Source organism: Lithobates pipiens, unplaced genomic scaffold, assembly GCF_037356315.1.
Source record: "Lithobates pipiens isolate NorthernLeopardFrog02 unplaced genomic scaffold, aLitPip1_a1.2 Scaffold_18, whole genome shotgun sequence".
Classification (NCBI taxonomy): domain Eukaryota; kingdom Metazoa; phylum Chordata; class Amphibia; order Anura; family Ranidae; genus Lithobates; species Lithobates pipiens.
Genome location: NW_027507758.1, coordinates 367,806,775 through 367,878,863, shown reverse-complemented (window position 1 = coordinate 367,878,863; position 72,089 = coordinate 367,806,775). Strand labels below are relative to the sequence as shown.

Sequence of the window (72,089 nt, the reverse complement as noted above, 5' to 3'; positions counted from 1 at the left end):
GGCCGCCCCCTCGTCCGGGATCGCTCCCGAACGAATACCGACCGCCGCAGGCACCGGGCGGGGGCCCGATCGGGCCCCCGACCGGCAGGCAGGCAAGGACGTACATGTAAGCCCTTATGCCTGCCCGTGCCATTCTGTCGACGTACATCGTCGTGCGGCGGTCGGCAAGTGGTTAAGACAAAAGCTACATTTATTGTACTGCCTGAGCAAAATTAACATTTCTAGATGTTCCTAATAAGATAGAAAATCTTTACTTTTCAAGCTCAAGTATATTTTAAAATGATTGTAAAGGTTATTTTTTTTTAAATTAAAATAATAAACATGTCATATGTCATACCTGTCTGCTCTATGCAATGGTTTTGCAAAAAGAACCCCAATCCTCCTCTTCTTGGGTCCCCTGCTAGCACTCCTGGCTCCTCCCTCCACCCACTGAGTGCCCCCATAGTAAGCCACTTGCTATGGGAGGACTTGTGCATGCTCGCTCCCGAGCCCCACTCTGTGTCTTTAAGACACACAGAGCAGGGCTCGGGCCACGCCACCAACTCCCTCATCACTGTCTCTGATTGACAGCAACAGGAGCCAATGCGGAGTGAGAAAGCCTGTGCTCTTGTGTTCATCGATGGATCGAGACCAGGCTTAGCTATGTATTCGGGGGGGGTTCTGCAGGGGAAGCTGCTTGCAGAAAGTTTTCTACATTATTGCATAGAATGCAGTAAGGTTAAAGGTTAAAAACCTTCTGCCTTTACAAGCAGCGTAGCCTCCCTGGCGGTATGATTATGTCAGATTTTTGAATCTCAAAGCGGTACATTGTTTTGCATAGAAATTTGATGTTTTATATTGTAGGCCTGTAATTCTTAGTAATAACTCAATTAAATCTGTCAGAATAAGTCTAGTAGACATACCGGGTATGATAAAGTTTGAAACACAAAATCATAAATGATAATATAATAAATAACTATAAGTAATTATAAAAAAAAAAATATAATAATAATAAAATGAATTTCCCCACGATTCTCTATCGCTCAATTCTGCAAGTGTTCTAATTTACTATCGCTGTTTTCTAGCTGGTCTAAGACCACTTTTGACGTAAAGGGACACTTTTTGGTTGCTATTGACAATCTCAAGTTTCCAGACAGAAAAAACAGTATAAATATAATATAAAAGTGCATGCAGGGCATGTTACAAAGCACTAGGGACAAAAGGGAGGTGAAATGATTTTTGATACAATAATGTAATCTGTAAGTGTTATGTTTTGTGTACTTTTTGAATTTGCCACAGGCTCCGCCCCCATGCGTCGTGGCGTTCACAGGGAACGGAGCCCGGCACACAGTACATCGGGCGGATTATACAGCAGGGGGATATCACAGGATCATGGAGACAAGGTAAGTATGCTGTACCAGGATTCTGCAATGCAATCCCGAGGGTTTTACCGCTCGGGATTACCGCTAATGGTACTGAAATTTAACCCCGAGCCACACTCAGGATTACCGCCAGGAGGGTAAGGTGAAAATGTACACAAATATTTTCTGAGGCACCCACAAATTAATGTATAGCCTCCTAGAAGTGAATTTTGTCTTTATTGGAATAGACAATTACAGGAAAAACGTGACTTTGAATTTTGTCACTATGCTGCTGACCTAGTTAAAAGCTGTTTCACTGGACAGCTTTCATTAGTGCTAATTGAAGACAAGTCAGCAGCGTTCCAGAGACACCGCATGTCACATGCACTCAGAAAACTGGAGGTGAGCACTGTCCTACTGATGCCAGTCAGTTGCTGTTTTATTGCGTTTTCCAGTTTAATAAAATGCACAGGACACAGGTATAAGAACAGGGCATTATGAATCCTCTGATACCATGTTTTGATCTTTAAAACAGCTTTTAGACATTTTATTTTATATTTTATTCACTTAATGAATGTTTAAAATCCTTCTCTGTGAAGGAATTGCTGTAAGTCAGAAAGTCTCCCTTTTTATTGAATTCTACTTAAATTACATTTAGTTTGCTAAAGCACTGTGCATAAAAATCATTTGTCTTTCAAAAAAATGCACAAAATAGTTTCTCATGGCAGAATTCCCAATGGTGACAACATTGGACCATGCCTATATAAGATGCGTTGAAATGGAATATAAGGACCTAGCCTTGTAAATCTATATCAAGAAATGCCCAAACAAGGCCCTGCATGGCAGGATCGGCACATATTTTAATAAAAAACGTCAGATTTTAAAATATTGATCGTTACTTTAAAGTATAACAAGCCACCAAAGATGGCTATAGTAAAAAAAAAAAAACTCAGTGGTTAAATACCACCAAAAGGCCAGTTTGACGTGTGCCTGGTCCTGCAGCCTCCTGGGATACTTAGGCCGCGTACACACGGGCGGACTGTTCGCCCAACTTTGTCCGCTGAACAGTGTTTGGGCGGACAGTCCGCTCGTGTGTGGGCTTTCAGCGGACAGTTTCAGCGGACAGTTTGACGGACAAGGTTTTTCGGAAATTCCGTAAAACTGTCCGCTGAAACCTTGTTTCAGCGAACAGTCTGCTCGTGTGTAGGCTTGTTCGTCAAACAAAGTTGCGCGCATGCTCAGAAAGGATTTTCACGCCGAAAGCTATAATGCAGTGTATAGGACGTCGTATTTTTCGTCCCGTCGTACGTGCCGTTCACGTCATCGCGCACGGTTTCAGCAAACTGTTCGTTCGTCGTGTGTGGGCATGTCCGTCCATGCTAATTTTGAGCGGACTGTTTGCTGAAACTGTTGGACGGACAAAGTTGGGCGAACAGTCCGCCCGTGTGTACGCGGCCTTACTTTAAAACTCTCAGTAGGCTGCAGGATCAGCACACAGAGCAGCCAGGGGGTGTGTAATCAATGCTGGCTGCCTGCATCTGGAAGAGGTAGCCAGCTGAAGAAGAGGTAGAGGAAGAAGTAACCAGCTGACGAAGAGGTAGACGAAGAGGTAGCCAGCTGAAGAAGAGGTAGAGGAAGAAGTAACCAGCTGAAGAAGAGGCCGAGGAAGAGGTAGCCAGCTGAAGGAGATCAACCAAGTTGAAACCAACCACGTTGAAAAACACTACATACTATAACTACAGGCAATTGCAAAAAAAAAAAAGCAAGGGGTGGTACCACTTTAAAGTGGAACTTCAACTAAAAAGAGAAGTTCTGCTTTTCCTCCCCCCTCCTCTACCATTACAACTGGTTGTTTATTTTTTTTGTCTTGTAGCGGGTACCTTTTTCTGGCAGGTACCTGCTCCACTTTGGTTCGCACCCCCATCACAGGTCCTAGGAAGCTGCAAGACCAGTGTGCATGCACAGCGCTACTTGTGGGAAGCCAGCTGTGAAGCACCAAGAAGTCACAGCCAGCTTCTCACATCCAAGATGGTGGCGCCTGGGATCCAAAACCGGTGAAGAACCAGCCCAGGTGAGGACAGCGCTGTATCCTTGGACTGGTAAGTAAATGTTTATTAAAAGTCTACAGTATTTGTAGTTGCTGACGGTTATTTTTTTTTCCAAAGCAAAGTCCCTCTTTAAGTATTTACATTTACCGTTTTTTGTAATATTGTTTTATCACAATTTTTCCAATTCACAGGCTAGGACAATTTCACAGCACCCCCAAAACACAATAGAAGCGCAGCTAACATGCACCCAAGCCGCCAGTACACTGCGTTGTGGCCAAAGCAGCGTGAAGCTGCCGTAAAAACACTGCAGGGGCGGTTGCAAAGCTGTCCCTTTAATGGGTCAAATTTGGTGATGGTACTGCCTGCCAAATGAAACAGTGGTCTTGTTTTTGCAGTGGCCTGCGTGTATTTGTTTAGCTGGGCGGTCATAGTCAAGAGCAGCAAAACCACAGCTCAGCCACACGTTTTTACTATCCCCTGGACGTACGACTGCCTTCATTCACAGAATGATTTCTCTCTAGTGAAATGTTACAAATGATTTACAATCCTGAGCTCAGGGCAGAACAGTTCCACACTGATATATTGCTTTCTTTTAACTTGCTGGCCAGTGCAGCGTTCACCTCATTGTTATTTTGTACATTCCTAAAATACAGACTGCCTATAAAAAAGATAAAGAATTAATGTTTTTTCTTTTTGTAGTGAATTGATTTATTTCACTTTGTTTGCAGCATTTGCATCACAAATGTACCAAGTTTGTGATGTTTACAGCCAATTTCATAGTTTACTGTGATGTGTTGGCTCTTTTATGATCTCATATGATATTTTAAATAAAAACCCACAAATATTGCATGTGATAACCGTCAGGGCTCATTCAAACGTGTGGTGCCCTCTGAAGAGTGATCTGTACACAGATCACTGAGAGTGAGGACACTTCTTCACAGCCTGATTTAAACCCTGTAAATACTCCATCACTGTTTGCACGGGTCACATTCGACTGTGACAATGCCTGCCAAATGTGACATGCTATTGAATTTTTGTGGCAGCTTCAAAGTACAGTATCGCAGCCACACCTGCTTGTCAGTGTTCAGGTGGGCAATAATTAGGAGGCATGGAAATAAAAATGATGTATCTATGCGCTGTGGTGGCACAGATAAGTAATATTCCAAACGTATAAATAATCTTAAGAAAAAGTGTGTAGTGCCAAAAGTAAATGAACAGCAATGAAATGAGACTACTGTGTTATAAATGGATACCACATCAAAATAAAGTCCATTTATTTACTTTGATGTGCTGTCCATTTATAACACAGTACATTGAAATAAAGTCCATTTATTTACTTAGATCCTTTTCTAACACAGTATTCACATTTCATTGGTGTTCAATTACTTTTGGTGCTACAATAATTAGGAAGTGCTAAATCCGTGGCTCAGCCAGCTTCTTTTAGCATTCCCTAGCCCAGGGATATGCAATTAGCAGACCTCCAGCTGTTGCAGAACTACAAGTCCCATGAGGCATAGTGAGTCCCTGACAGCCACAAGCATGACACCCAGCGGCAGAGGCATGATGGGACTTGTAGTTTGGCAACAGCTGGAGGTCTGCTAATTGCATATCCCTGCCCTAGCCATGACTAGTGTAGTCTGAATGTTCCCCTTATACTATTCCTTATCTATTAGAAACGAGACCACACCATAGGTTGGAGTAAACTGGCCACAACAGCCTTTATTAAACATAACTCAAAATTACTCCAATAACTTGTAAATATGAAAATATATAAATATATATATAAATATATAAATATAAATAACTTTATTAACATTAAACCACATTTTAATTAACATTAACTGCCCATTCTGGTGATCTCTGACGGTGACCACACTTAAGCCAATACCCAATCACTGCGGTACACCTGACCAACTTCCCAAAGGCCTCCACCTGTGACCGGTCGGAGACAACTTCCGCCAGTGAACATAACCGTATTCCCTCCAACGTTCAGGAATACCCAGAGGGGCCGATCGTTAGATGAGCCCCCCACACCCTCAGATCCCTTCTGAGTACCTGTCTACCGTCAGAAACCACCAGAAAACACACCGCCAACACGAAAAACTTTCAGCTGCCGTGACAACCGATGAAACCTGCAAAAGAAGAAAAAGACCAGCAACAAAACACCACAAAACAAACACATAACAATAGGGCGGGAGGGTGGGAAAACTGCCTCCTCTGTGTCACACTGGGCTCCGAATGATTCCTTAAAGCCACACCTCTCCCTTTTATGTGACCCCTCCCCTACACTGAACTTGTTTCCTGCAAACCTTTTCCTGAACTCCACCCATAAAGCTTAACCCTCTGTGTCCCTCATCCACACTGTCATGTCCAGCACTCCTTATATCATTGCATTCATAATCCGTGCTTCTCTTGACTAGTGTAGTCTGAATGTTCCCCTTATACTATTCCTTATCTATTAGAAACGAGACCACACCATAGGTTGGAGTAAACTGGCCACAACAGCCTTTATTAAACATAACTCAAAATTACTCCAATAACTTGTAAATATGAAAATATATAAATATATAAATATATATATAAATATATAAATAACTTTATTAACATTAAACCACATTTTAATTAACATTAACTGCCCATTCTGGTGATCTCTGACGGTGACCACACTTAAGCCAATACCCAATCACTGCGGTACACCTGACCAACTTCCCAAAGGCCTCCACCTGTGACCGGTCGGAGACAACTTCCGCCAGTGAACATAACCGTATTCCCTCCAACGTTCAGGAATACCCAGAGGGGCCGATCGTTAGATGAGCCCCCCACACCCTCAGATCCCTTCTGAGTACCTGTCTACCGTCAGAAACCACCAGAAAACACACCGCCACAGCCCGAAAGGGTGACCCCCTCAACCTTGAGGGCCGCCCCACACCCGAAGAGCTTTCTGTATGCCCTCCTGTAAGCCAAAGGACCAGAGGTCAATCCCCACATCCGATAGATGAACGCCATCCCGCCTAAGATAAAGCCCTACATTCACCTCCAATTCCCTGTGTCTTACCACAATGCCCCCGTTCTGCACTACAAACCGCCCAACAACCTTATTAACCCTAATCCTGGTTTTCTCAAGGCTGGCTAAAGACCTGGCCCCCCGCCACACCGTTCTGGCCACAATGTCTGACCACACCAAAATGGTGCCCGGGAAAAGGACTCGCATGCGCAACACATCAGCCTTGATATCCGCCAAAATGTCCTTCACTTTCCGAACTCCCAGGTCATTGCCCCCCGCATGAACAACCAGCACATCCGGGGGCCTATCCCTCAAAGCGAAACGCTCCACCTCCCTCATGACACGCTCCCACCTCATGCCCGGGAAACCCAACCACATCACCCTAGCTACCTCCCTGGGGATACCTAATTGCCTGCCTGCTGGTAGAGAATCACCTCTCCTGGCCCCCCAGCAGACGTACGAATGCCCCAGGATCCAAACGAGGCGTTGAGAACCTCCATCTGGAATGAAAACAAGAGAAATAACACAACAACCAAAGGAATGTTACAAGCACAATCCTCCCCCCCATAAATCCCACAGCAAACAACCCCCAGCCGCACCCTCCTTACCCCAGTAGCAACTGCGGCCGGACATAGGACCGGAACCTCCGGGACTCCCATCTACCAATCCGGCGAACCACCGCCTCCTCCAGCCCACATCGAGCCGCCTCCGTGGCCGCCCCAATCCGAAAAGAGTGGGACGCGTAGTCCCGCTCATCCAAACCCACCGCCCTCAGGCATTGCCGAAAGACCGACACAAACTGAAAACGGGATAGAAAAGAGCCCTCCTCGTGCACCAAAAAGGGGCCCGCCCTCCCAGGCCGCACCGCCCGGAAAGCCCGTACCGCCGTCACCGGGCACACTACCGAGCCCGGCAGGGCGAGCAGCGTAATCGCCACTCCCTTGCCCCGTAGATCAGTCTTAGACCTACGCAACCGTATACTCACCCGATCCGCAACCACCTGCACATCCTGATCCAACAGACCCCCAGCCACCCGTTTTGAGCGACACACCAACTCCCCAATCCTAAAAGCCCCATAAAACGCCAACGAAAACGCTGCCGTAAACAGGACGGTCTCGTAAGCAGACGAGCAAACGTCCACCAGCCGAGAACAAATTGCCACCAGATTGTCAAATGACACCGGCCGGCGCGCATCCCTACCCTTCCAATCCCTCCTGTACCCCTTCAACGTTTGCCTCACCCAAAAATCCTTCGTCCCGTCCGGCTCCCCCCACAGTTTGAACAAAAAGGCCAACCCCGCCAGCTTCCGCTCAATAGATGCGGGAGACAGGCCCGTCTCAATGTTCCGGGCAACCCAGTACAATACCACCCAGCGCCGGTCGGAGCCCCGACCAGCCACTCCAACCTCCCGCAGGAACGCCCACCATTCCGCCCACACTCTAGAATAAGCGGACCATGTAGCCTCACTCAACGACCTTTTTAACCAACCTGCGGCGATTCCAAGGGAAGTTCCCACATCCACCCGGGGCATGGCGCCCCCGACTCCTCCGCTCCCGGCGCCAGCTGCCGGAACTTGTCCCACTGAAAACGAGAGAGCGAGTCAGCGAAAGAATTCTCCACCCCAGGTATGTGCACAGCATAAACGTAAACATTGAGCCGCAAACAGCGAAAGACCAGGTGTCGCAGCAGCCGGATGACCGGGGGGGAAGAAGCAGTCATCCGATTGAGGACCTGGACCACCCCCATGTTATCGCAATTGATGCGCAACTTCAAATTACGAAACTCCGCCCCCCACAACTCCAATGCCACCACTATCGGGAACAATTCTAGCAAAACCAAATTGCCCAACAACCCCGCAACCTCCCATGAGCGTGGCCAAGGTTCCGCACTCCACCGACCCCGGAAAAATGCCCCATAACCTGTTGAGCCAGCCGCGTCAGTAACCAACTCCACATCGAAGTTGCTCACTGGCCCCGACATCCACATAGCCCGCCCATTATACGACTCCAAAAATTCATGCCAAGCCCGCAGGTCCTCCCGGTGTTCCCTTCGCAAACGCACGAAGTGGGTAGGGGCGGTTACCCCGGCAGTGGCCCCCGACAGCCGTCGGCAAAACACACGGCCCATAGGGATGATCCGGCAAGCGAAATTCAGCTTGCCCAACAGGGACTGCAGGGCCCGAAGCTGAACCTTCGGCCGGCCCTGCATGCCTGCCAACTCCGCCTGCAGATCCCGTAATTTATTCTCTGGCAATCGACACTCCATTGCCATAGAATCAATCACGATTCCCAGAAAACTCAATTCCGTCACCGGGCCCTCCGTCTTATCCCCCGCCAACGGCACCCCGAACCTGCCCGCAATGTGCTGCAACGTGGACAGAAGAATCGCACACACATTGGAGGCAGGCGGGCCCACGCACAGAAAATCATCCAAATAGTGGATGACCGACTCCAGGCCCGAAACATCTCTCACCACCCATTCCAAGAATGAACTAAAAGCTTCAAAATAGGCGCATGAAATGGAACAACCCATGGGCAGGCACAAGTCCACATAAAACTTGCCCCGCCAATGGCATCCCAACAGCCGGAAGCTGTCCGGGTGGACCGGCAGAAGGCGAAACGCCGATTCCACATCCGCCTTGGCCATGAGAGCCCCACGACCATACCGCCTGACCCACCGTACCGCCGCGTCAAAAGACGTGTAGGAAACCGTACACGCCTCCGGGTCAATGAAATCATTGACCGACCCCCCTTTCGGAAAAGACAGGTGATGAATCAAGCGAAACTTCCCCGGCTCCTTCTTAGGAACTACACCCAACGGGGAGACCACCAGGTCCCCCCACGGCTGCACTTCGAAAGGACCACCCATCCGGCCCAGCGCCACCTCTTTACCCAATTTATCATCCACCACCCCCGGGTGATCTAAAGCCGAACGCAAATTCCTGGCCAACGGCGGCACCCCTCCCAAAGAACAGGGAATCCTAAAACCGTCCCGAAAACCCAGAATTAACCCCCGCGCCGCCGCACCATCCGGATACCTATTTAGGAAAGGAAGCATCCTTCCCAGGTTCACCGGCGTCATCCCTTTTTTGACCGGCGGCACCGGCACGCTGACCTTTTTTGAAACAGCGGGACAGGGGGTGGGTGCCGCCGCACCCGGAGCACTCATGCTTGAAGCGGCACGCGCCTCCGAATTTACAAGCCCCTTCATTGAAGGGCCAGCACACCCCCCACTTCTTTCCGGCCGGCAGTCCCGAGGAAGACGCACTCCCGGCCCCCCCCTGAAGAAACGGAGTGGGCGCCCGCGGAGCAGACATAAGCCTCATCCAGAGGCTTATGTCCTTGTGATCCCACCGCAGGTCAGCCCGCACTGCCTTACGCTGACGAAACTGCTCATCATAGCGCAGCCAAGCCAGCCCTCCATACACTCGGTGAGCCTCCCCAATCGCGTCCAGGTAACAAAATAACGCCGAGCAATGCTCGGGGTTCTTTTCCCCTATCACGCTAGCCAAGATAGCGAACGCCTGAAGCCAATTTGCAAATGTGCGCGGGATCAGCCGATACCTACGTTTTTCCTCGTCGTCCTTCTTGGACTGTCCGGCTTAACCCTGTCCAAATTAAATTTCTCGAGGGGGAGCAAAGAGAAAATCTCCACATACTCACCCTTGCCGATCTTGTCCCGCACCTCCTGCTTCAAATGCGCCCCCAATGGGCCTTCGAAACAAACATAGACTTCGCACCGGGCAGCATCCGCGATCCTAACCAGGTCAGACCGCGCCCCCGGGTCCGCGGGCACCGGGGGGACCCCCGAGCCCACTGCCCCCGCATCCATGCTCCCCGACACCGCAGCAGGCGGTGAATCCCGCGCAGGAATGACCTCCGCCCCCCCGACCCCCCCACATTACCCATCCAGGGGGCCACCTGAGGCGACCCGGAGCCCCCAGCAAACTTACCAACCAGGGCCTGCAGCCCCCCCAACAGCTCCTGCAACTGACCTGACGGCCCCCCCGGGGCCACAGGCCCCGCCCCCTGCGCTGAACCTGCCGCAACCCCCCCCCAATACGTCCCGGGATCCCGTGGGTACCGCACCCCCCTGCGCCACCCCCATCAGATCCCGCAAGGCATCCGCCAGCAATGTAGACTCCCGTAACTTACCCGGGCCCCCAGGGGCCTCGGCGACCGGTACCGGTCCGGGTGCAGAAAAGGACCCCTCCTCCTCCTGGGACAGCTCGCTCTCCGAACCGACCTCTCCAGCGCGCACCGGGGACGCGGCCATCCCCCTGTGCTCCGCGCGGTCCATCCGGTCCCTGCGATCCGGGACTGCAGGCAATGTCCTCCTCCCCCCGCCGCCCCCGGCATGCCGGCGTCTAAAACCAGCCCTGCCAGGCACCTTGGCAGCCTTCTGCGACCCACCCTCCCCCCCCCTCCAGCATGTGACCCCCCCGGAGCGCCCCCCTCCCCCCCACCGCGCGGATGCTGGCCCCAGACCCAGCATGCCGCAGATCCCCCGCCACGTGCACCCCCCCTTGGCCTGCCGACCCAGAGCCATCCACACTCCCCCCACCTCCACCGGGCCCCCTGCGGTCCCGGCGCCATTTCCATGCGGCCGCGAAGCCCCGCCCCCCTCCGGTCGGCGGCGCAACGACCGCCCGGACCGGGGGGAGCCGAGAACCTGCCGTTTTGCCGGGGGGACCGATCGGTCCACCCCCGGGCTCCGGGAGTCACGAGGCGGCCGAGGAGTAGGCCCAGGAGAAAAACGCGCCGGAGGCCGAGACCTCCGCGCGCGCAGTGGAACCTCACCTGTCCCGCCGCCGTCCACATCGCCGTCCGCCAGGTCACCCACACGTTCCCGCAGCCAGTCCGCACCGTGCACCTCCGCCGCCCGTCGCAGCCGCGCGAAGAGTCCCTCGAGGTCCGCCATAGCAGAGGAGCAGCGAAAAAACTGCCTCCTCTGTGTCACACTGGGCTCCGAATGATTCCTTAAAGCCACACCTCTCCCTTTTATGTGACCCCTCCCCTACACTGAACTTGTTTCCTGCAAACCTTTTCCTGAACTCCACCCATAAAGCTTAACCCTCTGTGTCCCTCATCCACACTGTCATGTCCAGCACTCCTTATATCATTGCATTCATAATCCGTGCTTCTCTTTCGTGTGAATTAGCCTTTAGTGAATTTATCCAAGATTACGGTGATTAAAGTACAGTTCTAAAACTGTTACTTTGCCTGAAAGTCAAATGACACAATCTTGGCATGTAGGTGGATTGACATTTTTAAAGGCTCACTAGATTTCACTTTAAACAACAATAACAAATATAAGATATTTCAGATGGTCCACTTTTTTTGAAAATGCATCGTATTACTAACTTCAGCCTCATGGTGGGGATATTGAGTCACAGTTCCAAGACTTTGACAAGTGTACATGTGTGTGTAACAAGTGTTTGGGAAGGTTATGACACCGCCTGTCATTGTAGCACTATGTAAATGCAGGACGCCCTCCCTGCTGTCTCTCCCACCTCCCCCCTCCTTCCTTTCCTAGGGCCTTCAGTCAGATGTCTAGACCTTTCCCTTTAGCGCAGTTTGATCCTGCCCTATTACAGCGCAGGGATAGGGCCTGGCATACACCCCAGCATCTCTTTTTCATGGAGCTGTCTTCTCTGTGGTTTTCTTATTTGTTGATTGTGGCAGTCAAGCATATGCAACATGCACTGTACAGCTAGGAAGTCATTACAGGACATTAGGTACATGTAGAAGAAGGAGAATTAAGCTAACTAAACACCATACAGTCTCATTGTTCTTTAGCTCTACCAACCAGTATGTAGTGGACCTGGCTGATTGGATAAAAATTGATTGGATAGTGCAGGTGGGTCCTCATAATGCATTGGGGTTTATTTACTAAAATGGAAGAGTACAAAATCTGGTGCAGCTGTGCATCATAGCCAATCAGCTTCTAACTTCAGCTTGTTCAGTTAGGCCCCTTTCACACTGTGACGGGGGCGGCGCCAGCGGTAAAGCAGCGCCATTTTTAGCGGCGCTTTACCATCGTATTAGCGGGGGGCACTTTTAACCCCTGCTAGCAGCCGAAAAAAGGGTTAAAACCACCCGCAAAGCACTGCTGCAGCGGCGCTTTGCCTAGGGTTGCCACCTGTCCAGGATTCACCCGGACAGTTCGGGTTTGGAATCATGCGTCCGGGTTTCAGACTGCCTGAAACCGGGACACATTATTTAAACTGGACTATGGCTTCCCAGCAGGGTTGCTGGCTGCAGTTGTCTAAGCTGAAAGTGTCTGTTACACTCTTTCACACTGCTCAAAGCCAACACTAACCCCCCCCCCCCCCCCCCCCCCGAAACACACACAGATGGGAGAGGAGAGAGGGCTCGATCAGCACCTCTTCCCCCCACCCTACCCCTCTGTGTCTGCCCACACTCCAATCCCCGGCACTGTGCCTCAGAAAAGGAAAGTTGGGACCGGAAAAATTTGAATTCAGCAGCCTCAGATACATCTGGATGAGAGATGCTAATTGCCAAGGGGTGAGTGAGCTCACCATCCACCCCTGTCTGTGACTGAAGTCTCCCCCTTCTCTCTCCCCTGCCTCTGAGTGAGTACACTAAGGTAAATCAGGGTTCTCAGAGCACCCCTTACATCAGATTTCCCCTTTAAACCAGAGGCCACAGTGTTCCCCCTTACATTAGAGTCCTCTCCATACATCAGTGTTCCCCCTTACATCAGGGTTCCCAGAGCATCCCTTATGTTAGAGTCCCCAGAGTTCTCCCTTACATCAGAGTCTGCAGAGTCCTCCCTTACAGTGAAAGGGAACTCAGCGCGTTCAGATGTAAAAAGGGGAACTCCGTGGGCTCTGATGTAAAGGGGGACTCTTGTTATTAACTTCATATGATTAGAAATGTCATTTAATAGCAAAATATATGTATAGTTTATACTAAAAAAAAAAAAAAAAATTGCCATGCTCAGCTAAAGTGTTCGGGTTTGACTTGAACAAAAGGTGGCAACCTTAGCTTTGCCAGCGGTATAGCCACGCTGCCCCATTGATTTCAATGGGCAGGCGCGGTGGAGGAGCGGTATACACACCGCTCCAAAGATGCTGCTAGCAGGACTTTTTTGAGCATCCTGACAGTGCACGGTTGCGCACCGTTCCAGTGTGAAAGCCCTTGGGATGTACTTGCTGCATTCAGAATATTTGAATAGAATATATATTTTACAAGCAGAGTTTAGTGTTACTTTAAGTGTATTGTGCTCATAGGTTTTCTTGACGGTATTCCCGAGTCTGGCTCGGGGTGGAATATTTTTATACCAAAAGCGGTATCCCTGAGCCAGACTCGGGACTGCATCGCTGGATCCAGGAGGAGGTTTACTTACCTTCTCCCTCGGATCCAGCGATGTCTCCCCGCTATACGAGCGAGCCATGTCTCGCTCGATCTATCACGGACCCGATCTCTGTTCCCTGCGAGCGGTGCGACGCACGGGGACGGAGATCGGCGCCAAATTTTAAAAGTGAAACACACAGTATACATACAGTGTTATGTGATCTTACAGATTACATTGCTGTATGTAAATATTTCACATCCCCTTTGTCCCTAGTGGTCTGCCCTGTGTCCTGCATGCAGTTTTATATTATAAAAACTGTTCTTTCTGCCTGGAAACTGGAGATTGTCCATAGCAACCAAACTGTCACTTTACATCAAAAATGGTTTTAGACCAGCTAGAAAACAGCGATAATAAATTGGAATCACTCGCAGAATTGAGCGATAGCCATTTGTGGGGAGATCCGTCATCAAATACTGAAAAGTAATGACAGTGACAATTCTGCAACTGAGCAAATTTCAGTGTTTTTGATTTGATTACATTATTGAATAATTTTTATTATTGTTATATTATTATTTGGTAAAATTATTTATAGTTATTTATTATATTATAATTTATGATTTGATTTTTCAAACTTTATCATACCCGGGATGTCTACTAGACTCTGGTTTGGACAGATTTAAGAGAGTTATTGCTAAGAATTACAATATAATACTACAATATAAAACACCAAATTTTCATGCAAAATAATGGTACCGCTTTTAGCACCTAAAATCTGAAATAATCGTACCGCCAGGGAGGTTAATCATTCAGTGACTAAAATCCAATAATGTCCTATTATCCTTTGACTGACTCAAATGGAGATCATGGGGCCAGACCAGATTTCCTTTTATCTGGACAGAGAATCAAATATTTACTGGAGGTGTTCCCAGACTAACTTGTCACTCCAAGCTTTGCAAAGTATCTGATGACCTCCTGTCAGAGGGATGGTGCAGTCTCAATACCGTTGAAGCCTAACCCATCCACCGAAGACACTGGTACTTTCACAAGCCCAATGCTTAGTATGACTATGGGGGTTATTTACTAAAAGAAAATCCACTTTGCACTGAAAGTGCACTTGGAAGCAAAGTCACTCTAGATCTGAGGGGGACATGCAAGGAATATAAAAAACAGCATTTTAGCTTCCACATGATTGGATGATAAAATCAACAGAGCTTCCCCTCATTTCAGATCTACCCCTTATGCCCTGCACACGCGGTCGGACTTTCCGACGGAAAATGTGCAATTGGGTTTTGTTGTCTGAAAATCCGATCGTGTGTGGGCTCCATCACACTTTTTCTGTCGGAATTTCCGACACACAAAGTTTGAGAACAGGATCTAAAATTTTCCGACAACAAAATCAGATCGTTTAAATTCTGATCGTGTGTAGATAATTCTGATGGACAAAGTGCCACGCATGCTCAGAATAAATTACGAGATGAAAGCCATTGTCTACTGGCCTGTTTATAGTCCCATCGTAAGTGTTCTACGTCGACTCGTTCTGAACGATCGGATTTTCTGATAACTTTGTGACCATGTGTATGCTAGATAAGTTTGGGCCAAAATAGATAAGTTTGGGCCAAAATCCGTCAGAAAAAATCAGATGGATTTTGTCATCGGAAAGTCCAACTGTGTGTACAGGGCATTAGATTTAGAGCGACTGCACTTCCAAGTGCACTTGCAGTGCAAAGTGGATTTGCCTTTCATGAATAACCCCCAGTGTCTTTTTCATTCTAGAAGTAAGTGGTTTGACATTTAGTCTGCTTCAATCTAGCTTCTGCTTGTAATATAAATTTTCATCGTCATCCATATTTAGCTTAAAATATGTCAACAAATCACATTTTTTAAAGTGGTTCTGCACCTTTAAAAAAAAATATTAAAATATTATTAATATTGCAGCTGCTGACTTTTAATAAATTCACACTTACCTGTCCCAGGGTCCAGCGATGTCGGCGGCAGATGAAGAGCGATCGCTCGTCTCTCTGCTGCCCCTGCCCCCATCCTCTGTCAGGGAATCGGGAAGTGAAGCGTTGCGGCTTCACTTCCCGGTTCCCTACTGCGCATGCGCGAGTTTGCTGGTCCCCGCTGTGTCCTGGGAACTGTGTGTTTCCCATAACACAACAGGGGGGGCATCTGTGGCGGTCTGCGGGGGTCTTGTCCCGGAAATGGGTGCAGATACCTGGATTATCCAGGTAACTGAACCCCCCTCCCCCCTGAAAGGTGCAGATATTGGCACCGGAGGGGGGGAGGGATCAGATGAGCGGAACTTCCACTTCAGGGTGGAGAACCGCTTTAATGTAAAAAGACAGCGGTATCAGGAAAAGACTGTTAAAATGCAAGGAAAGGAATAATTTGCAAAAAAAGAGTTGAAATAGAAACATAAAATACATTTACTTTATTTTTTTCTTATGAAGTTTTTTAAATTGAAAAAACAAACAAACAATTATACACACCTAGGTGGGTGCAGTTGATATGACACTACATCTGTCCCTGCCACCCCTGCGAGAACTGAGCAATCAAACATCGCTGATTGCTCAGTTCTCAGTCCTCAGCCTGCAGAGTGCTGGTGACTGTTAATCACTGGCTCTCTGCTCTGCACTTATCAGGCTCAGCCAGCTACTCCTGCCTCAAGCCAGGCTGTGCAGGAGGCAGGAGTAGCTGGCTGAGCCTTCCAGCAGCTTGTTGAAAGGCTGAGCCAGCTTCTGGTCCAGGCATCTGGGTGGATCCCAACATTAAAGTTGGGATCAATCCAGAGCCTGGACCGGTTAGGACTCTGTGTAGGCCAGTCAAGTTCCTCTGACCCAAACTCGCTCATCCATGTCTTTATGGACCTTGGTTTGTGCACTGGTGTGCAGGCATGTTGGAACAGGAAGGGGCCATCCCCAAACTCTTCCCACAAAGTTGGGAGCATGAAATTGTCCAAAATGTCTTGGTATGCTGATGCCTTAAGAGTTCTGTTCACTGGAACTAAGGGGCCAAGTCCAACCCCTGAAAAACAACCCCACACCATAATCCCCCTCAACCAAATGATTTGGACCAGTTCACAAAGCAAGGTCCATAAAGACATGGATGGTGAAAATTGACTGGTCTGCACAGGGTCCTCACCTCAACCCGACAGAACACCTTTGGGATGAATTAGAGCGGAGAATACGAGCCAGGCCTTCTTGTCCACCTCAGTGCCTGACTTCACAAATGCTTCTGGAAGAATGGTGAAACATTCCCATAGACACACTCCTGAACCTTGTAGACAGCCTTCCCAGAAGAGTTGGAACTGTGATTGCTGCAATGGGTGGGCCAACTCAATATTGAACCCTACAGACTTAAGGCCCGTACACACGGTCGGACTTTTTGACAACAATGATGCAAATTAGCTGTTTTGGAGCAACATCCGACTGTGTGTACGCTCCATCGGACAAACTTTTTCTGTTTTCATCGGACTTTTGTTGGCTGTGCGAACGGACAAACTTTCTGACAACAAAAGTCCGATGGAGCAAAGTCCGACCGTGTGTATGCAAAAGCATCGGACTTTTGTACAAGGTACAAACACGCATGCTCAGAACCAATGCAAAAGATCAGACTACAATACAGAAGTTCACCAAAGGTGGCGCTGGAGTCATTGAACGTCCTCTTTTGAAGCGGCGTCAGTACGTTGTGACGTCATTACGTTCGTGTTTGTTGTCAAAAAGTCCGACCGTGTGTATGCAATACAAACTTGTGGACCACGCCCTTTGTACAAAAGTCCACGGAAAAGTTTGTACAAAGTCCGACCGTGTGTATGAGGCTTAAGACTGGGATGCCATTAAAGTTGTGTATCGGGACACTACAGGTGAAAGGACCGCATAAATAGCTGCAGATGGACACTGGTGGCAAGAAAAGCGCCCTGAGTCATTCATTCATTCATTAAAGTTCATGTGCGTGTAAAGGCAGGCGTCCCAATACTTTTGAGAAAATAGTGTATGTTAAAGCTTATATGGAATTCTAGTGTTTGGGTTTACATACAGTTTAAAAAAGACTCATATAGATTAGAGGGTGAAACGTGCACTTGCACCCTTAGCGGACCTTGGAGCAGTGCATGCTGCTTATGAATGGATCATTTTTGATTGATGTGAACAACTGTGAGATATTTCTGTATTACGTTTATCTCAAGAGTTGCATTGTGTTAACTTCTCCTTTCATGCCTTGCCAGGGAGCAGTTTTTTCCCCTGTTCCTGTCCTTAATTTTTATCATCTATACATCTTCGTCTATCTGTTTTTATTTTTGTTTTAGAAGCTCCGGCTTGTGGACCAAAGGGATCTGAAGCGACAGCATTTCATTGGCGAGGATGAAAGCGTGAAAATGATCAAGAGCAGCGGCTCTTCTCTGATCAGTAGGGCACAGCTTTGATAGAGCCGCTCGCTCTGCTGCCGACTACAATGCTCTCATTCAGACAACGCTGAACACTCATGACCCCCTTCCCGATTTTTCTTGTTTCTCTTCCTCTTCCCTTTCACAAACTCAGCTATTGACAGCCAGGTTCTCCCTAGGATCATACCATTTGGACTCAGTATCCTAACATAATTAACCTTTGTTTTCCCGTAAGTTAACTATTCACTGCCAAACAATTGAGCCGTTTATAAAGTATATTCTGTGACGCACTTTTATGTTATTTTATTTTCCTAATTTAAATCAGTCCTTCCAAAAGTGGTGCTTCGGTTATGAGTCAATCTTAAAATAACTAGTTGCATTGTATATCTCTAGTACACCAGTGGAAAGATTTCCCTTAAACTGTATTTATGGTTAAAATGTAAAATTTCCATATTGTATATTGATTATTACTATCCTATTCCCAGTGGCAGCTGGTGCTCAAATGTTTTTTTTTTTTGGGGGGGGCGCAAACAAACGCAAAATTCTGAAAACAAACCTCCATCAATTGCAGCCTCGCTGTACCATCAATTGCAGCCTCGCTGTACCATCAATTGCAGCCTCGCTGTACCATCAATTGCAGCCTCGCTGTACCATCAATTGCAGCCTCGCTGTACCCATTAAACACAGCCACTGTACCCATCAAACACAGCCACTGTTCCCATCAATTGCAGCCACTGTACCCATCAATTGCAGCCACTGTACCCATCAAACGCAGCCACTGTGCCATCAAACGCAGCCACTGCGCCATATTAATCACTCCCACTGCGCCATATTAAACACTCCCACTGCGCCATATGAAACGCTACCACTGTGCCATATCAAATGCTTCCTCACTGTGCCCATCAAATGCTCCCACTGTGCCCATCAAACACAGCCACTGTGCCATATCAAATGCTGCCAGTGCCTGCCGTCTGCACTTACCCTGTCTCGGTGGCGGTGGGACTGCTCCTCTATGTCTTCTCCCGTCCCCTCTTCCCGTCCTCTGCTATGATTGGAGGCCTGATTGGCTGAAACGACAGGCGCTGTGATTGGATGCCTATCAGGGGATCCGAGCACCTGATTGGCGGAGAGGCAGTTTAGTGTTAGGAAAGTGAATATTCATTCAGTTTTCTAACACAGCGGTCACTTTTTTGATATGGCTCTAATCAGATGGTTAAAAAAAAAAAACCTCTGTAATTCGGGCGCCCCGAAAAGGGGCTGGGCGCCTGAATAGGGGGTGGCAGCGGCAGCCATAGATAGATTCATGTAATCCATGAATCTATCTATTGGTGCTAGAGGGGTAGCTGGAGAGAGGGGGCCGTGCCTGTGCGCCCTTATGGATGCACTGCCACTGCCTATTCCTATTAATTTGAAAGATCTTGTTGTTTGTAAACTTACTTTGTGAATAACCCCACACATTTTGTCCTTGAATTCTGGGACATGTATTCACTATGCCCTGTTGTTAGGCACTGCTGTGTCACACATTTCACAGAGCCAGTCTTTTGATGACCAGCAGACAGGCAGCACATGAAAGGTCATTTTTCACATAGGCGTATGTTGGATTGTCAGTGATAAATATTGTTTGTATTGCTATTAAAATGTTCATGTTATAAAATGAAAGTGTATGTTGTGACCATAGATCTAATTTTAGAGACTCCAGGTGTGTATTCTCTATATGTAGAACAAATGAAAAAAGAAAGAAAGAAAAAAAACAAAAAACAGAAGGGAACCTGAAAGCCATTTGTATATGCCCAGTAATGCCTTTTTTAGATGGACATCAGAGGCAGTAAAAACAGGTGGTTGACCTGTGATTATACTGCCCCCGACCTCCCAGCTAATGTCCACAATACAGCCAGAAGCAGCTGTTTACAAGCCAAGGCTGCTATGCTTTGAGTTATTTCCAGGGCAAATTTAACTGTGTCAATTGGATAGGCAACCCTGACTGTCAAACTCAGCCATTCAAGTCAACAGTTGGCTTGCAGTTTCAGAACACTACTTGCAAAGCAGAACAAAAAAAACAGGCATTCCAGAGGCAGCGGGATCACCTCTTGAAAACCTAACTATCAAAGAATGGGCTTGTGTGAACCTAGCCTAAAGCCGCGTACACACGGGCGGACTGTCTGTCCAACTTAGTCCGCCGAAACACATTTCAGCGCACAGTCCGCTCGTGTGTGGGCTTCAGCTGACTTTTTCAGCGTGCAGTCTGGCGGACTAAGTATTTCGGAATTTCCGTAATATTGTCCGTCCAACTTTGGTTTCAGCGGACAGTCCGCTCATGAGTAGGCTAGTTGGATGGACTAAGTATGGCGCATGCTCAGAAAGGATTTACACGGCCGAAGGTTGCATTGCTGTGTATTGGACGTCCTATTTCTAATCCCGTCGTACGTGCTGTACACGTCATCGCGCAAGCTTTCAACGGACTGTTTGTTCATCGTGTGTGGTCAAGTCCGTTCATTCGAAAGTAGGGCGGACTGTCTGTCGGATTGTCTGACGGACTTAGTTGGCCAGACAGTCCGCCCGTGTGTACGCGGCTTAAGTGCTTGAAGCAAGGAAGTCAGATGCAGACTTTGCTGGTTTGTTTTAAAAGGAATGTTGGTTATAGACAAGTATTTCCTGTCCCTGCTAGCTGCTTCAGAAACCCCAATTGGAGGACATATATATATATATATATATATATATATATATATATATATATATATAATCACAGTATCTCACAAAAGTGAGTACACCCCTCACATCTTTTCATGTGACAACACTGAAATGCCATACATGTACTACACAATTATATGAAATTAATAATGTATAATATATTAGAGTCCCATAAAAAGGAGTCCATAAAGTGAATATAGTGCTCTGTGAACCCTCAAAGGCGTAGATTTCCTTCACAGGCTATACACCATCACCTCAAGAAGAAACCTCATGCTCGAAGTGGCCCCCTTTAGTAATGCATTTACCCCTAAAGGGTTAACATTGAGCCTTTAAGAATCACCACAGAACACTGCTTATGTCGTTACCATGAACTGGAGTCCTCCCTGACACAGAAATCCTAAGGTGGATTAACCCAGAATCTGATTTTCTACTAAGGGCTGGAATCCTGTTCTACAAGCAAACATGGCGCCGCCTGGAAGGAGTACAGATTAACAAGACATGCAGAGTTTGAAAGGCAGGACCACTTGGGACCATGCTGCAACCGCGAGTCAAAAGCTTTCTGAGGTCAGAACTGGACAGAAAGCTACCAGTGGTTATGTTCAATTGGTTCCACCTTTTACAATAAGTGAAATATAGAAGGAGGAGGTGATCACGCGGAGGCTCCGATAATCCGCACAGTCCCTGGACACTGACCCCCAAGAGCTCACACTCCATAGCGATCTCTTCTCTGCTTGTCAGTGTCCGGGGACTGTGCGGATTATTGGAGCCTCCTACTGAACCGGCTAAACTTCAATCCGTGTATGGCCAGAGTTTGTGAGTATATTGTGAATTATATTTTGGAAGATGCACTAGACACTGTATATCAGTGTTTGTCAAACTTTTTCCAGGCACACTTTGAAATTCTGCACATCTCGAGGCATCCTATTCTAAAATGTAAAAAAGTATGTATGTATTTAATAACAACTTCGACACATGTAGGACACCCAATGTTAGAGGTGATTTATTCTTCCAAAGCAAATACACCCTTGCACACTGGTCCTGGCTAGTATTCCAGTGTTTCTCTTCTCTCTCAGTTTATCTCCATCACACAGCTAATGAGATCCCAGTGCTGACAGGGAGAGGCAGGGGAGGGGCAAACAAGGATGCTGTGCATTCCAACATCCTCTTCTTCTTCTTACACCTCTCACCTGGAATTTTGGACCACTCTTCCTTTGCAAACTGGTCTTTCTTATTGGAAGGGCGCCTTTTCCCAACAGCAATTTTAAGATCTCTCCACATGTGTTCAATGTTATTAGATCTGGACTCAGTCTCTCTAGAACTCTTCAGTGCTTTGTTGCCATCCATTTCTGGGTGATTTTTGACGTATGTTTGGGGTCATTGTCCTGCTGGAAGACCCAAGATCTCGGAAGCAAACTCAGCTTTCTGACACTGGGCTCTACAGTGCGACCCAAAATCCTTTGGCAATCCTCAGATTTCATGATGCCTTGCGCACATTCAAGGCACCCAGTGCCAGAGGCAGCAAGACAAACCTCAAAACATCATTGAACCTCCACCATATTTCACTGTAGGTACTGCGTTCTTTTCTTTGTAGGCCTCATGCCGTTTTCTGTAAACAGTAGAATGATGTGCTTTACCAAAAATCTCTATCTTGGTCTCATCTGTCCACAAGGTGTTTTCCCAGAAGGATTTTGGCTTACTCAAGTACATTTTGGCAAACCGTAGTCTTGCTTTTTTATGTCTCTGTGTCAGCAGTGGGGTCCTCCTGGGTCTCCTGCCATAGCGTTTCATTTCATTAAAATTTCAATGGATAGTTCGCGCTGACACTGATGCTCCCTGAGCCTGCAGGACAGCTTGAATTTCTTTGGAACTTGTTTGAAGCTGCTTATCCACCATCTGGACTATCCTGCATTGCAACCTTTCATCAATTTTTCTCTTCCATCCACGCCCAGAGAGATTAGCTACAGTGCCATGGGTTGCAAACTTCTTGATAATGTTGCACACTATGGACATCTTTAAGTCCATACCAGGTGATGGGGCCAGCGAAGTGTCAATTTTGCCGCCAAAAGCAGCAACATTCACTTCCTTCGCTAGAACCGGCTACCTGGAGCCGTGGTCAAAATGAATGGACTTTCCTCCGTGTGTGGGCAAGTCCATTCATTTCAAAAGTACGGGGGATAGTCCAGTGGACTATGTCCACCGGAAAAGTCCCGTGTGTGGGTAGGTCCGCTTGTTCGGACAGTCCGGCAGACTTTACGGCGGTTTGTCCGCCAGACTAAGTCCGCCGGATAGTCTGATCATGTGTACGCGGCATTTGTGAACTTCTCTCTTTTTTATCTGCTTTCAGATGTGATTTTTATGCCCACACCAGTTTCTTGCCCCAGGTGAGTTTAAAGGCGCATCACATGCTTGAAAAAATCATTTATCCACAATTTTGAAAGGGTGCCAAGAATTTTGACAAGCAAAACGTGTTACTGCAATACATTTCTGTGAGAAATACTTGATTTTCTGTAAAAATTTCTGGGGTGCCAACAATTTCGGCCATGACTGTATATTTTATAATAATAAAAAGGCGTAAAATTATTACATCTGAATTGTGTGGATCATTGCATTTATATTTATTAGCTATACATTTATTGTATATGGGTTTTAAGGTAATAATTTAACCACTTAAGGACCAGAACATTTTCCCCCTTAATGACCAGGCCATTTTTTGTGATAAGGCACTGCATCGCTTTAACTGACAATTGCGTAGTTGTGCGACGCTTTACTCAAACAAAATTGATGTCCTCTTTTTTTTCCACAAATAGAGCTTTCGTTTGGTTGTATTTGCGCTATAAACAAAAATAGACTGATAATTTTGCAAAAAAAAAAATATATATATTTTTTACTTTTTGCTATAATAAATATCCAAAAAAAATAAAATGAAAAAAAACAAATTTCTTCATCAGTTTAGGCCAATATGTATTATTATACATAATTTTGGAAAAAAATTGCAATAAACGCATATTGATTGGTTTGTGCAAAAGTTATCAAAAGACAAAAAAGCAGCGCTCTATGGGTAGGATAAAGCACATGCGCGCAAAACATGTAAGTTCCCACCATCATCGGAGTCAGCCTGTGTTCTAGCTTGCTGTGGAGCGAGCTCCCCCACCATGCAGTGGGCACACACCCACCTGCTATAGCTGTAGAACAAACCGATGTACAGCTACGGCGATTCGTGGCAACGGGCCGACCTGCCGCAGTATAATGACGGCGGCTGTTCAGCAAGTGGCTAAATCAATTTATTTTGGTTCTTTTGTGAAATATATGATATGAAATTTATAATAAAGCATTGGGTATATTAGGAAACCACACTAGCGCTGCGTGCATTTAACTAGGAATCAAAATCCCATTTAGATATTTTAATTATGGCTGCTAAGAAAAGAATCATATTGGCGTGGGCATGGTTGTTATAGTTTTTAGATATCTGCTGGACAATACGCAGTCCAAATCAGAAGAAAGTCAGTAGAAAGAAGAGAGTCAGTCAGACAGCTTGGAAAACTTGGAGGGGGGTGGTTACGACAAATAGCCCTATCCAACAGAATATTGCGCTAAACCTGTAGGTAAGATAATCAGAAGTGGAAGCGTGAGTATATTAATAAAGTTGGCAGTGCCTTCACCCAGGACAAGACCTCTGTGAACACAGAACAAACTCTTCCTGGGAAATTAAAGTGATTTTAAAGGTTGAAGGTCTTTTACCTATATGCATACTTTGCATGAATTGCAAAAAAAAACTTCAGTATGCAGCTGCCCCCCCCCCCCCCCCCCGCCCTGCTTCCCTTATACTCACCTGAGCTCGATCTTGATTCCTGAGCTACTGCTTTCCCGGGTCTCTGCCTCCTCATTGGCTCAGAGACAGTAGTGGGAGCCATTGGCTCTTTAAATGTCACAGGTAAACAAAAACATATCTTCATTGCAAACTCTGAAATAATGATTGATTAGGTAAATGTTTGTCCTTCTCCCTATCAGGTAACAATTTTCATCTGGGGGATTGGGCTCCACCATCTTTAACCACTTAAGCCCCGGAAGGATTTACCCCCTTCCTGACCAGAGCACTTTTTGCAATAAGGCACTGCGTCGATTTAACTGAAAATGTGCTTGGTCATGCGACGTTGCACCCAAACAAAATTGATGGCCTTTTTTCCCCCACAAATAAAGCTTTCACCTTTGCAGCTTTTATTTTTTGCGCTATAAACAAAAAAAAAGCTATATTTTTTACTTTTTGCCATAATAAATATCCCCCCAAAAAATATAAAAAAAAAAGTTTTTTCTCAGTTTAGGCCAATATGTATTCTTCTACATATTTTTGTTAAAAAGAAAATTGCAAAAGGGAAAAGTTATTGGTTTGTGCAAAAGTTATAGCGTCTACAAAATAGGGGATAGATTTATGCCATTTTTATTATTAATTTTTTTATTAGTAATGGTGGCGATCTACGATTTTTATCATGACTGCGACATTATGGCGGACACATTGGACACTTTTGATGCTATTTTGGGATCATTGTCATTTATACAGCAATCAATGCTATAAAAATGCACTGATTACTGTGTAAATGACACTGGCAGGGAAGGGGTTAAACACTAGGGGGTGATCAAGGGGTTAAGTGTGTCCTAGGGAGTGATTCTAACTGTGGGGGGGATTGCCTCATTAGAAGATGACAGAGATCACTGCTCCCGATGACAGGGAGCAGTAGATCTCTGTCATCATTGCTGGGCAGAACAGGGAAATACCTTGTTTACATAGTTCTGCCGCTCCGTGACACGATTGAGGGCCCCCCGGCGGACAACGAGTCTGGGGGGCCCACGGGCACGGTCACGGAGTATGTGGCAGACACGCGCTGCCATAATGCAGATGGAGATGGAGATGTACCTGTACGCCCATTTGCCCAGCCGTGCCATTGTGCCGACGTATATCGTCGTGTGCTGGTCAGCATGTGGTTGTTACATTTACATTGTGAAGATCCCCATACATTTACTCAGTGGAATTTTGTGATGTATTCTTTATGCCCTGTTGATAGGCACTGCTTTGTCACACATTTCATAGAGCCTGTCTTCTGAACTACAGAGGTGCTAAGAGTTTCAAAAGGCAAAGTCAGCACAGGAATGGCAGCTTGTAGTACCTTGGGATATGTAGTCCTTAGAAATTGAAAGTAAACAGCAAAGGAGAAGCTACAAATAAAGTAGTGGAAAGGAATGGCCATCAGGCAGAACTTTTTTAAGTAAACTTATATTTGATTGTCAGTAATAACTATTCTTTGTATTGCTATTACAGTACTGATGTTATAAAATTAAAAGTGTATGTTGTGACCATAGATGACATTTAAACTTGGTTTTATATGTTCTTAAGGCTGGGTTCACACTGCAGCGATGCGGGAACGCCGCAAATCCGCGGTGGGTTCCCGCATCGCATGCCTCCTTCACACTGCCCTATGCGAACTGCTGGGAGTGTCAGTGAAATGTTAATGACACCCCCAGATCAGCTCGCAAATCGCAGTGCGATCTGCGAACTCGGACAGGAATCGGATCGCATGGTGTGAACACCCATGCGATACGATTCTGCTGCGGACCAAAAAAAAGGGTCCTGTGCGAGTTTGGGGCGGGTGCGATGCAAATTCAGCCATACTATCTGTATGGCTGAACTCGCATCGCACAGAGATCGGATGTGATTTGCACTGCAGTGCGGTGCGAATCACATCCGCTTCTCGTAGCCGCAGCAGTGTGAACCCAGCCTTAAAGTCGAAAAATCTAAATTTCTTTTTTTTTTAATCTCCAGTTTCAGTTAAATAATTCCTGGTGATTTTGCCATACAAGCTCTTGTTCAGACATGTCCTATTTTAGGGAAACAATAGCCTCCACAATGCGCCTTTGCATTGTCAGCCTGTCACATGAATATCACAGTCTTTCTCCTCCAATCACATATACCTTGTGTTCAGTGAAAGGAATGAAAGGTTTTTTTCTGAATGGAAGAGATGCTGAGGAAGTGATCTTTTCATATCTGTACTGCAGCTGGAACTACAAATCTCATCGCCGGACGTTTGGTGCCAACCAAAAGTAAAAGTTCTAACAAACACTGCAGTAGCCGAACATGGAGCACACTTTGTTAGGGGTAACTTATTTTTAATATGCATATGTACAAAATGATTTTTGGCTTTACTCCAGTTTTAAGTAAACCAAATTCATTATATATTTTTTAAATCACATCCTATATATGCACTAATAGATGGGATGGACTTTAAACATACTAGTGTTTGAATGACACTTTACATTAAAAAAAGTCTATTGTGTTTAAGAAGTTTCTAAGTCTAAGTCATTAATCAAAGCAGTACTCTGAGGTTATTCTAGACAAAGTGTTACATGGGTGAGCGCATTTACAGTACAGTCTGAACAATTGTTCATAACGGCAGATGATGTAGCAAGGCTTAAGATCAACCCTAGTGCTAATGAACACAAACCCTTCTTTTCTCACCCCATCCAGTCTACAGACTCCCTCCCACCGCCTCCTCCTGTCCTGGCATCTGTGTCAAAGCATTAATGAATCGAGCAGTTTATCAGAACGCTTGGGAACTGTCCTTTCCTCCCCACAACCCCCTCCTGTGGTCCTGGACATATACAGCGCAACTAACCATGCTGCGTATTGTCCAACTGTCAACTTCAGAAGAGGGTGCAGTGAGACAAAGGCAGAGGAGAGAGTGAAAACACATAAACAGAACAGTGCCTGCAGAGAGACAGAGGTAAAGAGAGAGAGACTGAGTAAATAGCAGGGGCAGAGACTATATAAGAGAGAATAATAGACTGATTCAAAGACAAAGTGGTGATTACGAGAAGGCCAGGGTCATATGCACTTTGGAGAAAAAAAAACAATAATCTGAAGCCTGGTATTACAGAAGAATAACAAGATACAGGACCATTTAGCTCCCATCCTCAGCGAAACAATTTGGGGAGTATACAATGGAGCTCCTGTGGTGGATTGTGTCCATGATGTCATGCCTGGCTCTACAACAGATTGACTGTGCTCCAATAAGTAAGGAGCAATACAGATTACCCGCTAGTATCCTGCAAGGTGAGTCCTTCAGAGCAGGTGCAGTAGTTGGACCAATATTGGGTAGAACACAAGCTCTTCCTCTTTGATGTTTCGTCAAAAGATCATCTACTATTTACTGTAATTGTAACTATGGCATGCAGACTGTATTGAAATTCATCCAAACAGAGGAAATAAAATGCTTGATTTTGATGGTTAGAACGTTTTACGTTAAACGAATTCTATTTTTTAGCCAACAAATGGTATCACTAACTTTTTCCTTGATGGAGAACAATGTGCAATGCTCCGTTTCTAAGAAGAAATCAAAATTGAAATCTGTTTTCTCTGTCTTTTGGGTAAAATTTTGCTAGTTTTTCAGAAATGTTAATGTTTCTATAATACCAGATCAATTTGGCACTGGCATGTCACTATGGGATTTTAGCCATATACAGCAAACTCTGTTGTCTGGTCTATAGTAAAAGTTTGGTGAGTAACTATATGTCTCTCTTTTTTGACAGCCCTGTCTAACAAAGGAACTTTAATTCTGGAAGTGGCCCTTAAAACAGCTCTGCAGGCTCTGGAGGGGGCAGTTAATGAGCACAATCGTCGTCAGCTGGAGTGTAGAGGATGCGTTCTCTGCCTCTTCCCAGAATGTAGCAGCCTCAGCGTACAATGTAGAGGTTAGTGGTGTCATTTCAAAGTTCCCCTTCAAAATCTGCTCAGGTAGAATGTCCGCAGTCATTTTATACACTATAAGAACATAGCCCTGCCAAGACACAAATATGTTTGATTTTTTTAAATCTCTCTTCCTATAATATTTGAAGATTGTCTTTAAAAAACCTGTCTATTAGATCAAAAAAAAATGCGATCACAAGCAAAATTATCAAAAATGCTAAAATATAAAAATGTAACTGTAATTGTGTAAAGGACTGGTTCTGGGTTCTATATAGGATAGTGTATGTATTTCTGTATGTATGTAGTAAATTGCACTTCTCCCTTCATGTCTTAGTGAGTTCTTGGTTGGCTTGGTTCTCAGCCCTTGTACACACGGTAGGAGATTCTGACGGAATGTGTCCTATTGGACCGTTTTGCCGCATAATCCGACTGTGTGTGGTCTCCATCAGACTGTTTCCGTCGGAGTATCCGTCGGACCAAGTTTTCCAACCGTAAAATATTCCGACAAAATGCTCCGACCGGACATACTCCAATCATGTGTAGCCTACTCGACGGACAAAGTGCTACGCATGCTCAGATCAAATTCCTAGACCAAAGCTATTGGCTACTAGCCTGAACGTAGTCCCGTCGTAACGAAATTACGTCATCGCGTTATATACAATCGGATTTTCCGACAACTTTGTCCTACCGTGTGTATGCAGCAGTTTTGGACAAAATCCGTCGGACAAAATCCAACGGATTTGGTTGTCAGAATGTCCGACCATGTGTACAAGGGCTTATATGTGTATACAATACAAAGCTGCCTCTGTAGATAGCATGCTGACATCAGAATATTTGAATGAAGCAGCGCAAAATCTTAATAACACAAGCTTTGCATGCATGTTATTAGGGGGTATGTATAGAAAACAATACAAATTTCCCCAAAAAAGGTGACTATACAAATATAGCCAGATTTGAGAAAGTCGTGTCTCACTTAATTTGGTTTACTTTAATTTGTTGATTATTATTATTTGTTGTTTCTCTACATATAGGATGTTTGGGTTTATAAATATTGCTGAGGTAATTTTATGATCTAATTTAGTATTTCTTAATCAGGGTTCCTCCAGACATTGCTAGGGGTTACATCAACAGTGAGCAATTTATGACTTTCAGATAATTTTAGCTGTCTATAGATTGGGCATTCTTCCCCCTGACTATCACTGTGATGAGGCCCGTCAAACTAACCATCAGTGTAAGGGGGGCCTTCTCCACTGATCACCAGAGTAAGAAGGCACTTTTCTGACCACCAGTGTGGAGCCCTTCTCCACTGACCCCCAGTGTAATAGGAACCTTCTCCACTGACCACCAGTGTAATAGGGACCCTCTCCACTGATGACCAGTGTAATGGTGCCCTTGTCTACTGACCACCAATTTAAGGGGGCACTTCTCTGGCCACCAATGTAAGGGTGCATTTCTTACTGACTATGAATATGAGTGAACACTACAATTTTCTGTTTCCGTTCAAGCCAATATAATTACTAAATGTTCAGCTCTTTCAGCTAATGATGGTACTTCTTCAACTTTTTTACTACTATTTATACTTTTTAAAATATTATGTTTTTAAACACTTGTCACATTTACTCCAGCCACTCCAACCACAAAACAGTTACTCAAGCCACTCCACCCAGTTACTCCGCCCACTCCAGTAGGTGGAGGCAAGAACACTTCACACAATTTCCTGTTTGTGTTTGCATACTGTAAGGAAAAGAAAGAGTAAGTAATAGCAGGGGTTTCCTGAGAAGTGAAAGTTACTTCAAGGGTTCCTCCAAGTTTAAAATTATGGTCTAGTTGGTCAGCATTTTTTTGTTTGTGAGGTCAAAAATTCTGCCGTTTAAACAGTCACCGTTTACTGCCCATTTGCTTTGAATAATTTCATCAGCCTGATTATAGGCTAACCACAGGTATACATGATAATATACAGCCAATGCACCATTGTTGACCTCCTTTTAAAGGTACTAGTTCCTGGCTGTTATGCTGGCCCTCTGACCTTAATACTTTCTGAGACACTAATTCAGAAGAAGTATGCAAGTCAAGAAAGTCTTGCTCTGAGTTAGTGACTGAAAGTATTGATGCAGGAGATTTAGAAAAATAGTCAGATAGCTAGCATTTTCAGATCAGCAAAGTTAGCCTCCAGGTTTATTTATAGTAAAGGTTGATATAAGGTACAAACGCTTTATTTAATGTTTGAACAACATTTGCTCTGGCTGCTTATAGGAAAAGATACCACAGCAGAAATGGAGCCAACCTGTGAGGATCTGCTGACTGCAGAAAGTGAAGCTGATCCAGTGGAAAGGAGCTGGTCATTGAGCCGACTGTGTGGCTTTTATCAGCGCTTCTGCTCAGAGGTGAACAGCACATCACAAGCGTGCATCAAGGCTATGGCTGGACACTGCCATCTCAAGCTGCAAGAGTGCAGTAAGAATGACTTGTAAAGCAAATTGTTTGTCTATCGTGCATTTGGGCCTCAGTATGAAGTTTTGATATATTTTCCATAATGTGTAAGCATTCTCAGTCTTTGCATGGTAGATTATTGTTAGGCCTCATGTACACAGCTGCTGATAAACGAACGTTTAGGAGCAGTTGGGAGTTTTTTTCAACTGCCCCTGAACTCTCCTCTGTTATCTTATCTGTCCATGTAGACAGGGTAATTTACAGTTGTTTCTAGGCAGCTGAGTTTAGAGGCATTTTTTGTAATGCAAAAAATGTGTTCAGAAGCTGAGTTTACAGGCATTTCAAGTGCCAAACGCAGCTAAACATGATAACTCGCATTTAAATCAATTAAGCTGCTGGGATATTGATCTGGTCAGTTAAGTAGCACGAGGGGTTGTTGATTAGATATGGGCCAAACAACCCGTGTTTGGTTTGCAGCAGAACTCCCGAACATGGAAAAGTGCAACAATAAAAATGAAAAAAATTCCTTTAAATATAGTGACGGGGGGGGGGGTTCCCCCCTTAATGTGCCTGTAAAGTGGCACATCTGTAGCATGTATAAAACATGCTGCAGCAAAAATGTCATTTCTGAAGAGATAAAACAAGTCAAATCACTTTTAAAACGACTCACAGTTGCAATTTGCCGCCACCCGGCTATTGAAAAAATAAAGAACAAATGGCATGGAGTCCCCCCCAGTCCATACCAGATCCTTCAGGACTGGTATAGATTTGGAGGGTTACCCCACACCAAAATTTAAAAAAAAATTTTGTGGGGCCCCCTCAGAATCCATACCAGACCCTTATCCGGGCATGCAGCCTGGCAGGTCAGGAAATGGGGGTACGAGCGAGTGCCCCAAAGCACCTTGTCCCCATTTTTATGGGGACAAGGGCCTCATCCCCACAACCGTGGCCGGTGGTGGTGATGTGGGGGTCTGCAGGTGGGGGGCTTATTGGAATCTGGAAGCCCCCTTAACAAAAGGGCCCCCAGTTCCTAGCCCACCCCCCCATGTGAATGGGCATCGGGTACATAGTACTCCTACCCATTCACCACAAAAATGTCAAAAAGTAATAAACACAACAGAGACGTTTTTGAGAAATCCTTTATTAACCACTTGCCGTCCGCGCTATAGCTGAATGATGGACACGGCGTGGACCTGAATTTCCAGGAGGCCATCATAAGATGGCCTCCCCTTTGCACGCTCCGTGAGACTAAGGTGATCACAGATCCGAGTAAGGGGTCGGTACCAGCCCCTTACCACGTGATCAGCTGACAGCGTGAGGCGAGACTCTGGTGATCACAGATCCTCTGGTGATCACAGATCACAGAGACTCTGGTGATCACAGATCCGAGTAAGGGTCCGGTCCCGGCCCCTTACCACTTGATCAGCTGACAGCGTGAGGAGAAAAAAAAGCCGATCACCAGCTTATCTGCAAGGGACATTGGTCCCAAAGATTAAGAGGCAATTGTGCCTCATCTATGTCCTCCAGTACCCCCTGCCAGTGCCACCTGCCAGTGCCCACAGTGCCCACCAGTGCCACCTATCAACCGATCAGTGCCCATTATTGCCATCCATCAGTGCCCATCACTGCCACCTATTGGTGCCCATCAGTGCCGCCTCATCAGCATACATCAATGAAGGAGAAATTACCTGTTTTCAAAATTTTATAACAAAATATACAAATAAAATAATTTTTTTTTAATTCTGTCTTTTTACAATTTTTTAACAAAAGATAAAAACCGCAGAGGTGATCAAATACCACCAAAATAAAGCTCTATATGTGGGAATAAAATTATAAAAATTTTATTTGGGTACAGAGTAGCATACCGCGCAATTGTCATTCAAAGTGCATCAGCGCTGAAAGCTGAAAACTGGTCTGGACAGGAGGGGGGTTTAAGTGCCCAGTAAGCAAGTGGTTAAAAAATAAAAAGGGTGCTTTCAGATTCCGATAAGCCCCCTGCCTGCAGACCCCCACAACCACCAGCCAGGGTGGGGGGAAGAGGTCCTTGTCCCCACCAGTAAACCCATGTTTGTTTTAAAAATTGGGAAATTCTGATAATACTCTTCCTGATCAAACTGCTTTTGGTGCTCTAACAAGTTATTTATTATCTTATTCATTATTTTATTATACAGAATTGGAAAGTGACATGGATTATCTCAGTGACTCACCAGATGAAAGGAGTTTATGTAAGTATAGACAGTTAATCTCCTGAGCATCTAAATCGGACAAAGGAAATCAAACAGTTTCCTGTTGGTATACAGAACAAAATACTTATTATTATATAATATTATTATTAGGATTTATATAGCATCAACAGTTTGTGCTGAACTTTAAAGGGGGACAGTACAGTTATGCCGCGTACACACGAGCGGACTTTTCAACATCCAAAGTCCGACGGACTGATTCCGTCAGACTATTCGATCATGTGTGGGCTGCAACGGACTTTTGATTCGCCAAAGTCTGACGGACTTTAGAATATGGAACATGCTTCAAATTTTTCCGACGGAACTCCGCCGGACCCGGTCCCTTCGAAAAATTCGCTCGTGTGTATGCTATTCCGACGGACTAAAACCGACGCTAGGGCAGCTATTGGCTACTGGCTATGAACTTCCTTATTCGAGTCGAGTCGTACGTCATCACGTTCGAATCCGTCGGAGTTTAGTGTGATTGTGTGTGGCCAAGTCCGCTCAGTCGAAAAGTCCGTCAGAATTCTGTCGGAACTCCGGCAGAACTCCGGCAGAACTCCTTCGGAAGTCTGTCGGACATAAGTCCTCTCGTGTGTACGGGGCTTTACAATACAATTCAATACAAAGGGGTTAGGAGGGCCTTGCTCCTGACTCTGAGAACCTACAATTGTATTTGGTTCTTGAATTAAAATATTCATATAGAGAATGCATAGAGTTTGCCATATAATTTGTGGATGCATCAGAAAATACTTTTCATCCTGCTTTTTTGTAACACACAGACTGTATACAAGTAATAAAAAGAATAATAGAAAAAAAAAAAAAAATATATATATATATATATATATATATACATATATAATAGTTTAGAGTTGATAATTATCAGATATGTGATTTTGGCTAATGTCATATTGACCTCATAATTAAGTGTTATTGAAAAGAAAACTGCCTATGACATTTGAAGGCTTCTCCCTATTGTTGAGGCTGACATACAACAAATGTAGAGGCTATTCAAAGGCAAAGTAAGTGTTAGTAAAAAATTTGAGCCATCATTCACTCCTAAAACCCAATGATATGCTTGCAATTTTTTTTTTCTTTCCCTCGTACAAGACTGGGTATTCAAAGTGAACATAAGTTCAACTTATTTGCTAACATTTATTTTACATTGTGAACATTTTTACTTCATTAATAAATGAACCTCCTTTTCTATCCTGTTGTGGAAAATGAAAAGGTGATGAGGCTCAGTTGCCCTAGGAAAAGCTAATCCCTTTTAGGCTACAATATGTTTATCATGTTATTTTTCATGTTTGACTGCATTTTCAATAGCAAGTAATCTGACATTATGTGAAGGACTAAATGGGGTTTACTTACTAAAACTGGAGAGTGCAAAATTTGTGGTAACCAATCAGGGCTTTTGGTTTTATTGCCGCACACCAGAGATCGCATGTGATTAGCACCTCACTGCAGTGCAAATGTCATTTCCACTTTACTTGGCAATGGCGCCAATTTAAAAAACAATTACAGCGATTTTGGTGATCGGAATACTTTTAAGTGCAAAGGAGGGATTTTAGGTCTTTTAGACCCCTGATTCCTCCATAAAGAATACCTGTCACCACCTATTACTGTCACAAGGGATGTTTGCATCCCTTGTGACAGCAATAGAAGTGATCGGAATTTTTTTTTTAAAGGGACAATGTAAAAAAAATAATAATAATAAGATTTTTTTTTTTAAAGCATGCATAAGTAGCGCCTGCAAATGTAAACAGTGATCAAACCACACATGTGAGGTATCACCACGATCCTCAGAGAGAGGGCAATAATTCTATAACAAGACCTCCTCTGTAACTCTAACCTGGTAACCAATAATTTTTTTAAAGCTTTGCCTATGGAGATTTTTAGGTACCGTAGTTTGTCGCCATTCCACGAGTGTGCGCAATTTCAAAGCATGACGTGTTAGGTATCTATTTATTCTGCATAACATCATCTATCACATTATACAAAAAATTGGGCTTACTTTCCTGTTTAGTTTTTTTTTTTAATTCATGAAAGTGTCTTTTTTTTCCCCAAAAAATTATACCTTGTGACATAAAATATTGCAATGATCGTCATTATATTCTCTAGGGTCTCTACTAAATATATATATATATATATATATAAATATATATATATATATTTGTTTGGGGGTTCTAAGTAATTTTCTAGCAAAAAATACGGATTTTTAACTTGTAAGCAACAAATGTCAGAAACAGGCTTAGGCATGAATTGACCCTGTTATTATCTCATGCGATTTTTTCAAACAATGAGTCACGTGACCTTCATATCACATGCGGTAACCTTTTGTGAATTTACCCCATTATGCTAGAATAAAATAATAATTAGAGCTTTCCATTTTTTTTCTCTTTATCAGTAACCTGTGGACGGACTATAGCACCTGTCATTAACAGCACCGGTCCCAAAGGTCGTATAGTTGGAGGGAGTGTTACCTCACCAGGGTCTTGGCCATGGTTGGTTAACATTAGACTCAATGGCGAGCTCATGTGTGGAGGAGTCCTGATAGGAGATGTGTGGGTCCTTACAGCTGCACATTGCTTTAATGGGTATGAAATTCATTCTCCTTTTCTTTTTTTTTTTTGTATCAAAATTTAATTACTTGATTTACTTGATCTACTACACGTCTGTGCTTTTTATCTAATAGGACTGCAGAATTATTTTACAATTTGCCTATAAAAAAAAGTAATGTCACAATTTGTACATTTGGGCAAATACAGAGAGCATCTGAAAACTAAGACAAATGAAACAGAAGCTTTCACGAGCATCAATTATTTATTCTATATGATAACTATTTTAATATGTACCATAAAGACAAAAGGTCTGGTTAATTAAGGTGAGAAGTGCTGTAAAATGCATTAAGGTAATCAGACATCCAATCATGAGCCAATTCTTTATTTTGTTATTCCCCTCCACGTGATTGGATGGTTGTGCTTACTCCACTCTACTTTGTTGCATTAATCTCTTTTCACACCTTGCAAATCGGATCAAAAGTGGAGAACTCTCCTAGCTTCAAATACTGCCGGGTCCTAAAGCTGCTCTTGAGTAATATAGCTAATTTTGGCTTGGTCATGCGATTGCTTGACAATGTAGTAGAATAAAAAACCAAATGTACTAAATAAGTTTAAGGCAATATTAGAATATTAGCTGAACCCTGCTATTTGTTGCACTTTGCACTGCTGTTGAGTTTACTCAAAGTACACTGATGACTGAAATGAATTATGACACTTCAATAAACTCACATTGTCATATGCTTATGTGTGTATATAGGGATGTAAATGAATTGCATTGGACAGCTGTTGTTGGAGAATATGATCTCAGCAAGCAGGAAGATGGAAAAATGGTCTTCCAAGTGAACAGAATTATAATTCATCCTAAGGTATTCAAGCCGAATTAAAGTATTATTAAAAACAAAAATTCAATAAATAAGACACAGACACACTGTGCATGTGTGTTAAATGCGAGATACAAAAATGTTTACTATCCTTTAACTTAACCACTTTCAGCTCCGCAAGGTTTTACCCCCTTCCTGACCAGGCCATTCTTTGCGATACGGCACTGCGTTATTTTAACTGACAATTGCACGGTCATGTGACACTATACCCAAATCAAATGTATGTCCTTTTTTTCTTCTTGTCCTTATTTGATCACCTCTGCAGTATTTTTTGCGCTATAAACAAACAAAAAAACCAACAATTTTGAAAAAAATATCGTTCGGCAGTTTAGGCCAATATGTATTTTGCTACATATTTTTGGTAAAATAAAAACCCAATAACTGTATATTGATTGGTTTGCACACAAGTTATAGTGTCTACAAATGGGATAGACGTTTAGTGGGACTGCAACATTGCAGCAAACAAATCTGATATTAAGTGACACTTTTTGGGGAACAGTAGCACCAATACAGTGATCAGTGCTTAAATGCTCTGACACGCTATAAATGACACTGGCAGGGAAGGAGTTAACATCAGGGTGATCCTCAACTTACTCAGTGCTATCTGGATCCAGTGTTGTGCTCTAGTGCAGCAGCACTGCTCTCTTTTCCTCTCCTTACAGAACTCAGTGAGAGCAGTGGGAGCCTTTGACTTCTGCTGCTATCAATCAGAAAGGAGCAGGGGGCGGGATAGGGGCCGAGTTGCACTGTGTCTGTATGCACACAGCCTGCCTCAGGAGCGAGCCCACATGTGTGCACCCATAGGAAGCGGCTTCCTATAAAGGCACACCAATAAGAGGAGGAGTCCGACTGCTCTGTGCAATACCATTGAAAGTACCAGGTAAGTATAACATGCTGTTTTTTTTTTCTTATTAAAAGTAAATTTAAGCCATGCAATCACTTCAACAAATAAAGGACACTGTCATAGCTTGCAACGTTCTGAGATGATAACGGGGAATGTCTTTTTGTGCAAATATACATTTACAAAAGGTGTGGCCATGATACACTTCTGGTATTGAAGGGCAATCATGAAGAAAAGCATTAAGGAATCCCCAAAAGAGCCAAGGGGTACAAACAATTAAAAAAAAATGTACAAATGATAAGAATAAAATGAACTTGTACTGTACATGGCAAAGTAATAGGTTTGCATAATAGTGTGCCTCCTGTGCTGCTAATACTCCATTTACCCGCTTTAGCCAAGTGAAATAGTCAGTTCTTCTGGGTATGGATTAGCATATGGCCCTCTTACCTTCCTCCCACAAAACAGCATTAATTGTCTAAGCAGCCAATCTCCAGGCCTGAGTACTGTCCTGTGGGGGTGAGGGGAGGACTATTACCCTGTTTCCCCGAAAATAAGACCTAGCGTGATTGTCGGTGATGGCTGCAATATAAGCCCTGCCCCCCAAATAAGCCCTACCCGGTTTCCCCGAAAATAAGCCGTACCCTGAAAATAAGACCTACAAGGACTTTAACCACTTTCAGACCGGACCAATTTGCTGGTCAAAGACCAGACCACTTTTTGCGATTCGGCACTGCGTCGCTTTAACTGACAATTGCGCGGTCGTGCGACGTGGCTCCCAAACAAAATTGACGTCCTTTTTTTCCCACAAATAGAGCTTTCTTTTGGTGGTATTTGATCACCCCTGCGGTTTTTATTTTTTGCGCTATAAACAAAAATAGAGCGACAATTTTGAAAAAAACGCATTATTTTTTACTTTTTGTTATAATAAATATCCCCCAAAAATATATAAAAAAACATTTTTTTCCCTCAATTTAGGCCGATACGTATTCTTCTACATATTTTTGGTAAAAAAAATCACAATAAACGATTATTGATTGGTTTGCGCAAAAGTTATAGCGTTTACAAAATAGGGATAGTTTTATAGCATTTTTATTAATAATTTTTTTTTTTTTTTTTTTTACTAGTAATGGCGGCGATCTGCGATTTTTATTGTGACTGCGACATTGTCGGGGACCCATCGGACATTTTTGACACATTTTTGGGACCATTGTCATTTATACAGTAATCACTGCTATATAAATGCAGTGATTCCTGTGTAAATGACACTGGCAGTGAAAGGGTTAACCAGTGGGTGGCAGTGTAGGGGTTAAGTGTTCCTAGGGGTGTGTTACTAACTGTGGGGGGGTTGGGCTTTCATTTAGTGTACACTGATCTCTGCTCCAATCACATGGAGCAGAGATCAGCGTCACTAGTTGCTAGGCAGAATGGAAAAATGTTGTTTACACAGCATTTCCTCCATTCGGCCGCTCCGTGAGACGATCGCGGGGATGCCCGCGGCGATCGAGTCCGCGGGTCCCGCGACCGGACTCACTGGGGTCCCGACCAGCGCGGGAGCGCGCCGCCGGCGGCGCGCCAGGGCGGCATCGGATATTGGACGTACCTGTACGCCAATATGCCTGCCCGTGCCATTCTGTCGACGTACATCGTCGTGCGCTGGTCGGGAAGTGGTTAACTAGGGCTTATTTCGGGGATGGAGCTTATATTGCAGCCATCACCGACAATCACGCTAGGTCTTATTTTCGGGGAAACAGGGTAGTCCTGTGTAAGCTCTGGAAGCATCCACTCCTAGCAGACTTGGTTCTGGTGAGTTAATTTGGAGTCAAGGAAGAAAACATCAGGTTATGAAGGAGGGGTGGTAGTGGCAGAGGTGGGCTATAGAAGGGACTGGTTACATTTCCCTGAATAGGCATGTTCATATCAAACACATTGATGCATTTATTGGCACAATTTTTTCTTTATATAGTAACATTTGAATGTAAGCATTTAGAGACTGATCATAACATTTGCAGCAATATAACAATTTATAGTGCAGTACATTCAGCACATGTCGTAATGCAGATTTCTACATGAGATATGAAAGGGGGTACTTGGGGAGGAAATATGGAGCGATAGATTTGTCTAAAAAAGCACTGTCTCTTCAACTAAAAACATAGTTGGAACTATGTTATGAAATGATAAAATAGGTTTTGCCATTCCGGCTTAAATGGGATCTGGCCTACAAGATGGGACACTACTACAAACTTTGCCCAAACCACAGGAATCACAATCTATGCAACTGCTACCTGGATTGTCTTAGCTGTTTCCTTATTTGTAAAGCAATCGTTAAATACCACAATAGCTTATTTCTGAGTGCATTGCTCAGCGATCAAGCACTTTCCTATCAAATAAGCATGTGTTGCACTGAAGAAAGCCACCTTTAAGAAGGTCTTTAAGGTCCTTACTTTTGTATTGCAATGCATGTTTCCCAAAAATACCTTTCTGCATTAAAAAAAAAAGTTATGAACTTTAGAAAGAATGACGGAGAGCTGACTCATTTTTGGCATCTCTATGTTTAACCCGGAGCAGATGGTCAAGGACAGCTGAAAACACAGACAGCGGGTTCAACAGGGTAGAGTTAAACCTGTGTATTATCCATATACTGTACAATGATAGTGCAGCCCAAGAGAGATCGTGAAATTGAAAACGGATAATTGCAAAGGGCGCTGATGTTAGGGCAGTTGGCAGGAACAATCTGCCTACCAAGCCTACATTTGAATTTTGATTGTATGCTTTATTGTATTTAATGTAATTAGAAGGTTTCATTCAAGTGTCTCTCAATTCCAAGCCTCAAGCAAATCCAAAAGGTTAAACTGTGTGGCGTTGCTTCAGGGTTAAAATATCAAGGCAATACAGTATGGTTTTTAGTTTTGGATGGAGAGGTAATGAGTTAGACTCCCCCCTGTCAATTTTTTTGTTTGCCTTATGTGCCCCTTATGGGGACCCTGTTTATATGTCCTGGTTGCCAGTCTCACTGAGAAAAAAGGAAACTTGCTTAATTTTAGAGTTCTTACCACAGTAAGAGTATAAGGTAAATCGTCCAATGGGGACAGATGTTTTGGTGACAACTGTGTAAGTCAGTGATTACCCTCATTTGGACAGATTTCCTGTAATTTTGTGTTGTGTCTCAAGGACAGGAGTGAAGCAAAACGAAAAACCTTTGGCTATACATACACGTTAACACACATTGTAATTACCGTACTATTCTAGTGACCTGTGCAAAAATCCAGAAAACATGCCCTGTTAGGATACTTGGATTGAGAAGCACTGTTTTATTTTCTATTGAGAACATTTTTGGCAAACCAGACAAATGTCATTTTGTATATACTTTTTTTTTTTTTATAGTTTAACCAGAAGACCTTTAACAGTGATGTAGCCTTGATAGAGCTGACAAATAAAGTGAGAACATCCGAGAGAGCAATACCTGTGTGTCTGCCTTCGGCACCCGTGGACCCTGCTCCTGGCACAAACTGCTACATTGCTGGATGGGGATCTCTTTATGAAGGTCAGTCTCGCCATACACTATCATGCCAGGAACAGTAACAATTGTAGCATTTTATATGTGGGTGATCCATATTGATAAGAAAAAGAGGAAGGAAAAATGCTTTTTTGCAACTGTATAATGATGAGAAAACTGCACAGATAAGAGGAAGTCCTTCAGTGCTTAGATAAAACAGTAATTTATACATACTGAACATTACACCAATTGTGACATTAATGTCAATGACCCATATAAACAATTCAGCAGGTTTTCAAGAGATATTATTGTTTTCAGGGGCGGACTGACAACTCATGGGGCCCCCAGGCAATAGGAGAAGATTATGGGACCCCCGGGCAATAGGAGATTATGGGGGCCCCCAGGCAAAAGATTATGGGGCCACAGAGTATACACACACACACAGTATGCACACTATCACACAATATACAAACACAGTATACACACATAGAATACACAAACACACACTGAAAAGGTACTGGAGAGGCAGGGCAGCTATAAGCTTGGGATTTTTTTTAAAACACAGATTTTTACATACTGTCCCTGGTTTTATTGAGGCTGGCAACCCTGATGGGGCAACCTTAGTGGCATGAGGCCCCCGTGCAGTGCCCGAGTGCCCGAATGGTCAGTCCACCCCTGATTGTCTTGCAAGAGGATAAAGCTCGTTTTATAGGGATGTGGTAACCAGGGACGGTAAAATCTCAGGTCAAATGCAGAAAGTAGCTATCTCTTCAATAGATCTACCTTACATTCTCCCTTTCCATGAAGAAATGCAAAAATGTAAAAATGTATAAGTGAACATTACTTTATTGTTTATTTGTGAAGAAAAAAAAAATACAAAAAAATGTATTATTTTTTTATACAATCAGATGGTCCACCCTCAGATGTTGTCATGGAAGCCAGCGTACCGGTCATGAGTCAGGAGTCCTGCATGAGGACCCTGGGGAAAGAGATGTTTACCAGCACCATGTTCTGTGCAGGCTACCTTACTGGAGGCATTGACTCTTGCCAGGTAATGGATTGACATCCAAACCATTACAGTAACATGGATAGATTGATCTGTCTACCTGTGAACATTTTAGACAATGTTAGGGGTTATTATGAAAATGAAAGCACTAGTTAGCAACTGCAAAATAAAAAAAGCATTGTGCTGTTTGAATAAAATCTATCTATGCAGTTTCCTTAAGTGCTCTAAGTGGCACTCACAGTCTTATTTGTGGCCATTTTTTGACAAGTTAAAGAAAAGTTAATCTACTGCATATGCATTAATACCAGAGCTTCATAAACTTTCATGTAATAAATATTTTCTTATTTCATTGCATCAAATACACAGTAATTTATACTCTATGTGTTTATGGCTTGAAAACACATATTACATTACATTTAGTAAAGAGTAATTTGAGATTTGGCTAAATTATACATAGTAACTTTGGTCCAGCTTGGGCCAATGTAACTATGTATATACCACATCTGGCTGATGCCTCTGGAAGGCACAGCTTCTTCAGTAATCTCCACCATCTTTGGAGCCCTGCACCGAGGGGCTGTACCTATACTTTCTGAACACAGGAAGCTGGCTGCTTTGCATTTTCTGAATGAATGCATTCTCTGATTGGATGAGGTAGAGAGGTGGGATGTGACATCACACTCTCCACCTTGTCCAATAAGAGAACAGCTTGCAATCATTAAAAAAATGCAGAGCATTCTCATGTGCTTAGGGGTTGACCTCTTATGCTCAGAATGTATCAGGCTGTTCCCTCAGGACAGGATCCAAAACAAAATGGAGATCACTGGAGTAGCGGGATCTACTTTAGTGATTTCCAGCTTCCAGGAGCATTGGCCAGGTATACATAGTTACATCTAAGTTGGTCTAAGTTGAGCCAGGCTCACTATGTATAATAGTCTAACCATATATGATGTGTAGCTATGCCTGGAATTATTCTTTAAGGTATCATCCAGGTACAGCGTCTACTTTTTTGGGCTAAGGATTAATGTGGGTGAATCATATTTAGAGAAGAAGTGAAGGAAAAATTCATGGGACTTTTCAGATGCAACATGTCAATTAACAACGGTGTCACTAAAAATCCAAATTTTACATGTAATGTTTTTTTTTTCTTCTTCTTACTTTTGTAGTTGAAGTGACCGAGCCTGGGTATGCCCAATAGGCTCTGTATTGTTCTGTTCTCACCTTAAAATTGCAATAAGAATAACTTTAAAATAAATAAAAAAATCCAAATTTTATCAGAAAATTAAATTAAACATTATAATCATAAAACCATATACAATCATGACCCAATTATTATGGTCCTTGATATCATAGCACCATTGTGATGAAAAATCCCAACATGTTTTGCCCACAGGGCTTCTTCAGGGTATGTTTTATCTGCTAAGGGTCATGGTACTCCCACGGTTACATATATATAGGGTGAATATCTGATCTGAACAAATCACGAGATGTTCTCAGTAGTGTCAAACCAAAAAGGACCATGTGTGACCACATGAGATATACTGGGACAAAAAAATATTTACTATTGAAGCTGCCAGAGTCACATGGGCAGGATTACATTCCAAAATTAATAGTTTTCTACACATTGATATTACATCCCTCTGTGAGGACCCTATGACCCCGTTTGGTCATCTTTAGAAGTAAATATTTCTGGCAATACTTTAAAGTAGATCTAAACCCAGTCACTAAAGTCATATATAAGCTTTAACATGTTAATATAACTTCAAAAGTTGTTTTCAGTCATTTTAAAAAGACAGCTTTCATTAAAATAACACTTGGGTGGGCAGTGCCAAGAAGGTTCTTGTTCAGACACTTCCTATTATGGGTTGAAAACTGTCTGCCAATTGTGCACCTGCATCGAGAGTTTGTCACACATGCTCCTTCTTGAGACTATGACCAATTCAAATGCCAACTCAGGTGCTAACTCAAATTGTGCATGCATTGTCAAGCATAGTTATTATAAGAAAGCTGGTCCAGAGCAATGATGTGCACTCAATGCTGGAGCAAGCAATGTGGTCAGGAAGTGGCCAAAAGAGGCTGGAGGAGATCATAAGCATTGAGACACTACAAATGATGAAAATAGGTGAAAAGAGTATTTTAAGAAGAAAGAAAACAGAGAACAAAAACAAATTGCATTTGTTATTGATACACAGTGATTTCTAAAGAAACTCTGACACAACAGCTATCTGACAACTAATTTGTCAAGAAAGCCCATCAAAAAGCCATAGCAGAATTTCTTTTCAGAGCTTCAATTAATTTGATGAGCTAATCAGCAAAAATCTAATGTGGTGATTTCCTCTATAGGGAGATTCTGGAGGACCTTTGACCTGCCAGGACCCTTCATCTAAGCAATATGTATTATATGGAATCACCTCCTGGGGTGATGGCTGTGGAGAGAAAGGAAAACCAGGAGTATACACTAGAGTAACAGCCTTCATTGACTGGATTGGAAGCCAAATGAAAAGTGAGTAGTTTGGTTTGTGGTAAATGTCGACTACAGAATTTGATACTCTATAGTATATTTGCTTGAATTAATACAAGACAGAATATATTATACTATACAACAGTATTTTGTCTATTCTGTGTAGATATCACACATACGGTGAAAATCCCACACATACTGTAAAGGTGAGAGAGATTTATGCCGTTACTAAAAAGGGTTATTTCATCTACAGAGTCAAGCCCCACCCTTGAGCCATCGTGTCTTGAATTACGTGCGCTGAGCGATATTCAGCAAAATAATCCAAAGTCAGAAATCAACTCCATCTGTTCTTTTTATAAGCAGTCCTGTCCAGGCCCTCTCAACCCAGAGGCTTGCACACGGCTAGCAGAGGAGAAGTGCAGACAGAAACAGAGAAGATGTGGTGAGTACCCAATCAAAATCCTACTTATTTATAAATCTACTGTGTATGTATATATATATATATATATATATACTCAAAAACATTAAAGGAACACTTTGAAAACACATCAGATCTCAATAGTGAAAAATATATCATGCTGGATATTTTGGATATTTTGAATATTTATGGATTGGGTAATGTGTCAGGAACAAAATGATGCCACATAGTTTGATGGAAATGAAAATTAACAACCTACAGAGGGCTGAATTTAAAGACTCCCAGAAAAGTGAAAACAATATGCAGCAGGCTAGTCCATTTTGCTGAAATTTAATTACAGCAACTCAAAATGGTACTCAATAGTTTGTATGGCCCCCACATGCCTGTATGCATGCATGATATCGGGGCATGCTCATAATGAGACAACGGAAGGTATCCTGGGGTATTTCCTCCCAGATCTGGACCAGGGCATCACTGAGCTCCTGAATAAACGGAGGTGTGACCTGGCGGTGTCAGATGGACCGAAACATAATGTCCCTGTGGTTACATAGTTACATAGTATAGGTGTTCTATTGGATTTTGGTCAGGCAAGTGTGAGGGCCATTCAATGGTATTAATCCATTCATCCTCCAGGAACTGGCTGCATACTCTCGCCACATAAGGCCAGGCATTGTCATGCACCAGGAGGAACCCAGGACCCAATGCACCAGCATAGGGTCTGACAATGGGTCCAAGGATTTCATCCTGATACCTAATTGCAGTCAGGGTGCCACTGTCTAGCCTGTAGAGGTCTGTGCATCCCTCCATGGATATGCCTCTCCAGACCATCACAGACCCACCACCAAACCGGTCATGCTGAATGATGCTACAGGCAGCATAATGTTCTCCAAGGCTTCTCCAGACCTTTTCACGTCTGTCACATGTGCTCAGGGTGAAACTGGTCTCATGTGTGAAAAACATAGGGTTTCTGCCAAATCTGGTGTTCAATGGCAAATTCCAATCGAGTTCAAAGGTGCCAGGCACTGAGTGCAGGGCCTGATAGAGGATGTTGGGCCCTCCAGACCACCCTCATGAAGTCAGTTTCTGAGTGTTTGGTCAGAGACATTCACATCAGTAGCCTGCTGTAGGTCATTTTGTAGGGCTCTGGCAGTGTTCCTCCTGTTCCTCCTTGCACAAAGGAGCAGATATTAGTTCTGCTCATGGGTTAAGGACTTCTACGACCCTGTCCAGCTCTCCTAGAGTAATTGTCTGTCTCCTGGAATCTCCTCCATGCTCTTGAGACTGTGCTGAGAGACACAGCTAACCTTCTGACAATGGCAAGTATTGACGTTCCATCCTGGAGGAGTTAGACTGCCTGTGCAACCACTATAGGGCCCAGTTGTCGCCTCATGCTACCAGTAGTGGGACTGACCCTAGCCAAATGCAAAACTAGTGAAAAACAGTCAGAAAAGATGAGTAGGGGAAAAAACGTCAGTGACCTCCACCTATAAAACCATTCCTGTTTTGGAGGTCATCTCATTGTTGCCCATCTAGCACCCCTGTTGTTAATTTCATTAACGCCAAAGCTGCAGAAACTGATTAACAACACCCTTTGCTACTTAACTGACCCTAACAATATCCCAGGAGTTTAGACGACTTGATTCTATACTCTTATTAAAAAGTGTCCCTTACATTTTTTTGAGCAGTGTGTATATGTGTATGTATATATAATATCTGCATGTTACTTGTGGCTGGCTTCATAAAGAATTAGTCATCTTTAGCATGTATAATATAGTATGCAGATTTACCATACATATTGCATATAGAACTTGGATCAAATTGGTGGCTAATCCAATACAATTGGTGATACTAAAGAGAACTAAAGGAAGGACCAGACAGAAATTGAGACAGAAAAGTGGAAGGAAAGATGTACATTTATACAAGTTTACATAGATGCAAGATCTGCTAATCATGAAATCATCATGAAAGCAAGTTTAATTTCTATAACGGCTACACAGAATCATGTACCTAAATATCAAATCTGTTACATGAACAACCGATAGCATAAGAGGCAAGTTTGGTCACACACAGCACATTTGTAAGCTGTTTCAAAACTTCTTCGATTATGGCCCAGGAAGAAGCTCCAAAATTCTTATATGCATCCAGAAAAATAATATTTTCCTTACACAAATTTCCCCAAAGGGTCACAGAAACAAAAATAAATAAATAAATTATTAAAAAAAAGGGTTTGTTCTAATTATTCATATTCAATCTAAAAAAAAAGACTTGGCTGCAAGTACATTTTAAGCCAATTTTCCATTTGTTTTATCTCTCTTTTAAAATTTGTATCTATCTGTTGCTCACTAGCTAGCAAGTCACAAATGTTTCTCAGTTTACTGTCAGTTCTGATTATATGTTTAAATGTTTATCTTTTATTTTTAAAATAGGAAAGTGTAGACGTTTATTCTGTTATCGAGTAAGAAATGTGATGCTGATTTAATTTTTTGGATGGTTGTAGTTTCTAAAAATCATCTATGGGACCCAGAAGCGTAACTAAGGGGTTTAATCTAATTGACTGTGAAATGTAAAACACTCAGCAATTCTTTTTAAAATAGGATGGACTCAGATTTTTTAAATTAATTTAATATTTTCAGTATTTGCCTTGTGATTTAATTCCTACGTGATTTTTCAAGGTGCATGCAGAGTAACACAGTAAGGACCTACATCGATGATTGTTCTTCTTTGAGGTTAATTGTTACATTATATTCTCTCTGTAATTTATGAGTGTGAAATCCTGTAGTCAGCATAGATATTGTACTTGAAAGTTATAGCCATTATCAATAATTTAGGCACAGTTAAAGTTATTATTTTAAAATACATTGCAGATACAGACATGCTATAAATAAAAAAAAGAACTGGCTTGGGACAGCTGCTGGTTCCCATTGCTGAAATAAACTGGAGTGAGTTAGTGTCTGAAAAATGTTACTAGGCCAGGCATGTGGTAGCTCCTTTTCTGATGTCAAGTTACCGGCACACAGTGATGTCCTTTACTCATCTGTCTTCTGTTATTTCAGAGCTTCGATCTTATCTTCAGATCCTTCTAAACTTGCTACGTAAGGCAGAAGACTCTTTGCGAAAAAACATGGACTTTTTATTCTTCACTCAAACCATCCCACAATTCATGAAGCAAATGTACGGCGACATATTCCCTTCTAGGGTCCGCAGAGACCTTCCAGGTACCTCATTCTGATAAACAAAATTAAGTTATTTTTACAATGTCAGTCCTCTTTCAGTAATGACATAAAATGGACAATTTTCAAACCCCCAAAAAATTGAATATGTAATGGAGATGAAAAAAGACAGACATGTTAGAAGTCCAGGCTGTGCGAAAAACCATGTCTCCCTCCAGAGATATAATGAAAAATTTGTGTAGACACAAGGGGAAAGGAAGAGTACTTTTTGCAAGAAAAACAGGTGAAAACAAAACCTAAAAAAAAGAAAATGAATACAGCCATACCTCCCAGCTTTTTGATATGGGAATGAGGGACACCTATTAGCAAAAGTATGTAAGCATAGGACACACCCTCTGCCATGCCCCCTTAAAGGAGAAATATACAAAAAAAATGATTAGTTAAAACCACCAGTGCTTTTTTTTACCACTACTATTCCTTTATACTGGCTTTTGAAATTTACAAATGCAGCTACTTAGAAATTGGATGAAAGGTTTAGCACTGGAAAACACTTTTTAAAAGATTAAAAGTGTATTTTAATAATAATAATAATATAATAATAATAAAAATTATAATTTATATACAGCTATATACAGTCAGGTACATAAAAATTCGGACATTGACACAATTCTAATCTTTTTGGCTCTATACTCCACCACAATGGACATGATATGTAACAAACAAGATGTGCTTTAACTGCAGATTTTCAGCTTTAAAGGGGTTGTAAAGGTTAATTTTTTATTTTCTAAATAGGTTCCTTTAAGCTTGTGCATTGTTGGTTCACGTACCTTTTCCTTCGATTTCCCTTCTAAATGTTTTTTTTCTTTGTTTTCTTTGTCTGAATTTCTCACTTCCTGTTCTTCCTCAGTAAGCTGTTCAGTAAGCTGTTCTGGCTGACTAAACACCGCTTGGATGATGGTGTGAAGTTTACTGAGGAGAAACAGGAAGTGAGAAATTTAGACAAAGAAAAAAAAACATTTAGAAGGAAAATTGAAGGAAAAGGTAAGTGACCCAACAATGCACTAGCTTAAAGGAACCTATTTAGAAAATAAAAAACAAAGCTTTACAACCCCTTTAATTTGAGGATATTTACATCCAAATCCGGTGAACAGTGTAGTAATTACAACAGTTTGTATATGTGCCTCCCACTTTTTGAGGGACCAAAAGTAATGTGACAGATTAACAATCATCCATCAAACTTTCACTTTTTAATACATGGTTGCAAATCCTTTGCAGTCAATTACAGCCTGAAGTCTGGAACTCATAGACATCACCAGGTGTTGGGCTTCATCCCTGGTGATGCTCTGCCAAGCCTCTACTGCAACTGTCTTCAGTTCCTGCTTGTTCTTGGGGAATTTTCCCTTCAGTTTTGTCTTCAGAAAGTGAAATGCATGACCAGTTGGATTCAGGTCAGGTGATTGACTTGGCCATTCCATAACATTCCACTTCTTTCCCTTAAAAAACTCTTTGGTTGCTTTTGCAGTATGCTTCGGGTCATTGTCTATCTGCACTGTGAAGCGCCGTCCAATGAGTTATGAAGCATTTTGCTGAATATGAGCAGATAATATTGCCCGAAACACTTCAGAATTCCTCCCGCTGCTTTTGTCAACAGTCACATCATCAATAAATACAAGAGAACCAGTCCCATTTGCAGCCATACATGCCCACGCCATGACACTGCCACCCCCATGCTTCACTGATGAGGTGGTATGCTTTGGATCATGAGCAGTTCCTTTCCTTCTCCATACTCTTCTCTTCCCATCACTCTGGTACAAGTTGATCTTGGTCTCATCTGTCCATTGGATGTTGTTCCAGAACTGTGAAGGCTTTTTTAGATGTTGTTTGGCAAACTGTAATCTGGGCTTCCTGTTTTTGAGGCTCACCAATGGTTTACATCTTGTGGTGAACCCTCTGTCACACTCTGGTGAAGTCTTCTCTTGATTGTTGACTTTGGCACATATACACCTACCTCCAGGAGAGTGTTCATGATCTGGCCAACTGTTGTGAAGGGTGTTGCTGAGCTCACCGGTGCGTTCTTTCTTTTTAAGCATGCTCCAAACAGTTGATTCGGCCACACCTAATATTTTTGCTATCTCTCTGATCGGTTTGTTTTGTTTTTTCAGCCTAATAATGGCTTGCTTCACTGATAGTGACAGCTCTTTAGATCTCATATTGAGAGTTGATAGCAACAGATTCCAAATGCAAATAGCACACTTGAAATTAACTCTGGACCTTTTATCTGCTCCTTGTAAATGGGATAATGAGGGAATAACACACACCTGACCATGGAACAGCTGAGCAGCCAATTGTCCCATTAAAAAAAGTGGGAGGCACATATACAAGCTGTTGTAATTCCTACACCGTTCACCTAATTTGGATGTAAATGCCCTCAAATTAAATCTGAAAGTCTGCAGTTAAACCACATTTTGTTTGTTTCATTTGAAATCCATTGTGGTGGTGTATGGAGCCAAAAAGCTTACAGTTGTGTCGATGTTCCAATATTTATGGACCTGACTGTAGATCAGACCAAAATGAGGGACAAATAAGGAGGAAAGAGGGACTTTGTTCCAAATCAGGGAGAGTCCATCAAAATTAGGGACACTTAGGAGCTATGTTACAGCTATTACATCTAAAGTTTGGTATACTGCAATATATTCAGTTTCAGTTGTGGGGTTTACATTCCAATTTAAAATACATTTGGCTTTGAGGCAGTAGACAGGAGACAATACTCTGACTGCTAACACATACACTATGGGCCTGGAGTTAGCTGCCACTTTCGCAACTCCTGATCTTTCTAAAAGGAGACCTTTGCTATGAGAAACATGGACACTGCTATTGCTGACTTATCATTCTGCAAATGCTAGTTGCTTGGCTGTCATGTTAACTTTCTGGTTTCAGTACTTTCAGTTGCTAACCCAGAACAAGTTTGCTAAAAATGACCTTTGACTTTACTGATGTTCCTGATGGGCATACTCGCTTTGGGTTAGTAACTAAAAAGTATTAAAGCCCAACCCCTTGCTCTCTTATGGCCACTAGTAGCACTGCACCAATACCAGTATCATGCCGATACTAAGGATTTGCACAAGTAATTGTACTTATGCAAATACTAAAACTGATACCTTCAGTCTCGGTTCACATATGTGTGCCGGCCAGTTTGCAGTTTTCATAGCCTGGTCTGGTGCGATTTCGTTATTCAGTTTAGGTGCAATTTCAGTGATAATTGTAGTGTATAAGATTAGAAATCACACCTGAACCAGACTAAAAATCGCACAGGACTCTTTTTCAAATCGTACTGTGGTAGGCCTGCACATATGTAAATGGGCTGTAAAAACTCACTAAAACGCACATGAAAACTGAAGTGAAACTGAAATAAAACTGATGTATCTGCAAGTAAAATCTGTGTGGTTTTCCCATCGGTTTTCATGCATGTATTGTGTGCAGGAGCCCTAAAAAAATGTCACATGGCACTAAAAATAGGTATTGGTAATTAGTATCAGTGAGTACTTGAAACTGGTATCGCTACATCGCTAGCCACTAGTTTATATTTTTTTCTATTTGTTCATTGATACCTACATTTTCCAGATACATACAGAACAATCATTTTAATACCACAGGGTCCTGGGCTGAGCCATCCTGATGCAGAGAGCAGCTATGATTTGATGAAGTCAGAGCCACTATCTGCATCAGAAAACCATGAATGAAAGTTGTGGTGATGCCCCCTTTGAAGGACAGGTCCATGACACCTGCACTCACACTGTACTAATTATTCTTCCCTGCGTTATGTTGGAAGTCATTCAACTTGAAAGACTGAAGATATTTTGTGGTGAAAAGAGGTTTTGTGCAGGGACAGCATGGGATTGCAGGTGAGTATTGTAGTCAATATTGGCTGGGGGGAACCGTCTATAAAAACTAGTCCAGAGTTAGGATTTAAAGCCAAAGAGTTAGCCAGGCAACAATCACTTTCAGAGTGGACGTCAACAATGGCAGTCTTCATTGTTCTCTTTGAAAGCTTTTACTTGAATTATTGCTAACCAATATGCTATCCAATTATTATTGTTGTCAAAATTCTGATCTTTGCTGCACTGGGTAACCTACCATAGTAGTGTGGATGCTATCCTTATGCCGCGTACACACGGTCGAACTGTTTGACGTACTTAGTCCGTCATACAATCCGACGTACAATCCGGCGTACTTTCCACTGAACGGACTTGACCACACACGGATACCCAAACAGTCCGACGAAAGCTTGCGCGATGACGTACAGCACGTACGACGGGACTAGAAATAGGAAGTCCAAGACACAGCAAAGCCCTGTAAATCCTTTCTGGGCATGCGCCATTCTTAGTCCGTCGGACTAGCATACTGACGACCGTATTGTCCGCTGAAACCAAAGTACGACGGACAGATTTTTGGAAAAACCGAAATTCTTAGTACTCTGGACTGCACGCTGAAAAAGTCCGCTGAAGCCCACACACGGGCGGATTGTCCGCTGAAATGTGTTTCAACGGACTAAGTACGTCAAACAGTTCGACCGTGTGTATGCGGCATTAGAATCCATCAGATTTAATTTTACGTGTGGTTTTGATGCAACGCTGAAGGCTACCATAGAGCTGCAAAGACCAGTACTAGTTCCAGGGCATCTATGTAATCTCTAATTAGTGACACACCTATTCTGGAACTAGCACTTATTACAAGAATCAAATTATAGCGACTTTGGTTCACATCCATGGCCTAATCATTGAGTACACTCAGCATAGCTGCACTTAACCATCTCTTGCATGGATTTCTAAAAATCATTAAATGATCTCTGACATGATAGAAAAGCTTTGCTGTTTGTTACAACTTCCTAACTGTAGGTGGCACTTATCATCTGTATCTCTAGGACTACAACTAAGCTAATAGTCTGCAGTTTTATTACATAAATATTTATAATATATTCAGTATATATATATATATATATATATATATATATATATATATATATATATATATAGGCCTTAAAACTTATGGTTGTATTTTTATTTGAAAAAGAGCAGCATTCTGCCACGGAGGAGATGAATAAGGATGTACAGTCCGGTTCTCAGGAATACAACAGGACAGAGACACAGTCTGGAAATGATACACAAAGGTAACATGTAATAGTTATATGTACATATGAAGTACATTTTATGTTCTTAAATTCCTTAACTGGATCAGTCACTTGGGGAAATTCTAGGGTTTCTTTGCTCCTGTCCTAATGCTTCTATGAACATGACAATTCTCAGGCACTTTGCTTACAAAAATTACCAAAGCATCAATGCAACTTACCCTCTACGCTTTTAATTGTTTCACAGCTTTGATACCATCTATTGGTGACATTTATCTGTATTGTCAATTTTCAATTTGAAAGCTGATTAGAAGTTTGAAATTTCCTGAAAATTTGCATGAGTGTAGCCAGCATTGGCCAGCATACTACAAGAGGCTTAAAATAAACTGATAATATTACATGCATGAAGAAGAGGTTTTGTATGGTCACAAAATGTTGCACTTTACTTATGTGATCATCTAAATAAATGTTCAGACTTTGTCTCAAAGATCCCCAGTGTGCTGGCATTATACGTAATGGTAACATATGATGCTACCAGTTTCCAGCTGGTAGTTACCACAGCACCTGTTTAATTTTGCTCATTTCCAGGAACTTGTGCCATGGGAATATTATACATGCTGATTATACATGACATATATTTTTAATGTTGTCCTTGAAACCACATTTTTTTTACCCAGCTGCAGCTGCCACTGTGTACTATAGCTTCCTTTATGAAATGCGCTCTATGAATGAAGGACAGCCAGATGATTGAATGGTCCACCTCCTCCATTCATTGAGCACCTTTCATTTATGTCGGCTATAGTACAGCTTCTATGATTGGGGGGGGGGGGGGGGGCAGAAAGGGTGGCCATTAACAGATAACCAGCTCCCTTGATGGATGCCTATGACAGGTCCAGCAGGGGTTATTGGTGGGGCAGACAACTTCAGATTTCAACTAATACATCAATCATATGCACAATAGATGCTAGCCATCGAAAGTAAGTAGCATCCCTAGTGCTGATTTAAAAAAGAAAAAACTAAACTAATGCTTTAAGGGTTTTTAAAAAGTAACACCATGTAAATAGCTGTTCACAGTAAGAATCTGGTAAAATGAAAAGAATGATAGAATAGGGGCATATATAGATGTTCTGTCACAAGGTAGAACTTATGGAAGTGCTGTTTTATAGTAATTAGGTTAGTTATTTTATGTTATTGGTACAATAGTATTATGGGTATTTGGAAGCAAATACTGCTTGACAGGACAAAAATAGCTTCAGAGCTTAAAAAAGTTCTGCATTCATTTTATTAAAACCGCTAAACTATTACTTGAAATTGTGAAATAGCAACTATTTACTCAAAGTGTTTTATAATTTGTCTCAATGACTAAAATACAAACTTAACTAATAAAATCTTGTTTCTCTTCATCATACTTCCAGAAAAACGCAGAACATAGTGTTTGAATCCCTGTTTCCAGATCTGGGTCCTGAGTTGGAAGATTGGGTTTCTGTTCTTCACAGTATGGCTCCTTTGAATTCACTAGAAGAGAACCTGGTGGGCAAAGACATTCTAGGACTGGAGGAACAATTGCTACTGGATGTAAGAAGACACTACAATTTATAGAAAAGGTCACGTTTCTTATGCTTGGCTGAAATTGTTTTAGCTTTTGTAGGTCTGGAGGAAAGTCTATTTTGAAACATACCTGTCATGTATTCATAAAAAGTAACCCACAACTTACATGGCAGGCTACCTCTGAGGTTGCATCATACCTTCACAATGTATGCCCTTTTTCTGAAACTGATTATTTGGATATGACTAGGTATATCTCCCAAGTGACAATTGGGCCCTGAGTGCTGCATTGTGAGATGCAAAAAACTGTCATTTAAATATATTCCTCACCCCCAACAGCCACAAGAGTTAGAAGTCCATTTTGTGTAACCAAATGCATTTGCATACGCAGATATTACCTTGTAGTAATGTGGTAAGTGGTGATATCATCACTGTGCTGTACATACCCTGTGCAAGAGAGCAGAGCTGTGGGAGGGACGCGATAGGCTCCATTCCCTAATGGCTACCTGCAGAAAAATACTGGAAGTTCCTGGACAGGCAAAGTAAAGGAGTTGCTTCATACTGGATTAATGCACAGATTTGGAAGAAATGTATAAATGCCAGGGTTGAAGTAATGTCAAGTACACATTGGGCTCTTTTTTTTGTTCAACCCGTGGGGTGAACAAAAAGAAATTGACAGATCTCTGTAGTAATTCAAGCGATGTTAGTGCATCGATCTCTCCCGCTGAGCTATTGTGTTCTGACGTCGGCACTGCCCCTTTCACCAGAACACATTGATCAGCACTTGCAGTCATTGGCTGCAAGCACTGATCAGATGCTGTTTTTTCAGCATGCCTGTTTAATAAAAACTAGTCCTTGGACGGACTTCTGTCGGACATGCTGCTGTGCACATGGACCAAATGTTGACCGGTTTCTGTTGAATCAGCTGATATTCGGCCCATGTGTACTAACCTTAAAGAGGTGCTCCAGTATGGGCAAAAAAAATGAAAGTCAGCATCTACAAATACTGTAGCTGCTGGCTTTTAATATAAGGAAACTTACCTGTCCAGGGATCCAGCGATGTCCGCACCCGAGCCATTTCATTATTAAATTGGCTTCAGGTACAGGCACTGACATCTTCACTAAGGGAAGCTGGCAGTGAAGCCTTTAAGCAGTGGGACTTTTAAATTTTTATTTTTATCATAAAAAAAATTTATTCAAAAAAGATTTTAAAAAACAACATATAAACAGACATAAAAAGTCCATACATGTTCCTGTTTAAAGGATTTTTTTTTTTTTTTATTTCTCTTTCAGATTTTAGTTATACCTGTTCTCCTACGTCTGTTTATATGTTGTTTTTAAAAATCTTTTTTGAATACATTTTTTTATGATAAAAATAAAAAATTTGTTCGGTTTAAAAGTCCCCCTGTACCGGGGGGTACTGTTATCCCTTTATTTAGGGATTTTACTTAAAACGAATGCTAGGATGTTGGCAACAACTCTTGAGAACTTTATGTTTCTCGTTGGTGCTTCACCTGTATATAATTAAGCTTCACAGCCAGTTTCTTACTGCACATGGGTGAATCTCGCTGCACATTTTGAATGATCCCCCTGTCTTCTGGGACCTGCCTGTGTCCCAGAAGGCAGTGTGGGGAACCGGAGGGGCCCGACTTACTCAAAGATCACCACGGCAACCTTACCCGAAAGTGGGAGCAGGTATCTGTCAAAACCAGGTATTCGCTCCCCCCAAAAAGTGCCAAATGTGGCAGTGTGGTGGGGGGGGAGGTTGGGTTTAGCTCCACTTTAAAAATATGCATGGCACTTATATTTACATTATATTTTCATAGCCCAAAGTTTAGCTTTTAAGTTTATCTCCAGACAAAACATTTTTTTACATTTTGGATATTACAAGGAAGGGTCAAGTCTTTACTGTCATCTATGTCCCCATTGGAAAGATTCACCACTTTGTTTGTCCTGAATTTGTTACCTAAACAGAAAGTGGTAGGCAGTCCAAAATGTCAGAATTGTCTCCAAAACAAAAGAAAATCTCCCAATGGGGAGAGCTATCCTGGGAACATCTTTCTAAGAGAAGAATTCCCTCCTCTTTGGGACATTTCCTCTAACTTTCTGTTATATCTCTGGGACAGGAAGTGAATTAAAATTTCCCCAATGGTACTACAAAAATAACCTGACAGGGGTTTTAACCCTTCTTTACTCTATCCAAAACAAAAAAAAGCTTTGGCTATAATTACTTGGTAGTCAAATTAGGATAACTCCTCCTTTATGTTTGTTAAATGTTCCTATTTATATAGCGTATGTTTGAAATAATATTAAGACATTGCTGCTAATAAGTGAATTTAGCTTTTCCCTTCTATTTAAAGACGGGACTGGGGTGTAGGTAATGTTTACCATAATTAACTTTGTATGTAATGTGCTGGCAGCGCTTCATTGTCAGTTGTAAATTAGACATGCATATTTTTAATTATTTTAGGTAGGCTATATGAATGGGAAGACATAACAAATATATAGTGGGGGTTTCTCAGATTGTGCTGTAAAAGTAGAAATACCCTTTAAGTATATTCATGCAGATTGTGGAAACAGCAATCAGAAAGCACCTGAAAAATTCTGTAATTTTCTGACAGGTTATATTACTGTACGATATTCTCACACCAGGTATTAGAAAGCTGTACAGGATTTCCTATGGATTATCTTTGTTGGCCTCAAAGTATATACCGTAGTTGGTAAAGTAAATGCTGATAAAAACCAGCACTCAGCACTTTAAAAGTTTTTTATTCTTCCAATGTGCTGCCCACAGGTCATTTAACAAGCCCAATGATTCTGTCATGAAACAACTACATTAAAAAGTATCAAGCAGAATTGTGCTTTCTTGACATTTCAGACAAATGATGATGAAGTGCAAGAGCTGAAAGAAGAGGGATGGCGAGCCATTCACAGCCTGAAGTCACAGCTCAGAAGTGAAGGTGTTCTCATAGATGATCTTTCTGCATCACAGGATGCTGCAGCATCAAATCTAGGTACTGTATTTTATTTGCCCCTTTTAGCTAATGAAAAACTATCAGGCTTAATTAACCACATGTGCTCCAGATGGTTTTACCTCCTTCATGACCAGGGCATTTTTTTTTTTTTTGCTACTTTAACTGGCAATTGCACAGTCATGAAACAGTGTACACAAATTACATTTTTACAATTTTTTCTACTCAAATAGAGCTTTCTTTTGGTAGTATTTGATGACTACTGGGTTTTTAATTTATTCTTACATAACTGCAAAAACACAGAAAAAAACTATATTTTTTACTTTTTGTTATAAAACATATCCAATAAAAAAATATCTTTATAAATTTAGGTCAAAATGTGTTCTGCAACATGTCTTTGGTAAAAAAAAAAAAAATCCCAGCAAGTGTATATTAATTGGTTTGCATGAAAGTGATCACTGCTACAAAAGATTGTATTTATACTGGATTATATATATATATATATATATATATATATATATATATATATATATATATATATATATATATACTAGTTATACAGTGATCAACGATTTATAGTGGGACTGTGGTAGTGCAGCAGGAAATCTGACACTACCTGACACTGGGTGGGAACTGACATTGTCACTGTACTAATTACACTGGCTGGGAAGGGGTTAACAGCTAGGGGCAATGAAAGGTTAACTGTGTGCCTAACAAGAGTAATGTGTGAGTATGGGCTGCTTTTACTAGTAGGTGTGGCTGATTTTTCCCTCTAAGCCAGTCAACAGGTCCTGCTTGTGCTGTACCGAATCATTTATAGGTAAAGTTGATCCAGGAATATCCGATTGCCACTCGGGGATCAGGAAGGAATTTTTCCCCTGCTGGAGCAAATTGGTTCATGCTTTGCTAGGGATTTTTGCCTTCCTCTGGATTAACTGTGGGCAAAGGATTGTATATATTTATTTTGGAATATTTTTTTCCACCCTTTTATTGGTTGAACTTGATGGACTTTGATCTTTTTTCAGCCAAACAAACAATGCAACTGTGAATCACAGCACAGATGGGGCAGTGGGCACGCATTTGCCCCCTACCTGGAAATGCTGGATCACGTACATGTACCTGATCTGGCACAGAGCGCCCCCTCCCCCTACAGTATATGTGCAAGTAGTTAATAAATCAAGGCAATGACTATGTGCATATAACAATAAGGATAGCAGCCAATTAGAATAAATCTTACAGTATAGTACAGCAACCATATTTATTTTTTTGGTTCCTATTTGTTACTACACTTTGAGGACAAAAGGGCAGCAGACACAGACACAGTCAGTAAGGATGCAAGGGTATTTGATCCATGAAGAAGGAAGAATGAACCGCCACAAAAGAAAGTGGCTTATTCTTTTGTCTTATGTTACCCCCAATTTCAGTAACATCTCCACAGCTGTAACATCACATTTGCAGAGACAAAGTTATTAGTGTTCAAAAGTAGGATTGGGTTTCAGATGGGATCCATAATAATGGAAAATTATATCCAAGGGACTACAGGAGAACTGGGATCAGTCATATATATGCTACATGCCCTCTTTGTACTTCCTCAGCCCCAGGTTAAAAATTGGGAACATACAGTATCTAACAAAAGTGAGTACGCCCTTCACATTTTTGTAAATATTTTATTCTATCTTTTCATGTGACAACACTGAAGAAATTACAATTTGCTACAATGTAAAGTAGTGAGTGTACAGCTTGTATAACAGTGTCAATTTGCTGTCCCCTCAAAATAACTCAACACACAGCCATTAATGTCTAAACCTCTGGCAACAAAAGTGAGTACACCCCTAAGTGATAATGTCCAAAATACTTTTTGTAGCCACCATTATTTTTCAGCTCTGCATTAACCCTCTTGGGCATGGAGTTCACTGGAGCTTCAAAGGTTGCCACTCTTTCACTCCTCCATGATGACATCACGGAGCTGGTGAATGTTAGAGACTTTGCGCTCCTCCACCTTCCGTTTGAGGAGGCCCCATGGATGCTCAATAGGTTTTAGGTCTAGAGACATGCTTGGCCAGTCCATCATCTTTACCCTCAGCTTCTTTAGCAAGGCAGTGGTGTTCTTGGAGGTGTGTTTGGGGTCATTATCATGTGGAATACTGCCCTGCAGCCCAGTCTCTGAAGGGAGGGGGTCATACTTTGCTTCAGTATGTCTCAATACATGTTAGAATTCATGGTTCCCTCAAGCACTCATGCAGACCCAGACCATGACACTCCCACCATCATGCTTTACTGTAGGCAAGACACACTTGTCTTTGTACTCCTCACCTGGTTGCCGCCACACACGCTTAACACCATCTGAACCAAATACGTTTTTATCTTGGTTTTTATCAGACCACAGAACATGGTTCCAGTAATCCATGTCTTTAGTCTGCTTGTCTTTAGCAAACTGTTTGTGGGCTTTCTTGGGCAGCATCTTTAGAAGAGGCTTCCTTCTGGGATGACATCCATGTAGACCAATTTGATGCAGTGTGTGACGTATGGTCTGATCAACGACAGGCTGACCCCCTACCCCTTCAATCTCTGCAGCAATGCTGACAGCACTCATACGTCTATTTCTCAAAGACAACCTCTGGGTATGATGCTGAGCACGTGCAATCAACTTCTTTGGTGGACCATAGTGAGGCCTGTTCTGAGTGGAACCTGTCCTGTTAAACCACCCTATGGTCTTGGTCACCATATTGCAGCTCAGTTTCAGGGTCTTGGCAATCTTCTTATAGCCTAGGCTATCTGTATGTAGAGCAACAATTATTTTAATTCAGATTCTCAGAGAGTTATTTGCCATGAGGTGCCATGTTGAAATTCCAGTGACCAGTATGAGAGAGTGAGAGAGATAACACCAAAATTAACACACCTGCTTCCCATTCACACCTGAGACCTTGTAACACTAACAAGTCACATGACACTGGGGAGGGAAAATGGCTAATTGCTCCCAATTTGGACATTTTCACTTAGGGGGTGTACTCACTTTTGTTGACAGTGGTTTAGACATTAATGGCTGTGTGTTGAGCTGTTATGCTGCGACAGCAAATTTACACTGTCATACCAGCTGTACATTCACTACCTTACATTGTAGCAAAGTGTAATTTCTTCAGTATTGTCAGATGAAAAGATATAATAAAATATTTACAAAAATGTGAGGGGTGTACTCACTTTTGTGAGATCCTGTAGTTGTACCTGTTACAGAAAGATTTGGTGACCTAAAAGGAACACTCAAGTCAAATTTGGTCATTATTTTAGTGATCTAAGATCCTCTTGCTTATGGTGTATGGGACTTATTCACAAACACACCCACAGTAGGCACCTTGTTTTCTCAAATTAAAAATATATTTTTTTTAAAAGGTCTGTACTGTACTAAGAATCTTTTTATAACTATCAATCAGAATCAGACCTGCCTGAAAATTAATTGTATTGGTGATGTAGGACAAAGAGTAAGTTACATAGCAAAAGCTTCAAGAAGTGCATTTACATTTACGCTGTTAGGTGCTCTCTGGAATATAGGAACAGAAGATTACACAGGACTGTGGTATAAGTATCAAGCAGAGAAAATTTGTGAATCTCCTTTCAGCTTGTGGCACAGTTGTATAGATAGCAATAATAGCTCATTGACCTTCTGCCTGGAAACCATTATCATATATTGACCTATGTTTTTTATTTAACAGAAGATGTAGTTCCTGATCATCCTCAGCTACAGAAAAGGGACCTCACAAGCATCAATGGAGAAAGAAAAGAATTCCAAGGTACTGTACAGCAGGTCGTGAGCACCATACTTGTAAATACATTGTTAATTTTGTGTGAATACATAGTTATTGCTATCATTTAACAAAATAAATAGGTAATCTGAGGCCAACTGTGGGTTTAATCATCCTGGGCCTGGCCGCATGGGATGTTTTTGTTTGTAGAAACTAATTCAGAATTACAACTTAGTAAGGGCTCTTCGCAAGGGTGCAATTGGCCACTTGTGTGTTAATGGGTGAACTGAAATACATTTGTGAATTTTAATTCACCAGTTTACCTGTATCTGTGAGTGTCCATATGTTCAACTAACACTGGTTTATCATTGGTGTTGATTGGCTGCATTATTATTCTAGCTTTATTTGTACATTTTGACATACAAATGTACTTTGAAGAACCCTTTCCAAATCAACAATTCTTCTGCAATTTTCCAAATCATTCATTGATTCACTTGTTTAATTTCCAGCACATGGGTGTCATGGTTATGCAGTGATCTTCCTGTTTGCTTATGTTCCCTCATGTCTTCAGACTAAGAAGCCAGCCACTTCCACCTGGTGGTTTTTATAACCTCTCCTCTAAGCATGGCTCCACCCCAGGCCCTATCAGGGAGCCCTATATTAACCTGTGCACTGCAGGCCTCAGTGCTGATCAACCATTGTGTATTCCTTTGTGTGTTAGCTTCCTGGTTCCTGCCGTGTGCTCTGCTACTGTTTTCTGTTACCAACTTTGGCGTGTCTGACTATCCCGGTTTGCCTGTGATCCTGACCTTTTGGCGTGTACCCGACTATTCTTGTCTGCTTGTGGCCCCGACCTTGGCTTTGTCCCTCACCATCCCTATCCTCCTGTTGCCTACTGTGGGTGTGAGCTGGGGGACCCTGGGGGTAGCGACCTGGAGCTAGTTGCAGCCAAGTCCATCCTCACCACTCGAGGCTCTGGTGAACACCTGCTGGCTCTTAGACTCCGCGCCCAAGGGAATCTTACGCTCTATCCCCAGTGGGATCTGTCCCCCATCTGCAGCAGTCAGCCATAGGGTCCACAACCTTGCGGTGCACCCCTAAACCCTACGGTGTGCATCTGTCACCTGGGCCCTAGGTGACCCGACAATGGATAGTGTATATTAGAGAGTGCTTACAGTTTTCCATTCTTTAGTAGATGCCTAACTTAAACTTGACATGTCCATACTGCACAGGTTGCCAACATGTGGCGGAAGCACTTAGTGAAGTTGAGTCTGTTAAAGAGAAGTACAAGTGGATCTTGCAAGTACCAGAACGAGAGCTATCAATGAAGTTCCAGGAGGTGAGAATGGAAAATTGGTGCCTACTTATTATTCATTTTCTTAAATATTTTTTTTTTTTAAATATTGCTTCTCAAGACAAATAATTGGTAGCACACAGTCGTATCAGGAAAATGGCATTGCCTCACTAGACATATGAGGGCCTCCAAGAGTTTTATTATCATTTTGCTGATAAAGCATGATTCATCATGATTCTTCTTATCTAAGTGGCCATAAAGCTGCGCAATTTTTTTTTTCTTGGATCTCGGATATATTGAAATCTGGCTTCAATATATTTTTTTATTGTTAAAGTGTATGTAAAGGCATGTTTTCGTTTTAAAGTGAATAGGGAATGATTAGACCCTTTGCCAGGGTTATATTGCTGCCTGTGTCTCACTAGGGAAACTCAAAGTTCTTCACCGCTCTGTCTTGGTGACCATTGTCATAGAATAGAAAGTGAGGGAAAATACAAAATTTTATAGTTGGCATCAGATTGAGATTTAAGGAAAAAGCCTTTAATTGGGACACTTGTTCCTGTAACAAATCTTTAAGATGGGTATTCCATTCATTTTGGAGAGATTTCCTTGCATTTCCTGTTGTGTCTGCAGGACAGAAAGTAAAATTAAATCTCCCGAGTGTCACAAAGGCAGAAAAAAACCCTGATAGAAAAAGTTTTGGTCTTACATATACTTTAAAATGAAAGAAAAGCCTAACACAAACTATTCTTAAAATGTTACCTCTCCCTTCCTGCATACTTTGTGTGACAATGATATGTGTTCTTTGTCATTTTGAATCCACTCTAGTCCTGACACATGATCCTGCAGCTCCAGCTTCCCTGTATCAGTGAGAAGAGAGGGGAGAGGAGTGAGCTCCTGCAACAGTTGGACTCAGAGGCGGCTCTAGGCTTTGTGGGGCCTTAGGCAAAACTTAGGCATGAGGCCCCACTCACACCCATAATGGGAAAAATAATTCAAGTGATAAAAAATAACTGTATAAGGAGGGTAATTGGACACAGTACAGGGGGGAGCAGGACACAGCACAAGGGAAGGGTAAGCGGGCACAGTACAGGGGGCAGGAGGGTACAGCACAGGGGGAGCAGGAAGGCACAGCATGGGGGGAGGGTAAGTGGGCACAGTAAAGGGGGCAGGAGGGCACAGCACAGGGGAGGGTAAGTGGGCACAGTACAGGGGGCAGGAGTGTACAGCACAGGGAGGGAGGGCAAGTGGGCACAGTACAGGGGGCAGGAGGGTATAGTAAAGGAGGGAGCAGGAGGGCACGGCACAGGGGGGAGGGTAAGTGGGCACAGTACAGGGGGCAGGAGGGCACAGTACAGGGGCAGGATGGCACAGCACAGGGAGGGCAAGTGGGCACAGTACAGGGGGCAGAAGGGTATAGTAAAGGAGGGAGCAGGAGGGCACAGCACAGGGGGAGAGTAAGTGGGCACAGTACAGTGGAAGGTAAGTGGACATAGTACAGGGGGCAGGAGGGTACAGTACAGGGGGAGCAAGAAGGCACAGAACAGGGGAGGTAAGTGGGAACAGTACAGGGGGCAGGAGGGTACAGTACAGGGGAGCAGGAAGGCACAGCACAGGAGGGAGGGTAAGTGGGCACAGTACAGGGGGTAGGAGGGCACAGCACAAGGGGAGGGTAAGGGGGCACAGTACAGGGGCAGGATGGGACAGTACAGGGGGGAGCAGGAAGGCGCAGCATAGAGGGGAGGGTAAGTGGGCACAGTACAGGGGGCAGGAGGGCACAGCATAGGGGGAGGGTAAGTGGGCACAGTACAGGGGGAACGAGGGTACAGTACAGGGGGAGGGTCAGTGGACAATACAGGGGGCAGGAGGGTACAGTACCAGGGGAGCAGGAGGGCACAGAAGAGGGGGAGGATAAGTGGGCACAGTACAGAGGGCAGGAGGGCACAGCACAGGGGGAGGGTAAGTGGGCACAATAAAGGGGGCAGGAGGGCACAGCACAGGGGGAGGGTAAGTGGGCACAGTACAGGGGGGAGGAGGGCACAGCACAGGAGGGGGTAAGTGGGCACAGTACAGGGGGCAGAAGGGTACAGTACAGGGGGAGGGTAAGTGGGCACAGCACAGGAGGGAGGGTAAGTGGTCACAGTACAGGGGGAGGGTAAGTGGGCACAGGACCAAGCAGCAGGAGGGTACAGTACAGGAGAGGGTAAGTGGGCGCAGGACAAGAGAGTAAAGTAAAGGAGGGAGCTGGAGGGCACAGCACAGAGGGAGGATAAGTGGTACAGGGGGAGTAGAAGGAAAAGAAAGATACCCATTACATCAGAGTGCCCCCCCTAGAGACCCCCTTAGAGACCCCCCTTATAGCAGCATCCCTTGCCCTCTTTAAGATCCACATCATTTATATTGCCTTACCGGCAGGAATAAGGTACCGTGAGAGCCGAAGGTGGGGGGCGGAGCTGAGAGGTGGAGCGGTTCTACAGAATTCTCCTGTGTTTACAGCGGCTGAGCAGTAGATCCAAAAGGGGTTACCAAGGCGGGCGGGGAGAGAGGCATTGAGCGGAGGAACAGACTGGCATAGCTAAGAATCCTCCTTGAGTGGAGCGCAGTGCTGGAAGTTCGGGACTTGGTCAGACACTGGCTTCATCCCCTGATGGGTCAGCGGGGCAGACAGGAGAAGTGGGCGGAAGGAGGAGGAGCAGCAGCATTAGCAGCTCTCTCTCCTCTCCTGCTTGTGAGGGAAGATGGAAGTGTCAGCGCTGGCTCTAAACGGCTGTCCCTGGCTGTGATCCGGAGCTATCAGTGAGCTCCGATCAATCAGTAAACAATCCGCTATCTCTCCATGTAGCGGTGAGCAGAGTCAGCACTCTGTTGATGGCGGGGGGATCCGCCATCAACACAGCTCTTTATATAGGCAAACTAGGCGGCCGCGAGGCCCCTGTGAGTGTGAGGCCTTAGGCAACCGCCTAATATGCCTAATTAGAGAGCCGCCCACTTGGACTATGGGTGACATCATGGCTCCTGGAATTCACAGCTGTTATTGAGTGCTCCCTTGCATAGGGAAGCAGGAGCTGCAGGATCATGTGACCGGACTGCATTTAAAAAAAATAAGTACACAGTTCCTTTTTTACACAAACCTTTTTTTTAAGAATAGTTACATCTTTACAACATGGAGACAGGAAGAGAACAACAAACAAGTGCATTGAACACAGACAATACATGCTGTTATATCATAGAATACATACTATAACACTATATTACTACAGCGCCACCTGCTGCATAGATAAGTATAATGCATACAGTATATAGTTCATAGTACTTTACATTACATGCTGTTGTCCTTATAACTTCCAACACCCTTCTCAACAGCACATGCTTTGTCAAATTATATTCAGCTTCTTCCGTAAATAACTATGATGTTCCTTCAACAAAGGCTTGGTGAGTGCATTGGCAGTCATCTCCTCTGATGAACAGTATTGAACAAGCACGTACTCACATGTACTGTAAATACCTGCAGGTGCCTGTTATTGATTGCCAATGGAAGAATAAACTGTTTATACCCCTTTAGGTTTGTATTAAGCATAGTCATAAACCTTCTGAGGTTACCTGATAACCTGGTTTAGTTTTCTTCCAAGATAGTTCAATCCAGAGTACAAAATAACATGAAGGTTATGTGGTTTAGATACACTGAGACAAATACTATTTTAACATAAAATCTTTTCATCATCCTGCCAATCTTTTGTAATATTAAATAAACGCATTAAATTAACAAATATAATATTGGTCACATTGACAGAAATAACGGTACTTTATATCTTCATTCTTTCAGATCCTGGTGGACCTTGGGTCAAAAAATGGGAAAGGCTTGTACAGAGCTCGGGTTCGAGTTTGTGTGGCTGGGAAGTCCATATCATTTATCAGTCTTGTTGGTCTGGAAAACAGTTCTTTTTACCGTACAATGCCAGGACTCATTGCTCTCTCAATGGACACTTTAAAGACTTAAGAAGCTCAATGTTACATCAAATAATATGAAAAAGAAAACAAAGATCTAATTTGGACAAAGGGTAGTAAATCTATTTTGCTTGTTCATTTAAGGAGCTCAAAGGGAAGGCTGTGGCTACACTTCACCACAGTACACTTGTACACTGTGATTAGTGCAAGTGAATGATATGTTTGTCAGTTGTCTCTAAGGGGAAATTAGACAATGAAGATGCTGGACCTTTGAACTCTTAACAAAACAAAGAAATATTTTATTTAATTTTTAATTCTAACCAAATTTTAAATGGCAAGAGTTAAGATTTTTTAATTGTCAAGATCCTAAATCATATGCTACCCCATTACCTGTTTCTGTGGTGAACCAAATTGAAAGAGAAAAGTTAAATGGACATTGAAACAGTATGCTTAGTATTTATAACTGCACTTCAAGGACCAAGCATGATTTGTAACACTTGAAATCCATTGCACTATGAATACTATGGTATTTGTATTTTATGCACTATGATTAAAATGTGACAATGGAAGATATCTGCAGCTCTTCCTACATTATTCTCTACACAAGCATGGATTGGCTTCTCTAATTCAGTAACATCTTTTTGATACAGAAGAACATAGAAATGTGCACTTTCCAAAAGTAATTCTTGTATTTCTGAACTGCCCATCTGCACATCAAATGCATCTGCACATCAAATGCATCAATAATATTCTGGAAAACAACTTAATTTGTTGCTTGAAAAATGTACTGATTAGAAAAAGTAGAGCTGATCCAATTAGCAAACCTGTCATGAAAAAAAAATCTGCTGTCAGACATACCTGCAGCAGCCCCCGTGTTACCCCTAAATACTAGATAATTCAGACAAGCAAAGCTTTGGTGCTTTCTGGTAGTGTTGAAACGTCCTTGTCCCTTCAACCACATGGGATTTCAGACCCCATATGGCACCACCTTGACCACAACAAAAACCAAACCAACCTGAAAGAGAAAAGTTAGGGAAATAAACAAGGCCAGAACAAATGTTGCCGCTCCAGACGAGAGCTCCCTGAAGCACACGCTATCAAGGCTCCCAGGTGCAGGCTCTGCAATGGATCAAGAAGCAAAGAGGAGTCCTGGATGGCCACACACTGATACAACACCTTTATTGATAATTTAAAATCCAAAATTCAGTCCATATGTTGCAAAGGCAGAGCTGGGTAACTAACGCGTTTCACACCATATGTTGGTGCTTAATTATAGCTAGTATAACATGGTCTGGTTGTGCACATAAGTAGGGGTAGGTGGCCAATCAAAATCAGTTTGACTGAAATCACCCTCTTTGCACAATCAAAACATGAAATGAAGGACATCTGTGGGGGAATCAATGAGCAGGGACAAGTGTGTGAAATCCTAAAAGGATTGATGACCTTATTATTTAAAGATAGATTATACATTATTAATGACAATATACTGTAGATTTATTTGATTAATCAAAACTATTGTTTATGATTTTATAATTTATCCTCTATACCTTTTCCACCATGCTCTCTTTATTTTTTCTTTATGTTTTCTTTATTCTTTCTTAATTTTTTCATTGTTTTCATTCTATTTTATTTATTTGTATATTTCTATACACACATTGACAGAGTAGTCAACTTATATGATGTGTCTATTATATGATGTGTCTTTACATTTTCCATACTGCGTTAATTCTTCTCAGATTAATATTTTTTCGTTTTCCATTGTTTTTGTCTTTTTTATATTTAGTAAGGGTCAGCTTCACATCCATGCATTAATCGATCGAGAGTCACTTTTTGCCCTTTAGTTTCCTGCTTGTAATGCGGGGTACCTCTAAATTGCAGCATACTTATATGTATGCATATGCTTTATATAGTGTACATTTACTCAATCATAGGGACTGTTCATTATGTTTTAGCATGGATGTAACATTGAAATTAATACATCTTTCCAAAACAATTATTTTAAATCATTAAATTAATAATCTTTTTATGTATGGTCCATGATTTATACCAAATTAATTCAAGACTTGTGCATTAATTGTTTTTGAAGTATTTGTTATTATTAATTACATTTTTATTCAATGTAATAAGATATCACATCAGTCCATGATTTCATCTATGTGTGTAATTTGTTTTGTTTTGTCATAAAAACTTGAATATTCCATCTATATGGGGGACTCGGGTGGGAGGTTCTTTGGGAGAGGTAGCAGTGCATGTTATATTCCTTTTAGGATTTCACACACTTGCGTGAAACGTGCTCATTGATTCCCCGCAGATGTCCTTCATTTCATGTTTTGATTGTGCAAAGAGGGTGATTTCAGGTTGTGGTTGCTCTACTTATGTGCACAACCAAAGCATGTTACACTAGCTATAGCTCTGATTAAGCACTAACATTCGTGTGAAATGCGTTGGTTTTCCAGCTCTGCCTCTGTACCATATGGGCTGAATTTTGGATTTTAAATGATCAATAAAGGTGTTGTATCAGTGTGCGGCTGTCCAGGACTCTTCTTTGCTTCTTGAACAAGACAAAAATGTTGAACATTTTAGACCAAAACCCTTTATTTGTGGTTAAAAACATTACATTTAAAGCCAATTAAAAAACAGCAAACTTTATTTAAAATATTAACCATGAACAAACTAAACGTTTAAATAAATACCAAACACACAAAGCTCAGTCACCAAGACTCAAGCTACATGTAAACAGCTCATTAAAGTATTTATTCACATTGTCCACCCACAATTGTGGTCGACAATAACCCCAACAAAGCTTAGCCACAACTAAGGGAGGGGGGAGGGCTTTACAGCTCAGTTTGATTGAAGATCTATCTGCTGACAGCAGATTTTTTTTTCATGAAGAGGCAAAAATATTTAAAGGTGAGCCAGATACAGGATTGGTAGCTACGTTTTCTCTCTAAAAGTCCGGGGCCAATCACGGGTTGATGGGAAACTAGTAGATGTGCCTGGTATCAGCAGACTGGAAAAAGTCTGCCTGGATACAACTAATAAGGGGAACACAAACACATAGCCAGAGAACTGCCAGATATAAAAATCCCTATCAACAGCCTTAAATTACTTAAAGTGTTTGTTACCCCAACACTTCATATCCCTGATTTTTTACCTAGTGCTAGTTTTTTTTGTTATATAGAGTGAAGAAATTTCTCATAGGATTTGGGATACTCAGCTTTCCCAAGATAATGCCAAGAGGCCTATGACGTCACCTCAGCTGATAAATGGGGTGTTAGACAAGTATATTTTTCATCTAATGCATGCACTTTTTTAAAATGTAATGCTGCATTTTAGCATGGGGGAATCTAAAGAATAAGCAGACCTTGCATTTTGATGAGAGAGAGAAGCCTGTAAATAACAGGAACATACTCCTAGACCTACTGCCTGCCTGTCAGGGCACAGCTGAGAGGACCAAACACAAGGCACACCCTCCCAGACTTCAAGGAAGAGCAGGATGCTGCATTGACATATCTGAAGGTCAGCCTCCATTTTTATCATCTCCAGTCTGTGGAACAAAGCACCGAACATAATTTACAAGTAAATTGTTTTTAAAATGCTGCAAATTTGTTATTTTTAGAATGTTTCACACTCCTAAAACTTGTGGACAGCCTTCCCAGAAGAGTTAAAGCTGTTAAAGCTGTAAAGGGTGGGCCAACACTATATTGAACCCAATGGACTAAGACTGGGATGCCATTAAAGTACATGTAAAGGCAGGTGTCACAATACTTTTGGTAATCTAGTGTATCTACAACTTTACAGTTTTACAAGCATTGGCGCTGTAAAACTTCTTCCTGCCAATTAGTACCACAGTGCGCCTGACAATAGATCTGCTACACAGATTTGAACTTCAACTGTCAAATAGACAGCAGGTCCCAACCTCTATATATAGTAATATATAAACTTTTTTCTCTGCACCTCCTGGGGTATGTTATTACCCCTCGCTTGTCTTTGTCACTTGTTTTTTTAAATGTAAGTCATACATCTGTACCTCTTTATATATGCATATAATAGCTATAGGATATAGATATGTAATTTTGGGTTGTTGATTGTTGTATGTATTATTTTGTACTGATTATGTATATATTTTTCTAGTTAAGACTACTTACCCCAATATTCAAGAGCACTGGGTCCCGAGGAAGTTTTCAATTGAAATGCATCGGCCTCTAACCTCTTGGTCAAATTTATTTTCTGGGGTCCATAAAAAATGAAAGAGCAGTACCATTATGTCATGTTGGTTCCTCACACTGGATGGGGCCATGTCATTCAAGTTTTTATCTTGTATGAAATGTATGTGATTTTTTTTAAAGATAATTTTGTATAACTTTTTTAAAGTGTCTGTTCCATCTGTACATGTAACGTTTTACTATATCATTTGGTTTTAGTTGTATGTTTTTATGCACCGTGATGTTTTGATGCTATCAATTGGTCACTGACTAGGTATCTTTAAAATCCCATTTTCCTGTCTATATTTTCATTGATTATACTTACTTCAGGATGATACCAACCAGTGCCCTTTACTGCAAATGAGCATTGAATTGCGGATCTTTATTATTTCAAAGTAGAAGCTGGCAACCACAAGTCAATGAGTTTAAACATCTTTTGTTAAATTAATGGACTCATTCACAAAAAGGATGATTGATCACTTAAAAACACATTACTTACTGGATCCATGTCATATCAGACTAAACTAATTGTTTGTTTTTTTACTATAACACAAATGTTTAGGACAAGGTTGGCCTTGATGGGTAACTTATGTTTTTTTTTTTTTGCTGATTCACGCAAAAGTGTTCTATAGGTTTGATTATCCATGGACGTGTCTGGAACAAAATTCAGCATTGCTGGAAGATTGGTCAAAGCAATGTAAAAAAATACACCTAGGGAAAAAGTTCACTTGAACAATAAAGTACAATATTAGGGGTACAGTAATGGCAAGAACTACAGAGGAAAATGATTTTGGGGTATTTATTTCCAATGATTGCAAAATAAGCAATGCAGTGGGAAAAATGAATAGAATTCCAGGGTGTATCACTAGAAGTGTCGCCAGCAGGAGGAAAGAGGTCTTGATTCACCTATATAAAGCTTTTATTAGATCTCGTTTAGAATACTGTGTCCAGTTTTGGGGACCTCACTTACAAAAAGATATTGATAGGAAAGGACAAGTCCAGTCCAGCAACAAAAATGGTGAAAGATCTAGGGGACGAAACATACCAGGAAAGACTTCAGGAACTTGTATAGTACAGGAATTATGTACAGTTTTGAGGAATGAAGGAAATGAGGAGACATGATTGAAACCTTTAAAAATGTCAAGAAGATGAATAAGGTTCAGAAGGTCAGTATTTTCAATATGAAGCTAAGATCAAGTACACAGGGGACATGACCTCAAAATTGCAGGAGGAAAGCTTGAAACAAAACTTAGATAGTAATATTTTACCAAAATAG

The 72,089-nt window shown here is 42.4% G+C and overlaps 1 protein-coding gene across 1 annotated transcript; it reads left to right on the top strand.

Annotated features, from left to right (window-relative positions):
- Nucleotides 1-27,403: 27,403 nt before the first annotated feature.
- PRSS56 (serine protease 56) lies at nt 27,404-68,184 on the top strand. The gene is made up of 17 exons (XM_077487640.1): nt 27,404-27,880; nt 28,357-28,518; nt 30,767-30,967; nt 33,115-33,168; nt 35,573-35,762; nt 36,484-36,592; nt 40,830-40,989; nt 41,850-41,992; nt 44,288-44,447; nt 44,659-44,847; nt 47,877-48,038; nt 53,064-53,160; nt 54,534-54,693; nt 57,542-57,677; nt 61,343-61,420; nt 62,605-62,711; nt 66,487-68,184. The coding sequence occupies exons 1-17, from the start codon at nt 27,769-27,771 to the stop codon at nt 66,658-66,660; spliced, it is 2,394 nt and encodes a 797-aa protein (XP_077343766.1). The 5' UTR covers nt 27,404-27,768; the 3' UTR covers nt 66,661-68,184.
- The last annotated feature ends 3,905 nt before the right edge of the window (nt 68,185-72,089 follow it).

What these genes read in the sequence shown, in the direction of transcription:
- PRSS56 (XM_077487640.1), top strand. Translation starts at nt 27,769, where the DNA reads ATGGAGCTCCTGTGGTGGATTGTGTCCATGATGTCATGCCTGGCTCTA. An exon ending in CCTCAGCGTACAATGTAGAG is followed by an intron (nt 28,519 to 30,766) that starts GTTAGTGGTGTC and finishes GGCTGCTTATAG; the next exon opens with GAAAAGATACCACAGCAGAA. An exon ending in TCTGGAAATGATACACAAAG is followed by an intron (nt 53,161 to 54,533) that starts GTAACATGTAAT and finishes TCATACTTCCAG; the next exon opens with AAAAACGCAGAACATAGTGT.